Below are 62,951 nucleotides of genomic sequence, written 5' to 3' on the forward strand. Positions count from 1 at the left end.
TACAGGTTATTTGCAACTAATGTTTTACTTATAATTAAATTAAATTATAATATTTAATTTGAATTAAATTGATAAATAAATTAAATTCACATATTTGAATGAGATAAAATTTAATTTAATTTAATTTTTTATATTACTCTTATTACCTTCATTTTATTTTTTTAAAGGTTTTTTTAAAAATAAGTATTTAAGAGAAATTAATTTTAACATTAAATTTTTTCTATTTAGAATTGTAAATAATAGGTGTTGACTTCTGATTTATTTTTATAATATTTTTAAAGATTAAATTTCATTTGAAATTCAATTCTTCACACTCAAAAAAAATAATTAAACATGAGATTTTATTAAAATATCTAAATTAAATTCAATTAAAGGTTACAAATATACTATAATATCACAAAACGTGAACCAAGTAATTTAACTTCAATGAACCAAAGCATATATATAATATATAATATATAATATATAATGTTAATGTCAAGAAAATTGATGGCTAGCTAACTACATATATTGTTTTTTTCCTCGGATCGAAAAGCTAGATATATTGTCAATGTTTTTTTTTCTTCAAGTTAATCTTGTCCTCCTCTACTTAATCATATGACGTCATATTGTCATACGCTACACGTTAACTAGATTTTTTTTAAGATATAACTAATTTACAGGGCACGCTTCATTGAATCAAATTTTTTTAAAAATATATTCAGGTTATATAAAATTATTTGATATTATTATTAAATTTGATTTAACGAGTCAATTTTAAAACCTCTCAAAACGATTCATTAACTAGTCAGAGCTTAAAATTCATTAACTAACCAGAGCTTAAAACTAAACTAAATGAGAGTTGTTTTGACGTACCCATTCAACTTAACGGATTCAAAAGTAACTTTAACGACCAGTAAAAAATATGGTTTGACTTAAAAAAATAAAATGATTTTTTTTAATATTGAGACGGTGATATATTGTATTAACTCTGGCTTTGCTGTTTAACCTGTTAAATTTACGATCCGAGTGATGGCTCCACAGAGTTTAAGAACTTTATTTTTTAAGAAAAAATTACTTACTTATATAATAACAAAAATAGAAATTTGTAAAATCTAGAACGAACCAAGTACAAATAAAATATTATGATATTTGTTTGATATTACGATAACCTCGTAAAAAAACCGAAATAATTTATGAAAATAAATTCAAAATTAAGTAAATATTAAATGATAAAATAAAAAAATAAGAAAAAAACAAAAAAGGAAGAGGGAAATGGAAAAACAAAATACCTTTTTTTACTGTTCACATTAAGAATTAAAAAGATGGTTGCACTCCAGTATTTCAGAGTGGTACTTAGTTTATTTCACAGGCTATGGCACCAGATTGGACCAAAAAGTTTTGGAACATGAAAAATAATATATAGACCGTTATGAAATTCTATACTTGATGACTGTCTATCCAACTTTTTATTTAAATTAAATTTTAAATTAAATCACATAGAAAATTTTTAATGTAACTTTACTAGTCAAGCTTGACTGAAAAAAATAATTAAACAAATAAAAAAAAAAAGTCACATTAACCGTACTCTACATCAAGTTATGGACTTTATCGAATTGAATTAATTTTTTTATTTTATTATATGATAAAAAAATATAAAAACTAATTTATTATCAATATAATATTAAATGATAAAATTAAATAAAAATTTTATATTAAATTAAATGACAGAATTGGAAAAAACTATATAAAAAATATAAAGGTTTTTGTTTTTTTTCTAAACTAGCTAGAAAAGTTTTTTCTAAGCTATCACAGCTAAATTGGTTGTGCAAATCTATCTTACGCAGCTTGAGACACACAAATATCACAATCAATTATTTTGTGTCAGCCCATCAAGTTAAAATAGAGTACCAGACATTAGTTACACGTGGTATTTTTTAGATGGTGCATGTGACTTACCTCCACCTTTAAAGTTGGCTTTTCTTGATTTACTATAAATTCATCTCATATTTTCTTTTCTTTTTTGTATTTTCTCTGCTCAAACTCTTATTTGGTCCTTCAATTTTGATTTAATATTAATTTTAGGTCTATTATTATGATCATTTCATTAATTAAACTTGTTTTTATTTAAATGGATAGAAAATAACAATTTTTATTTCTAGCAATCACATTGGAAAATAAATATTAACTTTAGTTAAAAAATTGCTAAAAAATAACAGATGAAACACCCGCACACTGATTAAAATATACTAGTTCATGAAATATATTTTTTTAAGTTATAGTAGCTTGAGAAATATTTATTTTTACTGGGTTGGTTAGAAAAAGAATCTGAAAAATATTAACAAAGAAATTTAATGATTTCCATTCTACAAATCATAGTCACGAATCATACCATGACCAAAGTTAAATACACAAAATTAATAATGAAAATATCTGATAAGAAAAGGAGGTTGTGTTCTATTTGCTAGTGTTCAAAGATTCTAACAAATTTGGTGCTTGGCATAGGTGTTTTGTTTTTTTGTTCAACTTTAGGTGGACCAAACCTCAACGTTAGAACAGGTCGAAAAGACATCAAATCAAACAGAGTACTCATACAAGAAAACAAACGAATTAGCTATAGGTTCCTCTCTCAGAAACAGAACTTGCGATATGACACCGTTTGTTTTTTAATTTTTAATTTTTTTTTTGAAATTTTTTTTTTAAAAAATATTTATTTTAATGCATTAATATAACAAATAACTTTTAAAAATAATTTTGCTATAAATAACGGTTAGAGAATAATATAAATCATATCTTAAGACCTTACCTAACAGTTTAAATTATTAAATTGAGATAATTATTTGACATGGTATCAGATCCTTGATGACCAAGCAGATATCCCTATTTATTTGATAAAAATTAAGCACAAGGTAATATGGATATGTGCAGATTTCAAGCTCAAAAAGTTATTGAGTTGAGATGATTCTTTAACCGTAATAAAACAATCTATAATTCTTTTCTTTAAAAATAATAGGTTTCAAATCTCTTCTCTGTAAATTATTTCGGCATCCGTTAATAATATACTAGATAAAAAATTTGTTTTATTTTTTTCTCTATGAATTTTTTTAATCATTTCTCTATGAGATAAACATCAACCCAAATCTCATCTCAACCTTTCCTGAACAAAATTGTTTCCTCTACTAGATAAAAGATTTTGTGTACGTAGCTGTACGTGCACGGTATTTTTTGAATAGTTTTCACATAATAAGATTAATTAATAATATTTCTAGATTAGATGTTAAACAAGCCATCCATGTCTAGACGATGGGAAGCATATATCTATTTGTATCAAGGCCTAGGATACCCTAAAACAATATGAAGTAGTTATCCCTAATTTAGATTATAGAATGCGAGGGAATTTGTGAGAAAACATTCTTTTGTACGAACAATTGGAAGAACCTCTCTCCTTGCTGATAAGAAATTAACTGTTCTTAGTATTTTTCATTTTAACTGTTGTTTGATTTGGTAACCAGTACGAGAGCCCACTTATCTTAAAGTCAATTTATTAATGGAATGACGACTTTATCGTGAAGAGATAAGAAAATGAAAGGTGTACCACATGCAGTGCGGATTTTGAAATAATGCCTAGCCCAAATGATAGCAGAGTCGAGGTAAAAAACAAAGGCTCAAAAATTGTCAGGTCTTGTCTTTGAAATTGATCACCAATTACTACAAGATAATTTTGAGACAGCTCATTGAATAAGCACGCTTTTGTTGACGAAAGAACACAGTTTCTCTCAAGTCACTTGGTGACCCAGTCACCTGATCTCAACCCCCTCTCCTCATTCCTCATATAAGGTAACAGCTTATGAAACCCTGTGTTTTTTTTTTTTTTTTTGTTAGTTGTGCAGGTGTTCGGGCCGGCTAGCTTACGGTATCTTCATCAATCCTCCAATGCCTTAAAAATAACAATTATTTAAATCTTTAATAGTTCTAAAATTTATGATACTCGCTTATAGAAACAAATCCAGATTGAATAATTGAAGATATCTCATTATATATACTGACTGATACAGATTATTTACTTGTGGCCCAAGTTCTGTAATGTCCAAGCAGGAGCTCAATTATTTAGGAGTGGAGGTTTCATCTCCGAAATCCAAAAATAGCGAAGCCTTTTGTTTTCTCTTGTATGTTCTCTTGTATGTTTCGCTTTCAATCCTAGACTTTCTAGACATAGCGTCATACATAAGCTAATACTAGTAAGGTCTTCATCTCTTGAGACCTTAGCTCATAACCGGGCCCTCCTACTTCTGCAGAATCCAATCGCGTCTTAATTTGGAGCATTATAATTTTCATTTTGCAATATCTTTTCTATTCAAAACATGACAATTTCATTTCAAGCATGAAAATATAGACTGCCATGAATAGCAAGCTGGCACTGACAACGAAACGAAACCAAATAATCAAACAAGTTGAAAAGGAAGTTCGAATCTAAGCAACATGTTATAAAATATTGGATATAATGAGCAGATCTTTTCATCTTTTCTTATGTAAGAGGAGATTGTTCTGTATAAAATATTTTACATCTGAAAAAAGTTTTACATGTAAGATATTCTTTTTAAATATATATATTAGTCACACAAAAAGAGGAATGTTACAAGTTCGCAGGGCACCCTCTAAATTGGAAGCCATGATAGGAGACAGAGTAACTTAGGTGCATTAAGTCTTCATTCGGCTAGAACCACTTAGCACATGTAGCCACATCTAGCATATAGTTAATTCGTCATCAATATCAGGGCTCACCATGGTTCAATACTACCATCTAATGTAACTCATAAATGGTAACTCTTTGAATTAAGCTAATTTTCCAAGTTATAGAGATTAATTATTTAATATATGTATTATATGTAGTGGTGCATCCAACTACTAGGTTGTGATATGAATGCATAGTTTTGAAACCCGACTCGATGGTCGACCCGGTCTAATGATCGGGTCACAGGTCAGATGGGTTGACCCGGGTCAACAAAAAAAAAACTTACTACAGTAAATTTGTTACCCATCTTCTTCACTCTACCAATAATATTACCCATCTTCTTCACTCTACCAGGTAAGTTATTTTGTTATGAAATGTCTCTTCATTTCCTTCGCTCTATTTATCTTCTTCTTTTTACTTCTTTTTTAATAGATCTACTAAAATCCTTCCTCTATTTATCCTTTTTTTGCCTGCATTTCCTCCTCTTCTTCTTAGGGTTGCTTTTAAACCCTAATTTTTCTTGGTTTTGTCGTGTATTCTTCTCCTAATAGATTATTAGGTTAACGGGTCTCCCTCATTGATTACTCTTTGGCTCTTCTATCTATCAGTTCGAAGGAGAAGATAACTTTAATTGAAATGGTAATTTAATCTCTACTACTAATTTTGATATATCGTATTGTTTATCATTAGGGTGTTTGGAATAGCTCGATATTTCAGAAGTAATTGTTGGAAATTCTTAATGGAATGGTAAGTTTGTGTTTGCGGTTGTTGAATATTGTTATTTATAGTAATTGTTAATGGAATGGAATGGTAAGCTTCTTCTCTTTTTTTTAATTAGGTTTTCTCTATGTCTATAATTCTGGATCGTTAGTTGTTTCACGTCTATGTATATATATATATATATATATAAAGAGGTCGGGTCTCAGCCAGGTTTACCCGGGTTGCCCGGGTTCCGGGTCGACCGGGTTTAGCCGGGCCAACTCCTCGGCGGGTTTTTACTTAGACCCGGGTCGCCCGGGTCTTGGGTCGACCCGCCGGGCTGGTCCGGGTTTCAAAACTATGTATGAATGGACACAAATTAGGTTCAATATCATCTCTAAATCAAGCTGGATAGAAATGGATTATTTTCAGGAATGAGATTGGATGGTTTTCAGGGAAGAGATTTTTGGATTTTACCAAATTAAAGGGAAAGAATCATGATGTTTGCTCCCTTTTTTCACCTGTAAATAGAGGGGTTTGTAGGGAGATGAAAGTTACAAATGGTTTTGTAGGTTGAGTTGAGAGAGTCTCCTCTTCCATTAAGAAGTATAGACCAAGTCATGTCAAAAATGATAACTGAGAGAAGTTTCAAGAGTTTGTGGCATCGAAAGAATTTAGAAGGCAATCATGATTTGGGTCGCAAAACCAAACAAAGAAACACATCAGCTAGAGAAATAAGGTTAGGTCATACTGCTTCAACTCTAGAAACACAACAGTTCGGCTCAAGCCATTCGATGCCAAAATTTGAGTCGAGGGTCTTAGAACACGTCAAGAAACGAGTAGCCAATTAGAAGAAGAAATAATAGCTAGATTAAAAGAAGAAGAAGAAGAAGAAGGTAGGTAAAATTGGGTGAAAATGATGGAATATATGTCTCCATAGTATCCTCCTCATTCTGGTCCTTTTTTGCTCAGGATTCCCCCCTCCACCTCCACCTCCACCTCCACCTCCATCTGTATAGCAATGTATTTATTGTTGTAAAATTAATATTGTAATCAATATTGAATTAATAAAATCTTGATGTTCAATAATTTGATAGTGTTTGGTTTTATTGTGATTTTTGGGGAAGAAATGATGGAATATATTTCTTCACATTATCCTCCTCATTCTGGTCTTTTTGCCTCAGGATTTCCCCCTCCTCCACCTCTATCTTCATCTATGTAGTAATGTATTTATTGTTATAAAATTAATATTATAATGAATATTGAATTAATGAAATTTTGATGTTCAATAAATTGATAGTGTTTGGTTTTATTATGATTTTTTTATTGTCATTTGAATGAACAACTACATAACTAAAAAAAGATTAAAAAAAAAAACAAATAGCACTATTTTTCTGATTGAATCATCGACAGATAAAAATATTCGTTAGTGATTTCATCAGCAAAAGAGGCACTGTCTCATTAAAAGTTACAGAATGCTTAAAAAGTTTTAGACTCTCTGATGGATTTAGCAATGACAAGTCGGTCACCAATTTTTTCGTCTAATCCATCGGCAATGTATGAACAATATAGCAACGAAATATTTGAATGGTTGACAAAATCTTGTCGGTGCATTTTATTTATTTGATGCCAATATTTCTCCGGCCTTTCCATTGATAATTTGAAATACCGACAGAATTGCCGACAGATAGTAAATTCTTAACAAAACTTTGACGGGAAACGTGTGTTTGTCGATAACTATCAACCATTTACATTGCGGATGAAATTGTGTTTACTTGCACGGAATATTTTGTTGGTGTTTTCTAATTTTCTAGTGATAATTTTTCTTCTACTTTTTAAAATACGATGACAACTGCATCTAAGCATATATTTTATGAAAAAAATAAAAATAAAAATTTAGCCACGCGATGCAGCGCCACCAGTCCACAATTAGTCCTGATTAAAGCTATTGATCAAGATCAGTTTCATTCGCAACAAAGTAATTTGACATTGCAAACCTCCAGGCTTCAATTTTGAGAGGAAATATTAAAAGGCCGGATAGCTAAAAGCTACGGAAAGGAAAAGGGAAAGGAAAACGAACAAAATGCCAAATTATATCGAAGCCTGCATGAATTAGCATAACCCCAAAACCAGTATTTACCATATTTTTCAATAGAGTTTGACCGCAATGAGAATACGGTGATCAACAGAAATGGATTCACAGCAATATTCCAGACATTATGTCCTGGAGGTGGATTCTTTTAACAAATAAGAGGCATTAAATTTCAAGGCGTGAGAATAACAATTTCAAGTTTTCAATGGTTTTGTTGCAATACCATGGATTACTGCAAGAAATAAAGAAATCGTCCATGATCTCTGTCTCAAACAATCTCAGCATTCATTTTGTGGTGGGTTGCCATTATGCATCTCGTGAAATTAATGAGAGCCATGCATAGATAACAAGCTATATATATATAGGAAATTAAATATCTTTTCTATATCTCTAGTAATAATAAAAAAAAAACTCATGTCTAACTAATTGCTATTCCATGAAAAATCAATTGCGCTAATTTATTAATTTTTTCCACCAAACATCCGCACCTAGCTAGCTAGATATCAAAATATCCTATCGCTACATATAAAAATAAAACATTTCACGAAGAACTAGCCATCAGTTTTCTTCCTAGAGTACAAAGGCATTTCATTCACAGGGACCATGATATTAGAATATCCTTGCGTCGATAAGCCGTCGTGGGGACTGATAATTGACTGTGCATGGTTAGGTTATTAAATGGAAGTTTCGAACATTTACACGTATATGTTGCACCCCACGTGGATGATGCCAACATAAATATGAATGGAAGTTTCCCCAGCGCATCAAATGAATATGATTCCACAAAGGACTTGATGAGATTTGTGGAATATATATATATATAGCATGTGATGGTAAGATGATCATTGACGAGAGAAAGAGAAAGGATGCCATTCTTTTGTTGGGTCACCTTGTATGGGAGGTGCCATATCTCTTTAATATCGGTACCACTTAACCAAGTTTTAGTCGACATATATAAAAAAGTCTTTTTTTTTTTTTCAGTTTAACGTGGGTGTCTGGGCCAGCTTGCGCGCACCTCGACTAATCCCACAGGCCCTGAAGTTAACGACCATGTAAGTCTTCAATGGTCATCATATGAGCAACCACATGGCTCGAACCTGAGACCACAGAGGGAGCAAATCTCTTGATCCCAAGCTCTTACCACTGGGTTACAATCTAGTTATAAAAAAGTCTTTTTTCATTTGATTGGAGAGAGAGAGAGAGAGAGAGAGAGAGGGGAGGGGGAGTGGGAGCATATGTAGCCCTCGTGCCTTGTATGTCCATGTCCATGTCCGATCTTCTATAATGAAACCCTAAGATTGTGATCTATCACTGTCAACTTCTTGTCTGTCGCATAGCAAATTGGTCCATGGATCATACAAGCCGCACAGCTAGGCATTGAAAGCCATGCTCTGAAGGGATTGGAGAATGGTGTGATTCTTACAAGATCATAAATATGCTACGCTTCTTTTTATAATTAAAGTAACGGTGCTCAGCCTTTGGGGGTTCACCTTGTACCATCAAATCATATCCCAACCACCACCCTAGTATCCTGTGACCAAATTTGAAGAGGTTATGCTTTTTTATAGTGTGGGTGCTTATTTTTCTCCGCAAGTTATGTTTATATTTAGGCGCAAATATAATTTTTTAATCGATTGATAGCTAAAAATAGGTGAGTAGATTTGATCAAAATAGTGATAATATTCATGTTAATTGAGAAAAAAAAATCATTTATTTTTGGCTGTTTTAACTTTGAGTGCTGAAACATGATCATGTAGCTGCTTAACCTCCACGTTTGTTTTTGTTAATTTTGTCTTGTTTGACCCTGGTTGTAAATTTGCTGGTAATTTTTTTTATTTGTTTTATCTTATGTTTAATAAAACATCAATCTCATTCATAAAAAATAAAAAGAAGAAAAAAAATCCTTGAGCATATCTTTTTTACTGTATATATTGCAGCTTAATCCAACAATTAATCATTTAAGTCAACCTACTTGTCTAAAAATATCAATTTTATTGTAGTTTGTGCTTATAGTCGAATGCCAATACTATTTATTCATGTGAACTACGCTAAATATTGTATTGTTTCTTGTTTTCTTTTGTTTGTAATATTCATCATGCAGGTTTCACAATAAATTGGTACGAGAGTCTTCCAGTGTAGATAAGAAGTTCCAATAACATAAATTTTAATCCTAATAAAGGGAAAGTAAGTGTGAATTTATATGCACTTAAGATTTAATATTAGTATTTACACGTTGTTGTTGTTTTAACTTTTCAACAGGTACATACTTGTTTTTTTTTTATGAATTTAATCTGTCTGTTAATTACCATATTATATATTGGGAGGGATATATTAAAATCATGTTGTAAATATAAACAAAACCCGCAAGGTGATACTTTATAGTGGGCATTCTTTATTTGATATGATATGAAAGAAAATTATCAAGTTGGTGAGCAAGACATGCTAGCATGGCCCCATTAGACGCATATGGAAAACAATGTGACATAAAGATTGAAATAGAATTACTAACCTTCTTAAAATTCATAATTACTTACTTTATTAAAGATTAATTATCTCCTTTAACATTCTCCAAAAAAAAAATATTATTGATCTCTTTCAAAAGCTTCTTTATCCAACTTGTATAATGATAAGATTATATAGTAGAATCATATGCTCGGCAGCTAGAATCTTGCTAGCTCCCACACCGATAAAATTATGGATTGAGGCTCGAGATTAAAAGAAATAAAAAAATTGGAGTGCTTACTTGTTTAATTAATGGTTTAGTCTTGGTGGGCCAAAATTATGGGTCACTAATTATATGATTGCGATTGCTGATAAAATAGAAGATATTTCTCATAGAGAAGAATGATTAGGTGATTGATTTGACACATATAATAAAGTTAATGACAATTACAAGTTTAGCTTGATACGTATTCCGTACGTGGCTCGTGAAGAATTACTGAAACAAACTAACCTTGTTGTCTGCATTGTGGAAACCTGTTCAAAATTCTCACAACATGTTCGGGGTTGATCATTGCTATAAATTGCAGTTTTATTTTTATTTTTTAGCTTTTCTTATTATGATTTTGAGTAAGAAACATATTTTTGTTTGACTTTACAAAGTTTTTGACAATCATTTGCCCTGTTAGAATATTGCATCACATCGAAGGAATATCTTATTAGTATTAAAACACTAATTTAATAAAAAATAAAATTATTGATGAAATCACGGATAACATTGTTGTCGAAAAACATATTATCTATGATTTATATATTGTTAATTATTCTATCGGTAATATAATCATGATGGAATTTAAAAAAAAACTTCGGCATCCATTCCATTAGTAAACTCATCAGTGATTATGTCATATTACATACAGAATAAGTTGTTGGTAATTTTATCGGTGCTCATATGCATCTTACTAACTAAATTAAACCATAGAAGAATTACTTCTAACAGTGGTAAGTCATGTAGTTTTTTCTTACTCTTTAAAACTTTTCGATGAACATAGTTAGTCGGTAATTCAATATATAATCCTTAAAACCAAAAAGGCAACAAGGTTGATTACATGTACCAATTAGTGTTGCCAACAGCTTCTTAAGGACATTCACTTTATTTTTCAGGTCGACCGTCTCAAACCTATGTTAGGCCGTCGCAGCACCAACTTGGGTTGTCTGAGTTTAAACATGTTCTCGTAACATCGCCTAGACAGCTGGAGATTGATGGCTCGATCTTGTTTGTGAGGAACCAATGGTCAATACACTATGTCTCATCCGCTTATCCTTAGGTGTGCCATTAGAGATATCATAAACCCAATTTTTATTGGGTCCTTGGATTATTTAGCCTGCAACCAAAAATCCATATCGAGTTCTGGACGAGTCGAAGGATCATTCATGTATATCTCCTGCAATCGAGTGTTATATGTATCATGAAAAAAAAGTCATAAATTAAAAAAAAAACAATAACTTGAGAAAAACAATTGTTAAAATTCAACTTATCACAAACTTTTGAGCTCAGCTATTCACGAATTGTTACACCCTTTTTCTGATGGTTCGCATTTCGTATGTGGGTTTCAACTGGTTTAAACAAAAAGCTCCATCAATCTTGGATCACTTCCGAGCACCATAGCCTGCAAAAGAAAGCTATTGTTAATCAAACATTTTCATATAAAACAACAATTAAAAAAATTATCTAATAAACTTATCTAATAATAACAGCTCAGTTTGGTTTTTATTATAGATAACCAATCAATCCTAAAACTATCATTTCTAAAGGAAGAAGTGTATGTGTAATAAACTTATTGGCAATTATTGGAAAAAACAAAGATATCTTCAACATTGTGAAGTCTAGCCTTTGTATTAATTATAATCAAACCATGGTGGAGATCTACTCTGATTTCTCTATTGGTGATATCATACTATTAGAATTTGAATAAAAAAACTCTATTATGCTTGTTATGATATTGAAATTCAATCACCTCTTCTAACTTCACATAATAATCAACTACAAACTCATTAAAAATTGATCCCTTAATACAAACTTCATTATTATAGGTCTTTATATCCTAACCATACTCTTCAGTACGAAAGATATGTTCATTGAAAAAATATGTCTGGAAAATTGAGAGTCGTCACCTAGTGATTAAAGAAAAATAGAGTTCCTAAAAGTTCATTGGTTTTAGAGATTAATTATGCGTAAAGAAGAACGACGTCACCTCTAAAATAAAAGACTCAACGGTTTGGTTATTCGTAAAAGTCAAATCTTGACATCGATTTCTTTTAGAAAGAGACTTATTGTTTTGAAGAAAATTTGTCATTGGTCCTAATAAACAAAACTTGTCCCTTTTTATATTTTAAAATTGATATTTTATAAAGAGGAGATGTGTTAATTTAATCATTTCTAAAATTAGCATCAACCCATAAGAATGGTATAGATTTACAGTAGGTCTTAATCCACTTATTTTGATTGGTTTTGAAAAACAATCTTGAAGATTACTCCTATTATTGAATGGACTTTGAGGGAATCATGCTCGTCAAATTAAATATTAAGTGAAAAAACTTTACATCAATAAATTAAATAATTTTTATATATTCAGTTTTTATTATTATTATTATTTTATAAAGATACAATTATTACTAACACCACAAATATAAGTCAACAAAGATTATTGACATATACATCATTAAACACATAAATAACAAAAATATTCATCATTCTTTTTTGTGTTTGAAATTGACTTGGGGTAAAAATTAGAAAAAGTGGCTGGAAAGTTGACTGAACCACGTGTCGAGAATGTGTATCACGCGCGGGATAATTGGGTTGTTGGATTGTGGAGCGCGTGTTTCTCATGCGACAATATTAACACCTGCAAAACAATAGAAACCGTGATTGAAGAAAAAAAAAACTGATCTAACCCTATACTCCTCCTTCGCTAAGACTTTCCAGCCAATGATTTGGGTATGAGCGGGGGCTTGTCCAGAAACGAAACCCACGACGGTTGAGGGATGTTGTGTTGGGTCTGTTTTTTGGGTTTTGTTGATGTTGAATCTGGAGGATAGATCGGGGAAGATGTGAGGGCTGCTGGTTCGGCTCACTGTATAAGACTACTGGGTCATCGGTTGGAGGAGATGAGTGATGGTTGATTTTTTTTACAGTGTCTCACTACTTTGGGTTGTTGGAGGAGGCAATAAGGGTGGTTGTTGAAGATGGTGGCTCAAAGCTGCTGTGAGAGGCGGAGACACTGTAATTGGGAGATGGTGGCAGATTCGGGCTAAAAAGGAGACTGGATTAGGTTATTGGTGGGGGGGTTGAAGGATGGTTGGTTTACTGGAAGTGGCTATAAAGATGGTCGGGGAACTGGATTTTTCCATTGTTCTTTCTCTGGTTCTGTATGCCCTGTGCTAGTCTCCTTTTTCTTTTTAATCGCCCCTTTGGAATCAGAGGCAGCGGAAGTTTTGGAATTTGGATGCTGGAAATTTGGGATTTTGATTTCGATTGCTGGAATTTGGGAGCTAAAAATATGGGATTGAGGAGCTGAAAACATGCTTTGGTTTTATTGTTGAGACTGCTTGATTGAAAGATCTGAAATTAATTGCTGGATTGCTTGATTTGAATGGATTCTAGACTAAATTGAATTAATTTGGATAAAATCAATGTACTGGATTGGGCTGAATTGAGTTAATTGAAAACAATTGGACTGGAATGGAATTAATTGGACTGGTTGATTGGAAGAAAAACAACTAGGACTAAAATGAAGTTATATAAATAGTCAATTGGTCATTGGAATATTTCTCCCTTCCTTGGCTTTTGATTTTTTCCAATTTAATTCAATTAGGACTTTAAATTTTGAATTATTTTTCAATTTAATGCCTTAAATTATTCTTTCCAATTTAGCTTCTTTTCATTTTAGTCCTTATTTTCCAAATTCTTACAATTTCATCTGTATTTGTCCTAAATCCCATTTTCCTTTTCAATTGCATCAATTTAGACCTCTATATTTAACCACTTGTTGTTTGTTAATTCATTCTTAGTTTATAAAATTATTCAATTTTAACTAATCTAACTCTACAATTTTAACTAGGGGTGATCATTTTTGGTTTGATTCGGTTTGTATCAAAAAAAAGTAACCAAACCGAAAATTTTTTTAAAGAAAAAAACCGAAACCGGGTCAAATCGACCGGTTTCGGTTTGGTTCGGTTCGGTTTTTTAGGGAAAAAACCGGTTCAAACCAGGTTGGCTCAGTTTTTCCAGTTTGGCTCGGTTTTTCCGTTTTGGCTCGGTTTTTTTTCTGGTTTTTTTTGTTTCGGTTCGGTTTGGTTTTTTTGGTTTTTTGCTTATAAAACTAAAACCGAACCGGCCGGTTTTTTTTAAATTTTAATTGGTTTAATCGGTTTTTTTTTTCGGTTCGGTTTTTTCGGTTATTTTTTTTTCTGTTTTCTCGGTTTTCTCGGTTTTTTGGTTTTTTTGCTCACCCCTAATTTTAACTAATCTAACTATGCTAAATTATTGGCATGATTTCAACCCCAACTATATTTGTTGTATTTTTTTTATTTTAAATGATTTTTATGATTTATTTTTTTTGACACATAAAATTTAAATAAAAATAAAAAAATGAAAAAAATATTAAAATTAACTAAATTTATTAAATTGACATATTTTTTAGATTTTTTTCTAATTTTTAAAACATGTACAAAAATAAGGGTGAAAATTGGACTACAACATTTGTATGGTGTGTGTGTGTGTGGATGTTGTTGGCATGTGTGCTCAGTTTGAGTAGCCTAATTCAAAAAATAAATATAAATTTAATAGGTTTCTATGGTTCGTAAATTATGAATCAAAACATGACAAAAAAAAAAATGCGAAAGGAGAGTTTAGATGGGGCCTTCAATTGCTTTAGAAAGAGCCCTCAAGTTTAAGGCTCCCCATCTATGATGGGGTCATGCAGATTTGATTTCTCGTACAAATAGATCTCTTCTGTGGGCATAGAGAAAACGCGTTTCAATAAAGAGGTGGGAAGTGGGCATGGAGATCTTGGTGTCTGATACGGTGTGGGATCACTGAGAGTGCTAGGAGCCAGCCATATCTGGGATGCCGGGAAAGACTCGTCACCTGAGAAAGACTCGTCACCTGAGAGAGTCTATCTTTCTGATCAATTACTTGGAGAGCAGAAAGTGAAGGCATTAGATGAACAGGACCCCAATAGGCAATGGTGGGCTTTCTCAAGTTGCCATGATGAGATACGAACAAAAAACAAAAAAATAGTTTGCACATCCGAGGAAATTGTTAGGATTGAAAATATTTGTAGATCCTCCCTCGTTTGGGGCATTGCTAAGTTGATAAAAGTGCTTTTTGTTCGTAAAGTTTAAGCATATCTTTTGACGAGTAAATTACTTGCAATATTCAGGGGTAAATACTTTTCAACCACGTTGGTCATCCTTTTATATTTTATTATATTTGTTTTTAGAAAAATATGTGAGGAAGATGACATGGTATTCTCTTGTATTTTACTGTGAACGACACTGGTTATTGTTTTTTTTTATCATTTATTAACAGACATAATTCTTGATTTATTTAATTATATATATGTATAAATATTTTAATTTTTTTAAAATACATAAACATGTTTAAAAAATTAATATATAAATTTTTTTATTGAAAAAAAAATCCAATCCACAGTACAGCGCAGAAAAATATATAGCTTAATACATACTTCATGTAAAGGGGAAAAAAAGGTGCTTGATGTAGCTTTGGTAGACTTTAGGTGTCCTGAAACAGGAACAATTAATCTATGTGCTGGTCTAACTATGTGGGGGCAGTGATGAACAAAAGGTAAAATTCTACTCCTTGCGAGTTCTTTTTACATATGATCGATCATGTGCTTGTGTCCCAAGACAACGTAGCGTGATAGTAAAGTAAATAACTCAGATCTGCATAGTAAGTCTCAAGTTCGAGTCAGAACGTGTATTTTTTGTAAAAATTTGAGATAACTAGGATTTTTCTCGCTCACCTAGACTCACAAAATACGCTTTCTAAGAATGGAGTTTTCTCGAATAATAATAATAATAATAATAATAATAAATCATGTGATTGTGTTCCATGAGAATGAAATGGTTCTGCATAAGAGAAACAACATGCACTTTCAAATTATTTGAAATATTTTTTTACATATGGTCATATAATTATGATAGTCATTACAGTCTTGAAAATATATCAAAATAATATTATTTTTTAATAAAATTTTATTTTTAATACCGACATGCTAAAATTATCTAAAAACACTTAAAAACAATAATTTTTTAAGAAATAGTTTAAAAAATAACACTTTTGCACCACAAAAATAAAAGGAGAATTAGTGTTTGAATTAATCTCTTTCTTATATTATAAATATATATATATATATAAAAAATGATGAATTATTTAACCATGTGCATTGATAGCACAAACACACATGCATTCTCTTTGGTCATAAAGAGAACTAGAGAAGGCCTTTTTTTATTTATTTTTAAAGAAAAAGAGAAGGATATAAAAATCAGAATTTCTACACATATATACATTATAATAAATAGAAATTGAAAATGATTTCAGTCACGATCGGAGAATCTTTATCTCCCGAAGAATGTCATGCGCAAGAAAGGGCAGCAATCATCAACTGCTATATGTGTGGACCGTTATAACATCCTTATAATTATAATGCTCCTTAGGTATATATTTTATTATCTATACTCTTTCAGAATTTAAAAATTCAATATTTATTTTTTTGTCTTTCACTCAATTTGGTTAGTTCTTTTCAATTATTATCTTGGTGTAGTGGATTAGGAATATTCTAAGGGTTGAGCTAAACTTATTATTCAAAGGAAAAATCATTTATTAGGAAAAATTAATCATTGTTAATTATTTTACTCAATTTTGTCACTTCTTTTTTAATTATATCTTGCTTGTAGTGGATCAGGAATGTTCTAGCAACTGTTCTGGCTATACTTAAAAATTAATATTATTGTCAAGTATTCCACTATATATATATATTATATTACTACTGTTATTGTCAAAGAACCAATTCAATCCAAAAACTTAAGTTATTTTTATCAAATAAATAAGAAATGTGAGATTCGAACTCATAACCGCTTAATCATTAAAACTCCGATACCATATTAAAAAATTAATTCAATTCAAAAACTTAAATTGTTATATAATATTTTAAAATATAATTTATATTATTTTCTATCAACTATTACATATCTTACTGTTTCTACTAGAGTGCATTTTCTGACCTCTGTGATATATATTTTCTGCCCTACCAAACAAATCCACGTAAAAGCTGGCGAAGCATGAAATGCTTATAATGATGAATATTTAATTTCATAAATTCTTCTCCATCATTTGTCTCTCTCAACACCTATAAACGACAAAATATAGACTTCTAGATACTCGTATGGGTGTATTCGGACAAAAAGAAATCGTATATACATGCACTCACTTGTCTAAATAAACAACATATATGCGGTATATTTTTGTGTTTAAAAAATATTTTTAATTTTTTATTAAAAATATTTTAAATTGTTTTGATATATATATATTAAAAACAAATATTATTTTTTATACATTCTCCAACAAAAAATACTTTAAAAAATATTGTAGGATAAAAGTAATGTTTCGTTAACTAATTACTATGTAAATATTTAAGATATTTTATAAATGTTTGGTTAAATTCTATTATTATTATGTTTTTGAAATAAAAATATCAATAAACACTGTACTAAAATATCTAAGCAGATATATTTTATTTATGTTAAATAACTTATGGCTTCTTAAACTCACATAACATGTGAACACTTTTTGTGTGAAATTAATTCCTAGTTCAAAAAAATTGAATGGCATGATATTATATATATACAGATCATTTTTAATTAAGAAAAATAATAATATAAAAAATAATTTTGAAATGAAATTATAAAACACTAGAATATTTAATATATAATAAATTAGAAAAAAATAATATAAATTTTTTTTAATTTTTTTTTAAATCACAATAGACAACTTCGTTTTTTTTTTTTGTTGAGAGCATAGGTATCTTTTCAAAAGCAAAATGATATAAAAAAAAATCGCATATTAATTCGAAGAGATAATTGTAATGGAGAGAGAGAAGAAAATGCTTTATTTTCTTCACTTAATTCGTTTATTTTCTTATTGGTCCCACCCTATTAGTTTTCTTTTTTTTTTTTCTTTGGCTCTGCTTTTACCTTATCAAGTAATATTTTTTTTCACTCAAATAGGGTCAACTTTTTATATTCATAGGTTTCTTGTAAAAATTGTTGTATATTTATGCTCTTTTAGATATTATAATAGAATTATATTTTCCAATAAAAAAAATAAATCATCAATCAAATAATAGTATTTTTAAAACACAAAAATAAATAGGTTTTTAGTATTGTTTGTAAGTGCAATTATACCATATTTAAAAAAAAATGAATTTTTTTTATAAAAATGAAATTAACATTTTAAAATTAATTTACTGTGCTGATATTAAAAATATTAATTTAAAATATTTTTAATTTAAAAAACACTAAATTAAATAATCAGGTTAGTGGGAATTCAATTTTTTCCCCTAGATGGGCCTTAATTTGTTAGGTCGAATTAACGTGTCATCTTTAAATCACACATCTCAATCAGACCATTAAGTCAATGCAACAAAAATCAATGCGGCTTCTGAGTTCCCTTGCTTGGAACTCAAAACGATTTTTTTGAGTAAACAATATTATTTTTGATAATATATAAATATTATTTATATATTAAAATATTATTTTTTTAAATATATAAATATATTTTTAAAAAAATGGCTTCTGATTTTTTAAAATATTATTTTTTAAAATATATAAATGATATTTTTTTATTTTTTAATATTTATTTTTTACATCATCATATTAAAACGATTTAAAAATAAAAAATTAATTTTTTTAAAATACAAAAACAGTCCGGTGCTATTAGTGCTAGATAGTCATCAAACATTTTCTTTATTCATCACACCTGATCATCGGATGTGATTCTCATATCCCCCATCATTCTGTAGCAAAGTCACCAGGTATGCCCTTGTTGGGTCATGTTTATTAAAATTATCAGAAAATTTGCATAATGGACCTAAAACTTGTCACAACAAAGAAAAAAAAGTTCGAAATTTGCATTGAAAGATACCAGGTTTTGCAGCTAGGCGAAGACAGTACTGTAAAATCATACAAGGCTTAAAATGATGGAATTCAAGGGTGTTCAAGATTGTGTTTAATCGTGCCAAACACCTCCACTCTACACTACTTTGATCTCCCTGGCATGCTTCGTTGCGTTATGCTTCAATTCATAAAACATGCATGATTCTGCTAGGTGTTTCATTAATTTTAGCAAAATCAGACAAGGTGAAGAGAGCTGCTGCACCTTTGTGACACAAGCGAGAAAAGGAATAATACAATGCATGAGAATGTGCTTCAAACAAGTCTGGCTTCCATTACCATCAAAACTCAAAAGTTTCTTGGCATCTATCTCAATAAACCATGCAAAGTGATGGCCTCTTATGGTAATGGGAGTGGGACTGAACTGGCCAAGTGCCCTGTGTGGGGGTCATGATCATGCCATCCAACCATAAGATATTAAGCACGTTTGCGGGAGGTCAACCATGAAATCGAGACACGGACCCCGCAGGGATATTATCTTTCTTAGGCTCGGAGCCTCGGGGGTTTTGTTTGACATGCCTATGAACTCCTCCTCCTGTGTTCTTTTAGGCCACAAGGGACTTTAATAAGCTTCTGCATGCTTTCCATTTATGCAATAACAACACAAGAGAACAGCTCAAGGAAAGGAACGTTTTCGGCCTCGACACATTCAGCCTGCAGGCAGTGCCGTACACAGGAAAATTAAGAATCCCTGATGCCGTCTTGCATTAACTCTTCAGTAATTTAAACATCTTCAATCCTGAGTTTTCAAGTATTGAATGTTTTCTTGATGGGTCTCTTGCTTTCACAATTAAAGGTGCCTTTCTTGACCGGGAGAAGTTTCAGAGTAGATTAATTTGTCTCATGCCCACCAAAAGATAAGGAAGATAAATATCAAGCACTATAGAAGCCACAGAATTGATAGCCACCATTCTAAATTCTCGCTTGCTAAAAGAGAGCGTAAATACAGACAGAATTTGGCAACAGTTCTTCTACGAGGATATAACTGGGAAATTATATAAATATGAATAGGGTGGAAGCTGTGTGTGTGGGGGCTAGATACCAGATAGATACTGTTTACCCTAATTGGCAAATTGCCACTCTCTATTTTCTTGCCATATTTTCACCATTTAGCATCTGCCAAAAACCAATCTCCTAGCATTCAAAACAAGAAGAATTAGAGAAAATATCCTCCGGAGTGGGAGGGCCCACCCTTTTTGAAATATTTGTTGTTGACACTCTTGGCACCATTTTTTTTTACCATATTTTAATGCCAACAAAGTCAAATCACAGGTTCAACTTTTATCAGAATTTCCATGGATTTATCATCCGAGGGACAGCATAAAGGACAAGGTTTTTCATTTACCAATTCTTGAAAGCTTCTGCTTGCTTGAGAATTGAGATTAAACCAGCAGTCGTCGTTGTATTTTCACCAACTAAAAGCAAAGGATATTTATGCACACATTTTCCCTCTTTCCAAAAACTGTACAGTTAGATTCAAAGTCATATATACATACCCACAAGAAGAGGAACAAAAAGAAGAGAAAACACAAAAGAAGAGAGATTCCAACCCTCAAAGAAAAACAAGGGCCAAAAAATCTTGATCGGATAAAAAAACAAGAATATAATAAAACAAAGAGAAAGGAAGGGAGGGAGGAAGGGCGGACTCGCGCACACAGATACATACACAGACATTCATATGGAAGAAAGAAAGAAAGGAAAAAAAAAAAAACACTAATAATTCCATAAAACAGTACTCTCATTGGGCAGTGTAAAATCATCACAAGCATACCCACCACCACCACCGCTGAGACAGATATTCTCCACGCTTTGCATCCATGGTGGAGGATACATCCACCCATAAACAGAGTCAGAGTAAACAAAATCATTGTTCAACTCATCATAACTCGTCTCAAGACTTGGCAACTCAACAATCTCGCTCAACTCTTCATCTTGAGACGACAAGTCCATCAAAGAGACAAGAGATGTCAAAGAAGATGTACAAGAAGACGACGAGGACGCTGTTGTGGTGGTGGTTGTTTCAGATTTTTGGTCAAAGTTGTCCATTTGGGCAGCTTTAGCAGCGGCTGCTTGAACGTCACGAGGAGCAAGTGAAGCTGGACGAGGTAAAGAGTTAGCGAGTTCAGGGAAATTAAGAATAGCCGAGTTTCCTTTTATGCTTAAAGCAGCGGCATCGTGCGCACGCGCCGCCTTTTCTGGGGTGGGAAAAGTACCTAACCAAATGCGAGATTTTTTCCGAGGCTCTCGGATTTCAGACACCCATTTGCCCCAGTTTCTCATCCGAACTCCACGATAGACTGGATGCTTGCTAGAGTCTCTTATTCTCGTTATTTTCTTACAAGGAGAGAAATCTTGGTCTTGTTGGTGTTTCTTTGATGGGTTAGAGTTAGAGGATGGTGAAGATGGAGAGGGTGGTGAGAATGCTTTTGTTGAGCTGCTTTCTGTCTCCAGATTTTGTTGCTGATGATCACTCATTTTTTTTAAAAAAAAAAAACAGTGGGGTGATTGGTCCTTCTTCGAGGGTAATTGCGTGCCAAGATGAGTGAATGATGGATGTACTTAAGCTTTAAGTGTTAATTGAGCAAAACAGAGAGGTGAGTGGAGGAGAAACGAACGAGGGTTGGTGTTTTGAGACAAAACAGAGCACAACAGAGGTAGTGTTGCTGCTATAGGCAGAGTGGGATAATGGAAGGATGGGGCAATACGGGGGTGGAGTTAGAGACGAGAGCTGGTGCCTGGCTGTTTCAGTGAACAAAAAGAGATTGAAAATTGGGCTTTAAACGAGAGGAGAAAGGGGAAGAGAGAGGAGTGAGTTATGGGGGTGTTGGACATTAAACCAGGGGAAGCTGGCTATGTATACACTTGATCAAGGGCATTGCCTTTTATCACATCATTTCCCAATGACTCATACTAACACTTATAAGCATTGAAAGAGGGAGGGGGCGAGGTGAAGGGGTGGACCAATAAGAGAAAAGGGACACCCTACGGTACAATGGGGTCCCTCTCTACAGTACCACGCCACCCATCTGATCAATTTTCCATCCTTTTTTTTAACCAGTTTCCCCTATTCATTTGTCCCTTATCTTCTCGCTACCTCCCATTACCGAACCCCATGAGAATATGCGTCACCGTTTTGCCCTTTTCTGTGGGATTAGAGGTTTCCCTCTCGATTGGTTGGTAGGGATATAATAATCTTAGATTACGAGGCAGCTATCTGGGGTTATACAGTCCTACTTTGTGTCTTAATCCATTGCATAATAAATTATATAATATTATGGAGATCTTTTGTAGTCGACGTGGTTTTGTTTGATATTTTGAGGCACCAAACGAAGGGGTTTCACTGTCCACCCGGCTTAAATCTTAAGGCCCATATTTACCCGGTCCCAACATGATCTCATCTCGTCTCACCTCTTTGTACCCAAATAAGCTAAGGCCTAAGCCTAGCTACCATCTAGCACCAGCTCTCTTCTTCTTCTTCTTCTTCTTATCGAAGAGTAATTTGGTTTCACTTAAAAAAAAAAAAAAAAAAATCAAGCCCGAGCATTGAATCGTTACTTCTTCTCTCTACTAAATAAAGCATTTGATAACTGATATGGATGAACAGTGAAGCTTTCTGTAGCTTTTTTTTTTTTTTTACAATTTCCCTTCCTCGTTTTTTTCCATTCCCCATTTTCTTTATTTTTATTTTATCCTTTTTTTTCTCCATTAATTCTTAAAAGATTTTAGCAATCTTAAAGGTTGCATTCAAATCGGTCAAGTTAATTAAATCATGTCGAGATAATTTTTATACGGTTTAATTTTAAACTTGAGCTAAGTGAAGAATCGATTCAAGATGGTTTTTTTATTAATTTTATTTTTATTTTAATTTTATTCTTCAATAATCAAATCATGTCAAGGTTTAATTAGAGTAACGTTCCCTAATAATAAATAAAGTTATAAAAACTTCAAAAATCCCCCGTCCCAAAAAAAAATTTAATAATAAAAAAGAAAGAAAAAAAGGAGGAGAGCTTCCTTGAATTGCCGGGGTCCAGTGTGAGTGATTTTGGATAGGAGTTGCATTGATCTCCAACACTCAAGCCACCAAACAAGATACGAGTCCCCAACTCACCTGGGTCCCAGCTCTATTACCATTTTGGTGTGTCCATGGGCACACAATGGCAACTCGCCACGTGGTGTGTTTATGTTGAGAAGGCAGCTTAATATTAATAAATGAACTTTACCCCGCATGTTAAAAAATGACTCCTCCTTGCCCAAAATCTAATTAAGGGCCATTCCCTCGATATGGCTATATGTTCAAGTCTCAAATTTGTGTGATCAGCATGATACTTCATGGTCGCTTCATCATGATAGCGCCTTGTCTTGATTGTAAATTACCGCATGGAAATTTTAGGAAAAAATAGCTTAATTTTTGTCTTTTTATTTTGGGAATTGTTTTTAATATCTTCTTCCTACACCCATCAATAAATCATTTTATTATCATGTGCCGGTTACATAAATAAATTGCACATGATGACTCTTTAACTTTAAATCTTTAGCCAATTACCTTTCTCCATTAAATAAATCACATACACTATATATCATGTATCTTTTAGGTATTAATCATGAGAAGGGTTGTATATATAGTTTCAAAAATCAAAAAATTAAATTGATTATATTTCTCTTTAAGACCCGCGCTATATTGTGGATTGGATAAAAGATGTTTTTGAACTTAACAAAAAAAATATCAAAGTTATTTAAATTCTCGATTCATATTTTTTATTAATCTAAATTTAAAATTAAATAATATAAAAGTTATTGTGATATGATTTTTATATATACAACCAACCTGATTGATTGATAATAAAAGTATATGATTGAACTGATTTAAAAAAAAAATTTAACAACTTGTATTTTTTATGAAAAAAAATCATAAGTGGCCTTCGTCAAGATTTATCAAAAAAGAAAGGACAACTTAAATGGTTCATAAACGGGTTTTGAATGCTTTTTAATATAAAAAAAAGCCTGTCTTAATCTTATTAAATAACAGGTTAGAACAACGAAAGTTTTACAGTTTATAATAAATTAAATCTCATCTAGTTTTACTTGACTTTTTTCTTTTTCCCTCCGTAAATTGATCCTAATTTCGTTGATTTTATCCTAAAAAGGCCAAGATGTTCACATGCATCACGAAAGAGGGTGAGAGGGATAAGATTTCATAGGATACGTTAGATGCATAGAAAAAAACGATTAGTCAACTAAAAGAGAATACCCTAATAAAATATTAGCCCTTCGTTCAACATAAACGACCACGATTAAACTGACGAGAAGACTGCACCATGGAGCCCTAACTCGAGGGAAGCCCAATCTGCGAAACGAAACCCTAGTAGCTCTATTCGCAAGGCAATCAATGCACACATCATTCTCATCGACGCTACATTGCTGTGCCCCCAGATAGCAGCACGCACAAGAAAAAAGAAAAAAGAAAACCTAGGCTCAGCTATCAACAGGGAATTAGACATCATGCTCCTCCTTTAAAAAAAAAAAAAAAGAATTAATAATACCTTTTTATTTCCCCTCATCTGTTTGCAAACAACGTTTGCTATATTTTCTATAAATGAACAAATTGTCACTTCTGATGTCTCCACCGCACTGGCAGAAGAGGCTAAAAAGCAGTACACTCTCGAAGCTGTTGATATTTTCAGTGAACAGTGACTGATTTGGAACTTTAAGTCCACAGCCACACAATTTTACTTGGCCAATATCTTTTTGCCCTTATTCTTAAGACATTATTTGTCTCAAGTCTTGAAAAGTCTAACACGAAAGCCCGACAACATTGTTTTGACCTCATCATATTATCGTGCTGGCATCCTTCTTCTTGACATATATATACTTGGGAATTACACGCCCCAGAAACAAATGCAATTGGTGCTCACAAGGTTTAAAGTTCATCACTTGGCTACAATGAAACAAGGAGATTCTACTTTCTAGTGTTCTATAAAGAACAAGATTGGGTGGATCAAAACGTATTTAATTATAAATACAAGTACAGTATAGTAGCAGCAGCTTCATGTGCTTGTAATATTTCTTATTACAAGATTTATCTGAGACTTTAAAAAATGAATAAAAACTTGTCATGTGGTTGTTCGTGAAATAGTAATCTTTATTTGCACTCAAGATAGTTCTTCTTTTTAGAAAAAATTAAAGGGTATCAATGCCTTACTACTCACGTCTGATTTTATACAATAAAATTTTATTTTATTGATTTATAAATGTTAGAGCATTGAAAACCCGATTTGAAGCTTGAAAATATATTGAGTCCCTTTTGTTTTTTGCTAGCATTAAGGGTTGATTTGAACGGTTAAGAGAGTTTTTTTTTTTTTTAATTTGATTATTTCCCATTTACTTTATTTGAGGTTTAATTTTGTAGTTTATTTTGGATGCGTAGATATAAGCTTCTCTTAATAGTAAAGAAAAATTTCGATGCCCGATTTAGTAAAATAAAATAAGATTATGTTAAACAATTAAGAGTTAAGAGAACGAACTTGAAACTGAAACAAATATGGTGAATCAGGATAAACATGCATGGTAACTTGGTTGGCGCATGTTGGGGCCATATGCCACGAACAAGCAACGCATGAGCAGGGGTGGAGCAAGAAAAAAAAATTAGGGGGGGCCAAGGGAGGGGCATTTCCTTGCAGGGGCCGGGACCCCTGCCAACCCCCCCTCCCTCTGCCACTGCGCATGAGGTTGATTTATGTGGGTGAACACGGCTGTTGAGTTGGATTTGTAGCGGTGTGAGCTTCCCAATGAGATGGTGGATGTAGCGTATTAATGCCATGTTTGTTTTTGAGTTTCAAAAACGTATTTGAAAAAATTTAATTTTTTTTTCAAATTAATATTTTTTTGGTATTTTTAGATCATTTTGATGCATGTTGATATTAAGAATAATTTTTTAAAAATAAAAAAAATATTATTTTAATATATTTTCAAGTGAAAAATACTTTAAAAAGTAACTACAGCCGTACTCTTAAACACGCGCCGAAGCACTTAACAATCCATTTTTCTTTATTTTGTCTTTCTCAGATCTCCTCGTATCCATGTTGTTGTGCAAATAATAAAAGGAATCCTAATATTTTTTTTATATTTAGTTTTTATTATTTTGATTAATATTTTTTTTCTTTTGAATTCTTTTTTGAGTGGTTTTTTTTTTAAAAAAAACCTCACCCCTCAATATTTTATTTAGTTTAGTTTCTATATTAAATTACATTTTTATTCTCTCCATTACCTTTTTGTTTTGTTTTAATTTAACAGCTCGAAATTAAATATTTAAGTTGGCGATTGATGTTTATCTTCTAAAAAATAATAATCATTATCTCGAGACACAAGTAATGTATACGAAAGATGAGTACAGGTTGACTGAGAACAGACAGCAGCATCTCATTCTTAATGAATTAATATTGTTTTTTTGCCTGATCTGTTACCAAAACAACTTTTGCTAAGTTTTCTATAAATGAACAAACAGTCACTTCTGATGGCTACCGCAGGCTAACCAATAGGCTCCCGAAGCTGTTGATATTTTAAGTGCATGATGACTGAATTTGGAACTTTAAGTCCACAGCCACACATTTTTACTTGGCCAGTATCCCTTTGCCCTTATTCTTAAGACATTATTTGTCTCAAATCTTGAAAAATCTTAGATTAAAGCCCGACAACATCGTTTTGACCCCATCATATTATCGCCCTCGCTGGCATCCTTAACATGCCTCTAATTACACCCTCCCTCGACCAACTGCTGCACTTGGCCTCGATGCCTAGTCATCCCGCTTCAGCTTCTTCGACCCTTTGATATATTTTATGGGTCGTTGGTTTTTCATTGGACATTTAATTGACCATACCAAATTGATATTTCTCACGTATAGAGACATATTCTTTGGACCGTCATGTTAGTATTCTACCCGCCGTTAAATAAATATTCGTGTGGATTTATGGTTTGAAATACATATTTATATTAGCAGAATTTATACATTTTTTAATATATATATATATATATATATATATATATATATATATATATATATATATATATAGGGCTGTAAAGCAGGGATAGTTGCAAGGGTGCGTCATCTATGGATAAGATAAATAAGTTTGTTCGAGAGTTTATTTGGGTTGTCTTTTAAATTGTTTTTTTATTTATAAATGTATTAAAATAATTTTTGATATCAGTAAATTAAAATAATTAAAAAATATTAATTTGAAGTAAAAAAAAAATTCAATTTTTTTTTAAAATAAAGGCATGAATCATCCGTACTATTTTGTTTTTTCTTACCATGTATTGCACAGTAGAATAGGAATGCCCAGTGGGGTAATTTTTAAAATTTATTTTTCTTTAGTTTTTTATAATAAAAATAAATCTTTATACAGAAGCTTGCGATTTAAATAGTTAAGAAAAAAAATATTTTATTACAGAAATTATTCTTTTCTTATACATGTATTTTTTTATTGATAACTTGGTTTTTGAATTAAAAGTAAAGACAATTAAAATAATTTTTTTGTGAAAATTTTAATAATTTAAAATAATTAGAAAAATAAACAACTCTTTGATCTAGACTATATTTTCTTATTCTAACAAAAACTTTTTTTTATTTATTATAAGCATCATTTTATAAATAAAAAAAATTATCATGATACAAAAGACAAGTTTTAATAAAAAAATAAAAATTGTGTTAATATTTCGTATGCAATTGAAAAAAATAGAATAATTATTATGAGAAAACTATGCAAAAATCTTATAATAAAAAATAACAAAATATAAATTTTATTTTCATTGAATACTCATTATCACAATTGTTTTTTTAAAAAACTTAGACTTATATATAATAATTAAAAAATGATTAATAATATTACTAAAAATAATAATAATTATTCCGAGAAAACTATGAAGATCTTTTATTATTATTATTATTATTGATAATTGTATTTTCGAGCAACTTTCATACGTACTCATTTATCAACAAGTGTAGTTTAGTCAAACTTTCACACGTGTGACTAAAATTTATAGAGCCTTATGAACTATTGCCATTTTGATCATGCCTAACTAATCATGTTTGAGCCGTGCAAAAAGTAAATAGATACACAAGATTTAGGAACGTTATCCAAACACTGTTTCATAAAAAATTAAATTTTTTTTGTTTAATTTTTTTTATTTTTTTATTATTATAATGTGCTAATATAAAAAATAAAATTTAATAAATAATAATAAAATATTATTTTAATATATTTTTAAATAAAAAACACAAAAATTACCTTAGCCTTGCCTCTTCTAGTAACCAAAGGGGAAGCATATCTCTTAGCTATTAAATCAACTCTAAAAAAACTAATTACATTCTATTTTACTTCATACGTGACCTGTTCCTTAAAATTAGTTTCTCAAGTTTTTTAACCGAAAGAGATTGGAAGAGAAAACACATTTTCTTTGCCTGAAGTGTCATTCTTGTATTTTTTTTTAATTAATATAAATATTCGGGTCAATTTATATATAACTCGATTAATCTCACGAATCTTAAAATTAATAATCATATAAATTTTTAATAATTTTAAAATTTATAAAATTTAAATTAATAATATTTATCAAATAAATTTAAAATCGCCTAGTTGAGTTATGTCTATCCCTACTGTTATTCTTGTAATTTTTTTTTATTTTTCTAGTTTAATGTGGGTGTCCGAGCCAGCTTGCGTGAACCTCGACTAATCCCACGGGCCCTGAAGTTAACGACCATGTAAGCCTCCAGTAGCTATTATATAAGCAACCACAGGGCTCGAACCTAAAACTATAAAAAAAATAAACCTCTTGATCTCATGTTCTTATCACTGTAACAACATGTAAATGGTTATTATTCAACTAGTGGCGCCTATTTTTCAATTTGTTTTTTGTTTGTTTTATCGAGCACAAGTTACAAAGACTTCCTGTTAAATTAATTGATAGGAAGAGACACTGGTCCACAGGAGAGAAACTGTGGTGAGCCATTTGGACCACCCCATTTCATGGCACGTGGAGGCTGGTGCTCCAAGGTGAAAAAAAACCTGGCAAAATATGACAGAAAGGCCACCGGGGTTTATCCACAACCCTGAAAAGATGCATGGGGTCATAAGTTTTACTTTTTCCTTGTCAATTGTCGTGCTAGCTAGCTATGACAATTTTTTTTTTGATTCTTCTTAAAAAGACTTTAAATTATTATTATTTTTAATATTATTTTTATTATTCTAATTTATTAATATTAAAAACATAAAAAATATTATTTTAATATATTTTAAGATGAAATGTTGTATGCATCACAATCTTAAACATGATCATACACTAGATAATATTAAGATCTTGTTTAAGATTGCGGCGTAAAAAGTAAATTTATAATTATTTTAATGTGTGGATATTAATAATTTTTTTTAAAAAAATATTATTTTAATAACACCCTAACTCACAGGCATTTACTGTACTGCGAATGACATTGATGAGTACTACAAGCACTGTTTAAGCACTCACTCACTCAGAAAAGCGTGTTATGGAACTATTAACAAACTTGGCTGGTACCTCCAAGAAGATAACAGATCGATAGCTTGACAAAATTACCAGAGGGTTTAACGAGTGATGTTTTTTTAATGAAAAACATCAAGGTCTTCTAAGTACCTTACCTCTTCTTTCATGCAAGAGGGTTTAACGAGTGATGTTATTTAAAAAATATTAAAACCATAAAACAATGACAGCTGAACAGCATTGATTTAATGTTTTTTTAATGAGAAACAGTTTAAACCACTTAAACAAACACGCGATGGATTATATAAGAGGTCATTGATCGTGGGAATCTATGTTCATTGGAAATATCAAGTGGAAGGTGCTGGCTGATGAGGCAGGTGGAGCACATACAGAAAGTTTGCCAAGAATAGCGAAGCCCGTTTGTCTGTTTGTTCGTTCGCTGGGCCAAGGGTAAGTACTGATGTTTCTGAACAAGTTAAGAAGGAGACTGCAAAAAGACTTTTATCAAGGCATTAGTACTGGTGTATCAGGAAATTAAGTAGTTAGCAATGAAAGAAGAAAAGGAAAGAGAAATTCTCTTCTGGTTTGTATTTTGAAGTTTTCTCCTACCCCTCTTCCCAATTTTGGAAGACCTCATGAAGGTATGTAACTTTGCTTTTCAACTTGAATGCTGCTAATGAGTTGACATGAAATTCTCATCTTGTGAAAGTAAGGATACAGTCAGGTATGATTGGTTACTGCAATCAGAAACTTACGCCTGCACATCAATGACAAATCAACATGGCTCACACTCTCTCATGCACTTAAAACCTTCTTTTTACCCGAAGCAATGCAGTGGAAAATTTGAGCACAGTGCGGAAAACGGACCCTTCTTTCACCGAAGCCCCACAAGATATTTCCATAGCAGGTATCAGATGATCAAACAGTCAAACCCGCCTGTTTTCACTGTCTTAATTGACCGGTGACACAATGCATTAATTTGATCCAAAATTTATTGTGGCCTCGTATGGCTGGACAGTCTGAATCATGCGGATTCACCGCTTGTTTGTCACACGTATTGCCCATACATGGACATTACAACTTAGTTCAACACATTAAATTTCATGCAGAGTGGGACCTAATAAGTTCAAAATCATATATTTCTACTCGATCAATGATCTTCATACATCATACAGCTGGTAGTTATCTTGTGTTTCATGCACATGCAACTGATTATGTGCAAACAATACTCCTGTAGGTATTGAAGTTTCAATATTTATACACAAATACCAGAGAGTGGACACTACTGTGCCAATAGACATTAATATGTTCATGCATGTCCCTATACAATTACGTGCTTGTAAGCCTTGTATGCAGACAAATCTCACTGTAAAAGTTCTGATATGAAGCATATGACTGCTCTGCTACGCGTGACAGTATTGCATTCATAAATTCATGGTTTCTAGCTTCTAGTCTTTCTATCAACTTGCCATTAATGTCCGTGTAAGCTAAAGGCATGTAATCAATCACTCATTGTCAGATGCATTCAGGAGGGAACTTTCACCATCTCATCACAGCGTATCCTTAATCAGGAGGAATTGATCTTAAGATACACATATATTTAGTAGGAAAAAAAAAATCATCCGGCTTTAATGCGTACTTAACAAGAAAAGAAAAGTGTCTGAATGCTTTCATTTAAGCCTAAATTTATTAGCAAAAATATGGGCAGCGATAAGATAAGTTGAAGAAACATGAAGAGATTTATTCTTTCTTAATCTTGAGCAATTCCATGAGAAGTTCATGATTTATTTTTTGTCTTTCGTTTCCTTTTTAGAATGTCGGTAAAGCATACAGGTATCTTAGAAATAATTATGATGTGTGTGGGTTATACATGTATATGTTTGTCAGAAAGTAGAGGTTACATGGTTGAGGAAAAGGTGAGGGTAGGCCATTAAAAAATCTTAGCCATATACTAAACTGTCAATAAAGATGATATAGATTGAATAAGTAGTAAAGAAAGATTTGGTTTTTTGTCATAGTCCCATGGAGAACATATACAGTTTTAAGCAAAGTGGAATGGATGGAGATTAATCATTTAACCTAGCCTCTAAATATTTTAGATTCCAGTTTAAAGGAGTTCTGTTGGTAGAAACCATGTTAATTTTCAAGCACTGAATTGGATTTGCATCTGTCATGACTACCACACTGTTATAAAAAGAGAGAGTTCTGTACCGTGAATACTGAGGAAAAAATATTCATGCTCTACCATTAGTTTCCAACTTTCCATGCATGGCGTGTGGACGTATATTTAGCAGCTCAATCCGAAAGGAAAGAGTAGTGATGTAGAACTCTATGTCTACATATTACTCCCTCAATGTTAGATCAAGACAAACTTCAAAGGACAAGCAAAGTCAGGTTATCAGCTATGACTAGGGAAAGCTCCGTAGGGTTTGACTAGTAATCTATCTTCTGAAGCGATCGATATTTCCTTCCTAGAAAATAACAGATTGCGTACAATTAAATGGAAGTCACGCCAAATTTTAAGCATGATTAGATCTTCCCTCTTCCAAATTCCTGAACGCGTATTGTCAAAGGAAGTTATTAGCATCGCCATGTTAAAGTGGAGAGATGAGGGAAATTTATCTACATTTATTGTTTCCATAAGTTAGAAAATACAAGAATGTCTCAATTTATCGGTTGTCAAGTTGTCTAGAACACTTGCCGCTATGCAGTTCAAAGAAAACAGATTTAAATGAAATGTTTCTAGAAACATGTTACACATACCAATGGAACATTTATTTCTTACCCTTTACTTCTTTTGTGACTTAAAATGAAGTCGTCATCGTCACTGTCAATGCTGATTTTCCTCTTGGCTTTAAGGTCACCATTCTTTGATATCTGTTGCTGCATTTGAGAACTCTTAGGTCTACTAGTGGATGGATTGGTAGATTTAATGGGAGTTCCCAAACGTTGCATTTTTTGCTTTCTTTGTTTCCTCTCATGTGCCTTTTTGGCCCTCTCTGGGGATAGTAAGCCATGTTCCATCATCCTGCAAATTGAATTGTCATGCCTCTCAAATAAATTGCTGCTGAATTTACTAATTGTTAGTGAAAACGGAAATGAATTTCACACGGTCGACATGAGATATCTAACACAAGATATCCAGCCAAGGTGGAAAGGAAGATCTTTTTAGCACAACTGTATTCTGTGCATGTATGTGTAAGATGCTTTGTTACCATGTAACATGTCCAAAACGTCTTTAAAAGGCATTAACATCTTTTCTTGATCATATTTTTCCTCGAATGAATGAAGCCCAAGAAACCATCAAAAAGGAAAGTAAAAATACCCGTGGAAGTAAGACAGGTCAAGGTCTATATGAGATAGGTTAACATTCAGTCCTTCATCACAGTTTGAGAAACAAGTTATCCCTTTTATAGTAATTGAACAGTATCCTCGGTGAAAAAAGGCGAAGGAAGTTTAGTTACTAAGCTACTTAATAAATGAAGGAAAGAAAATTCAAATGTTTTACAGACCATGCACAGTAGTTCAAGTAATAAAAGAAGCAGACATAGATGAGTCACCTTTTACCATTCAGGTCATTAATTTTTTCCTACACTTCGCTGTTTATTTTTCACCTGAAGTTGAGACTAACAAGCTGATGGGTGCAAAACTTACACCAAGGTATTGCAATTCAGTATAGCAATGGAGGTATATAAGGTATCTAAAAACTCAATTGTACATGCTCAAGATCACTGGTCTATATAGTAGGATGCTAAGTTTATTAACTGTTGACATAGAGATGCTTAGTTTGAAAAGCATCACTAGGCTCTAATTTGCTGGATTCAGGTTGGGGATACAAAGAACATGCATTATTGCACAAGCGTGCACTCGATCAGGCTCCATTGCAATCAGGTTTGCTATAGGATTCAAAGTCTGCTGAGAAAATGAGTCAGATATGGATATGATATCTAGCTCAACTCTAAGTTTAACATGTTCTGAGTCTTCTGACGCGTATGGCTATGGATAGCAAGGAGTTCAGAGCATCTAAAGTGCACAATGGTAACAGAAATTGAACACAGAGCCACGCTTAATCCCTAGAACCGAGCATGGAAATCCCAATGAAACAGAGTAAGCAATGCAACAATAAACCACAATGAGCACGAGGACCAACCCCAGGTCTCACTCCCATTCAGGAAATCACAAGGGTAGGGGCTGCAACATCTTTTTCAGAAAATCATTTATGATCAAGTAATTGATGAGGGAAAGCTCACCAAAATTCTGCCATTTCACTGGTTGGAATCTGTTTAGACAACGATTCGTAGAATATCCTAAGTGGTTCTCTCTGTCAAAAGAATAGGGAAGTAAACATAAGAATGAATGATGCTTTCAACACAAAACTCATTATCCAAAACAACAGCAGAAAATGAAGACTTCAAAGCTAGACCTCTTCAGGAGGATCACATCTCTGACCAGGCAAGGAGAATACTTTCTTCTGCCTCACTCTAGTAGTTTTGGTTGTCGTTGTGGTTCTTGACGAACTCGATGGTGATTTTGATTTTACCTTCAGATGGAAAACAAAACATACATTAAACCTCATGAAACCCCAATATAAAATACCAAAACCAAACCCATCAAGAACCCAGAAAAAGTACTACCCCAAAAACTAATCAGTTCCCTGCAGATTATCAAAATTAATACAGAAAACACCACATCCACATAAACCAATTCATTTCAAACTATACACAATCAACTAACCAAATCAAGCATTAAATCCATATAATTGAATTGACTGAAAACAGTCCTAAGAACCTCAAAACAACCAAATCACCTATTCCACTAAATAAACCAATCAAAACCAAGATGCAAAAGATCACCTCAATAACAAAAATAGCCACTTCAGGATCAAAACATTGGGAAAAAATGAAAAAAGTCATGCATAATTTGAGAGATGGAGTACCTTACCTCAGTTTTAATAGTTACAGCTGAGACAGATTTGTTCTTTGAATCAACAACAGGTTGTTTCTGTTTGCTTGAGATCTCAATTCTCTTAACTTTCATTGAAGATTCAATCTTTCCCTTGGAACCATCAAAAATACTACTTCTTGGCTTCATTTTCACCGCACTTTGCTTGCTTTCAGTTGCCATATCTATCTATCTATCAATCACCACTACTTCTTCTTCTTTATCCCTTCTTTATCTTTGATTTTGATCTTATCAATCAAGAAACCTTGAAACTAAGAATTATATAAAATCAAAGGCGAAATTAGGCAGATAAAGGAGAAAGTGTCGAAGTTTGCCGTCTATTGCCGTTTCATGAAACTGTTCGTTGTTTTTCCTGAGGTTGTTCTGTAAGATAAAGTACGTTACGACGAATTTATGCATTTATCCCTATTGATTATGACGTGGATAAGATTAAGTGATAGTTATGAAGGCTAAAATGGTCGTTCAAAAAAGTTACCGTTTATCAGTAAAGTTAAGGTACGGGTGGTGTCACTGTAAAAGTGAACGATTGCTGGAGGATTTTATCAAAATGGTGTTAAAGTATCAAGGAAGATGTGATCTACGGTTATTAGATGGAGAGCTCACGGATTTATTGTGTAAGTGCTTACCTTACATTTCTGTTGAATTTTTGGTAAGAATCTAGTTATACTAATTTTCACGTCATTTCAGTTAAAACCACTTGCCTTACTTTTAACCGTTGATTCTCTTGTGAAAAAACGGAATTACAAATTCTAGCTTTTATATATATATATATATATATAAAAGTGTTATTAAACCCGGTTCACGTGAGGTTTAAAAAAATAGATGAGATTTAATTTTTTTTTAGATTTAATCGATCTGACAAGTTAATTTTTAACCGTTCTAAACTTCATTTGATATATTTTTTTTAAAATGATGTTTTAATTTAAAAAACTTTAAATATTTTAAATTAATTTAAATTGACTTAATTTATTTATTATGTAATCTTAGACGAGGTTATTAAACTGTTTGAGTTTAATAACCATGTTATTAAGAATTTTCAATCACTTTCAAATTCAAATTCCTTATAATAACATATGAAAAAAAAGTTAATTAATAATAAAGTATTTAAATATATTACTTACAGTTTGTTTTCATTGTTTGAGAGTTAATAATCACTTTTTTAGAATGTTAAATTAATTAGATGATTTATCTAAAATAAGATGGAGAAAACATTTAGTTTTGTGAAATTTGAGAATATTGTCGACGTTAAAAAAAATAAACCTTTTGGATGTGTAGCACCAGCTTGAAATAAATAATTAGTTGTGTAATAAAATTGAAAAAAGAAGAGAAGAAAAGAACACGTTCGGCTCACAACCAGGAAGTTTCGAAGAAGTGACAATGGTAAGGGCGCGGCGTGCAGCAGTCCAGGTCCATCTTGGTTCGCTGATGATATTTTAGGGTTGCTTTTAAACAACTGAGATTTCCATCATATCTTGAATTAATAAAAGAGGGGTTTTGAAGCTTATATTTCAATACATAGACTAGGCTCTGAGTCGGTTCACCGAGTCGAATAACTATGCATTTAGGTTAGGTTAGCGTGATATCACAGAGCTTTTTAGTTCTCGAAGCTTAAATTCTAATACTGAGTGAAAACTGGCTGTAACTGTACGAGCTGATGCTGAGAAAAGTGCAGTTTTGTGTATGTGGAAAGAGATGACAACACTTGTATAATCAGAGGAGGTATAAAGCACAGAAGCAGCGGGGTATGGCTGCATAAGGCGATAGATTTTAGGCTCCGACAACCAGATGCTTGAATCACCTCAAGCTAGACTAAATAGAGAAACCATTCCAGGTTATTTAATTACCATGCAAGACTTAAGCAGGTCTTATTCGAAAAATTCTATTGTACCAAACTGAGTGGAGAGTCATATGAAATAAATCATACTTCTCAGGCTTAGAATGCCAAAGAAAATGCTGCTGTACCTTCTTCACTCTCTTGTGCATCTCTATATACTTCTCTTCTGATATTGAAACGAGTATATTCTTCAAATTTGGGATATCTTTCTCCAAGACTATCACAGCAAAGGATTCCCAATCTAAAACCTCGAAAAATGGAGGCACGAAGTTGTCAGATATTATTACTGGAACACACTCGAGGAATATAGCCTCCACGATTCGTGGGCTGTTCACTTCGTGACCTCTCGGACAAATGCAGAACTTGCTGCTCTTCATGTGTTGAATGTAGTTTGTATTACCCTTGACATGAGGCATAGGACCAAATATTTTCATATCAGGATCTTTGTTGCCCCAGTAATCCAAAAGAACTGGCCTCACATAGCCATGCATGTTACCTGCAAAGAAAGCAAGGATAGGTCTTTGGGAGGGGGGGTTGCCTTCCAAATTTTTGAGAGGATTCTGAGCTGAGCGTACATATGTTTCTGGAAGGGACACATCTTTCCCAATGCTGAAGCCTACTTCAATATCAGCATTACAGAGGGCTCTGATGCAATTGAGCAAAGGCCCCCTAGTTTCAGCAGGTGCCTGAAAAAATGGCATTTTATTACACTTCACGCTTTCAAGAACACAGGCAGAGCGCTAAAAAAAAGATTTAATTGGGTGTTTCATGCACCACTTATCATGGGAAGAAACCATTTCATTTCATTCTTGGTATCATCACTTTAGGTTATTGTTAATGTTTCTCGATAGAAGAGAGCTGGTTTGCCAAAATAAACCATAAAATCAAGAATTCAGACAATTCTCTTTGGAGCAAGGAAAAATTGCCAAGAAATTTAATGAACTCTGCATTACATATGTAACATAAAAAACTTAGGGAGAACCCAAAAAGAAGATGACATAAAATTAGGCAGAGAAGTATACCCAATCATGGCACGCGGCAACAAAATGATCTGCTCCACCAGTTCTGTTCCAGAAATGATATTTTGCTGCTATCATACCTGCATAATTTCTCATGTATTCGATAAGGTTTGTACGACTGTGTGAGTGTCGTACGTAAAGTGTTAACTCAAGAAGTCGTGAGCTGAAAGGAAGGTAAAATAAATGAGCTTTTCCAGGGTCTTTAGTAACAAAATTTTCATTAGCTTCCATATGCTTCATAAACCATCCTTCTGACGCATATATTCCATCAAGTATTGGCTGATGGAAGATGGGTTTTTCACCATCCTGGTAGACATAAACTCTGAGCATCTTCTCCATTAGTTCATAACTCCTGCCAGTGAAAACTGACATCATAATTCCTCAAATACTATGAGAAACACTAACTAATGTGATTTGAACATAAAAACGCCACTGCAAAAATGTAGTCCCAGAAAGTAGTTGAAATAGTTTCTTCATATAAGCAAACTTCTAATAAAGAAACACATTTCTAGACAATGCTGAATGATTTCCATGGGATTACAAGGACACAACAGCTTTTCTACCATCTATTGGTAAAGATGCCACCATAGCTCTCAAGTCATAAAACTGCCACTACCTTGAGAGGATCTCCAAATCATTATATACTATGTTCATGATTATCCATCTCCCCCAGTGCCCCAGTTTATGCTTTTCTACACTAGCATGGCATGGAATTCAAAATGTATGATGTTCATTTCTGGTAAAAACAATCACAGAAATGGAGGGATGAAAATTCTGTCAACATATAATATATCTACGAAAAGTATACCTCCTAAACATGGAAACATTGCGATATATAGGTGCATAAAGTCTAGTTTCATTCTTTATTAAGGGTGCATTCTCAATCTGTGATTTTGCAAATAGCATTTCCTGGTCAACTCCTGAAGGCCACAGTGGTCTCTGAAAACAAAATGGTGAAGGAGTATTAATAAAAAATCTGGTATAAAGCTTAGTCTCTTGATCAAAATTTGGATTGGACATTATTACATACCACTGAAGAGGATGAAGCATGACTCTGTCGAAGCAATTCATTCATCTGATGTATTGAGATTACTCTGGATGGTGGTTTCTTGGATGTTTTCCTCTTCGCTGCTGTAACTTTGGATGATAAAGAACCACTTGTAGACATGGAATAATTATTTGGCAATAATCCAGAATTCTCATCTCTTTTAAGTGCTCCTGCTGTATCTTTTCTCATTGAAGAGGTGTTTGAACTCTCAAAAATCATGGGACTCGAATTTTTATCAGTTGAAAATGTTTTATTAGAGAATGTATTCATCATTGGTGGTGCAGATGAAGGGTATCCAGGGTCAGCATCCGAGCTTCTGTTTCTTCCTGATATTGGAGCAATGTCTTTATCAACATTTATATAGGAAGCATCAGGTGCCATAGCCTTCTCTTCTTCTGAGCCATTAATTGTATTTAATGTGGAATTTTTGTCTTGGTTTGCCAGATCATCTGATGTAGTTTCATTTGAAACTAACCCAAAACTCTCACTTGAGCCTCTTTTCCTTTCCGATCCATTACTATTGTTTGGACTTCCTTCCTTTTCTTCTGATTTGCTAACTTCGGCTGTTTCTTTCTTGTCATCTGAGGCTTCATCACTATCTGTTGTCTCATGAAGTATACCTGTGTTAGTTGTGTTTAAACCATTTGAAAGTGTCATGTTACCTAGCGCTTCCGAACCTGTCGATGAATTTCTGGACATGAAGCTTCTAGTGTTGACGGCAGAGAAAAGAGAGACTAAAACTCTACTAGATGGAAATTCAAGATATTGAACCACTATAACTATAGCAACTGTTGCTCCCACTAGAAAAAGCAATCTCCTTGCTTTCGCAAGGCACAAAAGCTGATATCCTTGATCCATGAACCTTAAAGGACTTCTGATCCAAACAAAAGGGTCACCAAAATAAGTTCTGTCAGCACCGCAGAAGCTCCAAAAATTTAGCAGTAGTACGAAAATTGTAAACACTATACCAAATGCCAACTCTGTCAGAAAATAAATGCCAATCTTAGAGCCAAAGCAAAAACGTCTTGGCATTGATATTGAAAAATATGATATGATGAGCTAGAACCTAAATTTATAATTTGAAATTAAGCTAAAAGATTTTCCACAGATAAGACTCCAAGTCCTCTTATATGCATAACACCACATAATCGCCATTTATCCTAAGCACTACTTCGTCTTTTTTTTTTTTTTAGTTTTTCTTTCTACTACATTTATTTGAATTCAATATTCAAATAAATCGCCATAGCCTCCCAGAAAACCTAGCACGCCAAAGTTTGAATACATTATTCTAATAAGATGCAAATTACTGATCCCTAGATAATTTTTCCCTTTCAAAAGCTCAAAATGAAATAATTCCAAAAAAAAAGACAGAACACTATAACTAGATCTTCAGAAATATATGCAATATTCCCAGAACTTTATTAATTATATCTGGTGGAATCACGCCATCAGTCATCACCAAGACATGGCAAGCAAACTGAATCTAGCATTGCACTTGAGATAAAACTACTTGCATATCTTCCATCAATACTGTCAACTTCATGAAGTTTACAGCAGTGAAACAAACTGAAGTAAATGAGAAACACAAATCTAAATCATGTAACTAGCAACCAAACCAACACAGGACATCATCAGCAGAGGAAAAGTAATAGAAAATAAATACATCAGAAGAAGAAGAATTCCAACAAAGAAAGAAGAAAAAAAAAATGAGGTGCCACCGACAACATCCAAAAGGTGAAATGAAAAGGCATTGTCTAATTCCAACAGATCATGTTAAAGAAATTAGCCGACATATTAAATCCATACACAAAAGGGAATATGCAGATTTGAAGATATCAGACGTACATGAACAAGAAGAAGGACGAGATCACCGGAAGCTGACTCGGTCAGTCAATGGTGATGGTGATTTTGAGTCTTTTAAGGCACAAGTTGTGGCTTTTGAGTTAGTGGGAAAGAATGACATAGGCATTTGCTGTTATGCCATGCTATACTTTGCTAGGTGGGGCCATCAGCGTTTTCGCTTAGATTCTGTTTCTCAAGAAACGCATAGAAAATCAAGAAATACATCTTGACAGAAGAGGAACGAGGTTATTGGAATACCAAGACCAAAGTTTTAAGGATGGAGATGATCTTTTATTTTTTATTTTTTAATATTTATGAGCTAAGAATAAAAGAATAATACTTGAGAAGGTTAAAGGAAAGGCTTTTGGAGTTTTGTTAGAATTCTGGTATGGATTAATCATATATTAATCAACCTTGGATTTAATAAACTAACTATATAGAACATGCATATAACATTTTATATTGATTAATTCAATATTTAACATTTTAAATTCCAAATTTACTCATGGAAGATAATATAAACAAGCTATTTTTTAGAACGAATTTGCTTGAAAGTTATCAAAGATGACTGGTGTCATCAAGATATTAAATCCAACAATTGGTTTGATCAAATCCAAAACATAATAAAAAATTATGGAGATAGGTAGAAGTTATCATTGACGTGTGATCCCACATGTTGATAACTAATTTTTGATTTATGTTTTGATAAATTTTTAGAAAAATTCAAAAATAGTGAAAAACAATGAAAATCTAAAAAATATATTTTTTAATACATTTGCATCGTTTTTAGCATTTTTCAGCATCGTCTCAAAAAAATTTAAATTTTTAAAGATCTTTGGAACGCGTTCGACTTTTAACACGTTATTTTTAAAAATCACCGATTTTCCTCATTCGAGTCGATGTTGATAAGAAAAATCCAAAAAATAAGAAAAATCAAATTTACAAAAACAGAAAGAAGTTGAGGGACCAAGTTCGGAAACCTAGCAATATTTTTACCTATAAATACTGGTCTCCACAACACACATAAAGGAGAGGGGGCAATTTTGCACATTTGAAGACAACACAAAAAACCCTAACCCTAAAAACCCATCTCTTTCAAGCCAGCCGGCCTCTCCTCTCATAGCCGAACACAGCAACAACCCTTCTCCAACAGCACACGCACAGCAGTCGCCGCTCACCCTTCAATCAGACGATATTCCACCTCGCTCTCCTTCACCCGACAGAACCGAGCCCGTCCCCATCTATCTGCACCGACGCGACAGAAACCCAGTCGCCAGGAACCCTTTGGTCATACCACCGGCCACCTGAAGCGAAGGAGAAGAAGACGTAAACCAAAGAAAGATATGCGGTGAAACAGATCTGAAAAAAGGAGAAGACTGAAGCAGATCTGAAAAAGAAAGAAAAATTAAAATCAACTTGCGCATGTGTTTTGATCCTTTTGCAGGTGACGAGGATCCTCACCGCCGGCAGGAAAGTGAAGAGGGGAGGAAGTCGTTCCAGATCCCCCTAGTTTCTTGGATTCTCTTGCGGCAGTGCGTGAGCCCACGTGCTGCTAGTGGCGGTGGCGCATGGAGCAACGCGCTGCTACTATTTCTGCAGTTTCAGAGGGCTTCCCGACACTGTTCCTGATTTTTTAGGGTTCATTTTGTAAATTTAAAATTGTTTAATGTGTTGTTTGGTTTATTTTGAATTTTGATTGATTTGTAAACATGTAATAGGTGTGTGTTTAAACATAGTAAAAGGAAAGTGTTTGAGTGCGTGTTTTGTTATTATTTTTTTATGTATGTGTTGTTTATGATAAAACTAAAAAGAAAAAAAAGAAATTAAAAAAAAAAGAAAAAAAATTAAATGTTTTAATTTGCATTGAATTTGGTTCATATTTCAAAAAAATATCAAAAATATTTTTCTTTTGGTATCGGGAATTATAATCTTATACGTAAGATGCATTCTTGATATTAAATAGAAAAGTTTATTTTGTTTTTATTGATGCTAGAGCAATTAAGTTTTCTTTACCCGGTAAGATAAGGATCTCCTTACCGAGAAAAACTTTTTTTTTTCTTACGAAATCATTGGCAGGACAACTTTCAAAACCTTTTAAATTACATCAAATCACGAAGCAGCTTACCTTAGGTAGGGTGCGCTAGGGGTGCTAATACCTTCCCTAACCACAATCAGTCCCTTATCCGTGAATCTCTGACAAAGACCAGTACATCAGGGTTTCCTAGTAACCCTGAATCAAATACTAGGTGGCAATTCCTAGAACAAGCAAACGAACGAAAATCATCTAGAGACGCCGCGCAGGGATGTGCGACACCACCCATTACTATTTGACGAAATAATTTTACGATCTTTGCATTGCATAACACTAACACATATTTATCACCATCTACCCACTCTCTTCTCACCATCATTTGCTTGTTTTATTTCAAAAGTAGAAAGCACATTGAGCAAAAGGAATTCGGACTGTGGAATTATCAGATGTCAATGGAAGATCAGATACATATTCAAGTGAGTGAATTTGAAGAACCCTTTACAACAAAGGAAAGGTGAGGTAAATACAGCAAACCAACTTTATTTTGCCAAAGTATATCTATAGAAAAAAACAAATTTAATAACAATGAAAGATCAAAATGCATCTATTTCCACCTGTCCAGGCAAACCAGTTTTCACTTTCTCCACAAGGGTTTTTTTTTCAGACTACTTCCAATGAGAAGAACATCTATATCTGCCTTCTTTTTTTATGTGTTATCTTGGCTGCATCTGGAAAACTCTGTTGTACCAGATTGAGTGGAGTATCATATGAAACACATCATACTTCACAGGTCTAGCATGCCAAAGAAAATGCTGTTGTACCCTTTTGACCCTCATCTGCATTCTTCGATACTTCTTCGCCGGGATTGAAAGGAGTATTTTCTTCAAGTTCGGAATGTCCTTCTCCAAGACAAAAACAGCAAAGGATTCCCAGTTCAAAACCTCCAAAAATGGAGGCACAAAATTGTCAGATATAATCACTGGAACACACTCATAGAAAATAGCCTCTACAACTCGCGGACTATTGACTTCGTAACCTTTTGCACAGATACAGTACTTGCTGCTCTTCATGTACCGAGCGTAGTTCATTTTGCCTCTGCCCTTTACCTTAGGCAATCTACCAAATATTTTCATGTCAGGATCTTTATTTTCCCAGTGCTGTAACAGAATTGGCCGTAGATAGCCATGCATGCTACCTGCAAAGAAAGCCAAGATTGATCTCTTGGAAGCACGGTTGCCTCCAAGATCTCTTAGAGGATTCTCTTGGGTGAGCACGTATGTCTCAGGAAGAGAAGCATCTTTTCCATAAACGAAATCTTCTTTAGCATCAGAATTGCAAAGGGCCCTGATGCAATTGGCCATATGTTGTCTTGTTTCAGACGGTGCCTGAGAAAAAAGACAACAATGTTGATGTAATTAGGATTTGCTAAAAACTGAAAATCATTTCAGTTTTCTACACAGAGATTTTCAACTAGCATATCCAGTATTTAAGATATAAATACACTATAACATCACAAACACCAGAAATAATGAGAAAAAAAAATCCAAGTAAGAAAATATAATAAACAAAACAAATTACCAGACATAACACAGAAGGAGATGAATTGCTCCAAATGTTGGAAGACTCAAAAAGTCCCAAAATTCATTCAAATGTAAAATTGTAAATCTAAAGGAATCAAGAAGAGCATACCCAGTCATGGCAAGCAGCAAGAAAATGATCTGCACCTTGAGTTCTGTTCCAAAAAGGATATTTTTCCGAGATCATATCCAAGTATTTCTTCAGATATTCTATGAGGTTCTTATGACTGTGTGAATTAGGAACGTACAATCTTATCTCCAAGTATCGAGAACTGAAAGGTAAGTAAAACAGGTGGGCTTTTTTGGAGTCTTTTGTAACAAATTTTTTGTTACCCTCTAGCAATTTCATGAACCATCCCTCAGAAGCATATATCCCATTGAGCAGGGGCTGATGGAATATAGGCATTTCTCCTTCCTTGTAAATATACACTTTCAGGATGTCCTCCATTAATTCATAGCTCCTGCAGTCAGATATTGCAAACTTTTACTATATAATTCTCTTCTCTTGAATGCTTTTGCTTCAGCTACACTTAATTCTATTATCATGCATAAGCAGCTAGCCTACTCTTGCATGTATCTTTAAGCAATTGAACAAATTGCATGTGAACGTGTGTTTAAAGCAGAAGGGAAAGTTTCAAATTTTAATAAGCTTACTTTTTGAACATGGAGATATTCCAATATAGAGGAGCATAGAGCACCGGATCATTCTCTACAATAGGTGCATTCTGAATCTGTGATTTTGCATTTAGCAGTTCTTGGTCAACTACTGAAGGCCATCGTGGTCTCTACAAACAAATTGGTACAAAGAACAGAAAAGTTTATGCAACTGCCTCATAAAAGTTAATCCGTGACACAATTCAGAGTAGCAGAAGTTTATACATACTCTTGAATTGGGAGAAGACCATCTTTGAAGCTGCAAATTTTTCATCTCAGAAATTGAAACCACTTCCAGGGATGGTGTCTGAGGTTCTTTCTTCACCTCTGGAAAAGAAGTCACAGAAGGGTTATTGTGCAATAGAGTAAGATCTTTCTTCTGGTCCCCTGTTTTCCCATCATTCTCTAAACTGGGTGCTGCATCTTTATCCACCTTAGATGTATTAGACTCAATAGGAACAATATGAGCTATAGTGCTAGGCTCTGCATTCATTTGGAGTGTTATATTAGGTGGCGAATCCACTGGCAGCAATTCTGGCGCAATGGGTGCAATTCTAGCATCCGAGGCTCCTATATTTTCTGATATGGAGGTGACGTCTTCTCGAGAAAGGCTTCTTTCAGTCTCTTGTGGAGCAGATCCATTACCCAAACTGTTGACAGGTTCCATTACCAACTGTTCAGGTTTAGACTCCTTTCCATGGTTGTCTATTCCAGAGGACTTGTTCAAGCCACTGATTCCTTCTGATACAACACCATTATGTACATATGAGGTGGAGTTCGTATTGGTATCTACCAACTGCTCTGGTGAAGACTCCTTTCCACGGCTATCTATTAGAGAAGACTCATTCAAGCCTCTGCTTCTTTCTGGTACAACGTCATTATTTACATTTGCAGGGGTTTCTGTTCCATGACTATTGTCAGTCTCTTGAGCTCTGTCAGGGGAGATAGCAGTGGTATTCAAACCATTTGATTGAGTTGTGTTACTAACCATCTCTGGTGTTGATGAGGCAGCATGAGTTAACAAGTTACTATTTCCTGCTCCTAGATCTTTCCGAGCAGAAGACAAAGATGATATAATATTGCCGTAAGGCAATTCAAAATGTTGGAATGTTAAAACCACAGCTACTGCCAGTCCTATAAACCATAGCAATTTCCAGATTTCGATTGTAAAGGGATATCGAAATTCATTGCCCATTGGAAAACTACTCTATTGAAATTCAGCTGCCTTTCAATACAAATATTATCCCTGCGCCCTGCATATCATTTCCAATCCTTCACTTCAATAAAGATGAAGTACATTTTACAAACATAGATGAACTTAAATCCTAAACACTAACTCCTCAAATACAGCTAGTACTCAAATCTATTGTGATAAATGTGATTGAAAGGCAGCTGGATTGTTAGCATAAATTGAAGATAGTTCAACTACGATAATGCACAAAGAAATAAGCTGAAGCAACAAGCAAATCACACAGGTTTATCAACAATGAGCACAGACTCAAAAATTAAATTAAAACATTAACTAAAAGTTAATAAGCTGGACAATCTATATTTAATGTAACCAATTTCCACAAGAAAAAACAGAATTAAAAAGGCTAAACGCATTTTACAAAAGACAAAGCCTGTAGAGACAAGAACAAAATACCAAGTGATAAAATACTAAAAAAGAAGTAAATCCCAATTCCTGGAAAAAAGAGAAAGAAAAAACAAAATCCCCCAATAAAGCACACACTAATGATTAATACTTCTCTTCCCTTCCAAACAAGCATGATCCAACACTCTTTGACTTCACACAAATCCCAGAAAGAAAGAAAATTTCCCTAGGAAACATCATAATCGCCAAAGCAAAACAAAACCAACATGCAATATATACACTAAAAAGGAAAATCAATTTAATCACCAATGGCTACACGTATCTCTTTCTTTCTTTCCTAACAAGAAGAAGTCAAAACCAGCATTCAAAATCACTATAACTCCTAAAATTTACCAGAAACATTGGCAGAGACTTGGTTGCTTCTTCAGCAATACATGCTAGCTCTCTGCTTACAAAGGGAAAAGAAAGTAGCGGAAGAAAGGAGAAGTCTTTTCTTTGTTTTCTGTCCCAATCAGTCTAACAAGTTATTTTTGTTGGAGGGTAAATAAAGCCAGTTGTTAAAACAATAATTCAGATTCCAAGTTTCTTTCTTGTCCTTTCTTATATTCCTTGCTTAAGTATTATTTTGTTTTCCCAGCTAACAACCAGTACAGTTTCTTACTATTATTTAAACAATAATTATGGTTTGATGATTGGAACTGGATAAGTAATAAAATAAGATTGGTGTGGCGATGAATAGCAGAGTGAAAGTATTTTTACCTGGTTTTTCTTCTGTTGTTTTCCTTCTCTTTCTCTGGGCTGCTACCACAGGGCTGACTTTGTTTGTTCTTGCAGGTTTTTGCATGAGTCCACGCGCGTTTCAGCGGACAGGATTTCGAGCGAGGCTAACTGAGAATTAGTGGTCACATGTTAGAATTTTAGTTTGTCGATGATGATTGATGACTTTGTTTCGTATCATGTTCATTTTCCTTTTTGTCTGTTTGTTTATGTTTTTTATTATAAAAAAGACGAAACCCTTTATAGTTTTTTTTTTAAACCGAATAAAATTACTTTAAAGAATTTGGATGGGCTACTAAAAGTTTTGTCTATAGAATTAAAAAGGTTTGTCTATAGAATTTTAAAACCGAGTAATAACATTCATCTTTAACGCAAGGTTAAACTTCGAGTCTCTTGTTTTTGTTGAGAGGGTGAGACTTTTAAATCTGAGTTATATAAGTTATTTTATAAACATTTTTTATAATATTTTTCCAATTAATATTTTATTTTTTATATAATTTTAGCATTTAGATATAATAAAACAAACATGGGTTAATAAATCTTCTAGTTTTGATTAAATTGATGTATTGTTAATAGACTAATCATGAGGTAGGTCAAGTATTTTTATATATAAAATAAGATACACCAATGGTAAATAAAAACAGAAACAAAATATATTAATCTTAAATGGTTGGTTTGATTTTAGAATATATGTGATTATTCATGAATGAAACATGTCATTTAAAAGAAAATTGACAACGAATTGTTGGGCTTTACTTAAAGAAAATTGTTATCGAACAAAAATGTTTTTTTGAAAGAAAATTGTCTGATTAATTTGAAATAAAAATAATATTCAAAAAAAAATTATCATCGAATCGATAAACCTAACTTGAAATAAAAATGCTTTCGGAAGAAAATATTGTCATCGGGTTGATGAGCTTTGCTTTGAAATGTTTTTTTAAAAGAAAATTTGCTACTGAATTGATGAGCTTATTGAAAGAAAATTGTTAATTATTTTAAAGAAAATTTATCATCACATTGATGGGCTTCGCTTGAAAATGTTTTCTTGAAAGAAAATCTACCATTGGATTGATGTTCTTCTTTAAAGAAAATTAGCCCCGTTTATTTATTGGAAAGTAGTTTCTTTTTAAAAAATGAATTCTAGGAAAGTGAATTACTTTCTGATGTTTGGTAGTGTAATGAAAAATAAGTTGGAAAACAGTTTCCAGTGTTTGGTTATGTCATGGAAAATGAGCTGGAAAATAACTTATTAATATTTTATTTTTCTCAAGTTTATTAAAATAATAAGGAACAAATCTTACAAATTAAATAGTTGAATGAGAACGAAATTGAAAAAAAATATAATTTCATAAATTATTTCAAATAAAATAAATAATAATCAAAATAATAGAGATCAAATCTAAAAAATTTTAAAAAAATAAAAGATGAAGAAATTAAAATAATAATAATCAACATTTCATAAATTATTTCAAATAAAATAAGTAACAATCAAAAGAATGAGGACCAAATTTGATAGATAAAAAATTTCAATAAAAAAATAATAAGGAAAAAGCAAATAGCAATTATAAAAATAAGGACCAAAGTTAATATAAAAATTAAATTTTAAGAGATGAAATTAAAAAATAAATATTCAAAACAAAATATATATAGCAATCAAAAGTTTAAGGATCAAATTTGATATAATCAGCAAATAATGACATTTCTAAATTTTTCACAACTTCCGGAAAGTGTTTTCTGCCCAAATTTTCCAGAAAAACACTTTTCTGAAAACCAAGCCAAATTTTCCTTTGACTGGAAAGTGTTTTCCGTTGACCAATTTTCCTAACGACAAACAAACACAGAAAAGTTTAGAAAGTGATTTTCCGGAAACCACTTTCCGGAAAACAAACACAGCAAAAAAGAAAACCACTTTCCTGAAAACCAAGCCAAATTTTTCTTTGACTGAAAAGTGTTTTCCGTTGACCAGAAAGTGTTTCTCGTTGACCGGAAAGTGTTTTTCATTGATTAACTTTTCTAATGGCAAACAAACATGGAAAAATTTGGAAAGTGGTTTTTTAAAAACAACTTTTCAGGAAACAAACATGACCTAAACTAGTGAGATTTACCGAAATGTTATTTTAAAAAAAATAACATCATCTGATTGATAGGTTTCCTTGAAAATACTTTTTTGAAAGGAAATATGTCACTGGGATGTTGATTTTCTTGCAAGAAAATTGCTATGAGACTAATGAGTTTTACTAAAATATTATTTTAAAGAAAATATCATCGAACTGATGATTTTTATTTTGAAATAAAAATATTATCTAGAAGAAAAATGTTGGTGGACTGACGAAGTTAACTTGTTGGTCGAAAGAAATTTGGCATAAGATTGATGCTGAGCTGGCTTGCCTGAGCCCTAATGAGAAAGTAGCTCCCACGTCTCTTTCCAGAGAGTGAATCCAAAGACACATACAGTGTTTTCCATAACCAGCAGAAGCAGTGTTTTTTTGGCCAGCCATGCTAAACACGTGCCAGACGTGCCTCCTAATTTGGCGTCAAGCGATGGCCTTTAGCGGCAGGAGCCTCACCTAATAATTCAGTAATGCTTCTCTTTTTTCTGGGACTTAGGGAGCATGGGGACCGGTTTCTAATCATGCCCTTTTACTCTTTTATATATATATATATATATATATATATATATATATATATATATATATATATAAATGGTTCGTGATGTAAGTTTGGACCTTGAGTTTTAAAATATTTTTAAAAAGGTTATTTAATTTTTATATTTTTCTTACTAAACTATAAAACTTCGCAAGGTCAGCCCTTTTCGGATAGAACAACAAGGGAAGTTGCTCATTCATGCACTCGTTGTTTATTTGGCAGGTTCGTTTATCTCCATTATCGCCTTGAAAAGAAAAGAAAATGATTGAATGGGCTGTAGAATTTTGATTCAGTACTTTTGGTCGATTGTGCTTGTAAATTTAAAACCATTGTTAATTCTTTTTATTTCTTAAAATTTTTTATTCCAAAAACTTTTATTTATGAAGGGTTTTAAAAATTTTAATTGGTAGCCATCCAACAATTTAATCTTGCAAACAAAGTGAAAGACCAAACTCTGAGTTGATCGGTAATCAAATTAATTTATTATTTTTTATAATAATTAAGATATTTTCGAATTAAGTTTACTCAAAATCTTTTCTATATATATATCATTTATAATTAAAAAAAATATTTTGTATTTGTTTTTATTAACATGGATATCCGTATCAACTTACATGTATTTTGACTAAATTCTATAAATTATAAAATTAATAATTATATAAACCTTCACTAAATCTAAAATTTATAGAAATAGTACAACTCTCCGGTAACAGTTTTCTCTGAAAAATAACCCATTCCTCTCTGTATCAGTCAATAACGTGGGTGTCTCCGTACACAACTCAAAGTTGTGTGAACGGTCACTGTTTACCATTCAATATCAAATCTTTAACACAGAAAAAAAAATCTTGTTTCTTAAAAAGAAAAGGAAAAAAAATCAAAATCTTCAAAAAGAAACTCGGGCCGTCTACCTGTCCAGTGGACCTCTCTTCAAACCCCAATTAAGATCCACCATCATACCAATCTAGCCGAAAACTTCCAAAACCCAAATTGTTAAACCCTAATTCCCCAATTCTGCATCATTGTTTGCAATCTTCAAATTAAAATCCTGTTTTCTCATTTATACACTCGCTTACTGTTAAAAAGTTTCAATCCTTTTATTTTATTTTTTCAATATTCTGTAATAAAAAAAAGGGAACTTTGTGATTGGTTTTTTTGTGAGAGACTGAGAGTGAATTAAATTATGGAGATTGACAGAGATGATGGTCGTTCACCAAGCCAGTTAAGACCTCTCTCTTGCTCTCACAATGTACTTCACCGTGCCCATGGCTCTGCTAGTTGGTCTCAAGGTACCTCCTTTCTTTAAATATTTTTTGCTTTTGGAGTGGAGAATTGTGAAGTGGGTATCGAATATATTTACTGTTTTTTTTTGGGTTGATTTTATTTAGGAGATACAAAGGTTTTAGCTGCTGTTATGGACCTAAAGCTGGAAAAAGAAGAATGAGAACCCTGAGAAGGCTTGTGTTGAAGTTATTTGGAAGCCTAAAACAGGACAAATTGGCTAGTTTTTTGGCCTCTTTTTTTTTCTCCCGGGGGAGGGGGGGGGGGGGGGGGGGTTAAAATTTGTCATGGGATATTGAATGTTGTGTGCTGACATGTACATGGGATTTATTCTTGAATAGAGTAAAATAGGAAGAATTTTGGATGGAAATTTTGATATTAGTATCTTATACCTTATGAAACAGAGTGAATTCAATTGAATTCTGAAACATCGTTGCTTTATTTTTTGTATTGGCAAAGCATTTCAATTGCGGCTTGCTTTGCTATGTCGTTTGGATTTAATCATTTTTGTTTCAATTGTATTTTTTGGGCTAAACTGTGGCTCATTTGATTTTTTTTTTTTTTTTACTACTGCTGCCTAAAATTACCAATTATATAGGAAAACTGGAAAGGGAATATGAGATGATATTGAAGAGGACTTTGCAAAGTATCTGCATTTTGACTCTCAACCCAAACACCACAACATCAATTATAGTTCAGGTCGGTGGGTTGGTGCATGGGTTAAACATTTTATATATGGCAGGAGCTTAGTGATTATGTTTTAGTTATTTTTATGTTGTTAATGCTGCATAGTTATGTGATCTTAGCACCGAAAACGTTTAATAAATGAAGATTATATGCAAATATATTTCATCTGGAATTTATCTAGATTTTATGCCTAGATAATAATTTTGAGTGAATGTGTGCGTGCCTGCATGTGTACGTGTCTTCTATGTTATACAAATCAGTTTCATACATCACAATAATGGAGTACTTATCTTTCTTGTGCAGTTTGTGAATGATGATGGCGCTGTATCCTATTTACTTGTGCTTTCTATACGATGTAGGTCTAGAACAGGGATCATGGTCTCACTCAAATAAAGGGGGAGATTGCTCATCCCATATAGAAAATTTCAATAAGATAAAACGAGGTTGATTGTGTTTCTTTCATTAAATGATCATATGAAAAGAAAAAGGTTCTTCATTGGCTAGAATCCTTGTACTATTACATCTTGTCCTTTGCATGTGAAGTGAGTTTATTTTACAATGTGCATTCTGTTGATCAGTTCTCATGGCTCATAAATCCAATATATTTGCAACTAGGGTATTTTTTTCTCCATGAAGACACTTTCAGATGATGAAATCATTCCTTTTTGGGATATAGGAAAACAATTTGTAGACTCTTTTAACAACTATGCAATATGCATTTGTTGGATCTAAGCAGGCGCTCTCCCTATCCTTGGTTTGAACAATTTGATATGATTGCTATTTTCTTGACTGAAATCCGTGTAGCTTCTAGTCTGTGCCATAAATGCAGCATGTGCTGCCCTTGTAGATGCTAGAATTCCTATGAAGCATCTTGCGGGTAATTAAAACTTGATTGATAATCATCTTTTTTTAGTGTATACTAATTTAACATTTGGGTGACTGATGCCATAGTGCCTTCTGCAGTTGCAATATGTTGTTGTTTGGCTGATGTTGGATATGTTATATTGGATCCTACCAAGTTGGAAGAGCAGGTTAGTATAATAAATTCATTCATGATCTTAATTTTCCATAGTAAATGTAGTTATCCTGATATGTTTTAATACTAAGTTGTGTTATTTGAAGTTCATCCATCTAGGATGGAAATGTTTTGGAATAAAGGGGAAAAGCAAAGAAAAAACTGTAGTTCTGCATTAGTTTCTGTACAAGCATTTAATTTGTATTTCAGTTTAGGTTTCAAACTTATAAGCAACAGACTTAGCGCGGACTGCCTATTTGGAGTGAAAGCTTTGCACATGATGGAGATACAATTATTCTGCGCATGGTTTTTATTCCCAAACTCCTCTTGCTTACACTTATTTTATATATATATATATATATATATATATATATATATATATATATTATGCAGAAAATGAAGGGATTTGCATATTTAGTCTTCCCAAACTCTGTTCTCTCAGTTATACTAGAAGGATCATCACTTGTGGAAGGTGAATCCACGGAACATGGAATCATCACCTCTGTCACCCATGGTGTAATGCCAGGTACACTAACTTAATCATGTGATACTAGCATATATAATATTGTTGAATATGTTTTACCTGGGGGAGTTAGCCAGCTGAAGATCACCTTGTTATCACTACCCTCACATCCTGCTTTTACCTCATCTAAGAGATGTCAAATCCTTGTGATATGGAAAGCCCATGTGGTTGGTAGCTAGTAGGAGGTGGTGCTTGGTAAGCCAAGATAGCTGGTAGCTGATACATGAATAAGGTTCTTTTTTATGGATGTAGAGACTCTCTTATGCTTAATTCAGTAATTTTGTAAAGAGAAAAAGTGCAATGATATTTTAAAGAGATAGACTATGAAAATATGTATGCTGAAAGTGTTGAGAATTAAGAGATTGTGAACCTTCAGTTTGAAGAATTCATGGTGTATTTATAGCTCATGAGTCTTGTTCTTTTGTGGAGAGGAGGGGCCGAAAAGTAATTTCACCATTTGTGATATTTTAAGTTGTATTTTATTCAAAATAATATATATTGGATCAATATAAAATACTGAGGTACCCACGTAAGGTATTAGAAAAATTTCCAAGAGTTGGGCTCGGACAAGTTGCATGAGCCTATTAGAGGTAAACAAAATAGGCCCAAACACGCTTCCTAGGGCAAGCCAATGGAATTAGGCTTCTCCCCTAGGGCAAGTCCATTGAGTCAGGTTCCTCCTTTAGAGAGAGACCATGGAGTCGGGATTGCATTAGAGGTTGGAGATCCAAGATCAATCCGTGATGAATTAGTGAGAGGTCTTTAGGCATCACCTAGAGAATGTGTCAGTTCGATATTATACTAGAGAATGGAGGATCCAAGATCAATTCCTGACGAGTTGGTGAGAGGTCTTTAGGCATCAATTAGAGAATGTGTCAGTTCGAGACTGCACTGGAGAATACGAGATTCGAGATCAACCCTTAGTGTATTGGTGAGAGACCCTTAGGCATCACCTGGAGAATATATCAATCCGAGATTGCACTTGAGAATCGAGGATCCGAGATCAATCCATAATGAGTTGGTGAGAGACCCTTAAACATCATACCCATACCCATCTCTTAAAGATTGTAAGGCTTTTGCCCTAGAGAGACTAAGTCAATTCCCTTCAAAGAGAGTGGCTGAAAGCCCCCACCAGAGATCTGTAATTAGAAAATGTATGTTAGAGATACATTATTTTTATTTCAAAAATAAACTTACATTTCTATTAAGGATTATGCATCCTAAGGTAATTTGAGTGATAAATATAGGGGATGTTATTGGGAGAGACATGTTTTGGAGGTGGAGCCAAGATGTTTGCTTTGACTGCCCAAGTAACTTTGAATGAGTGATCATATTTTGATTCAAAGGGGTTATAAATCCTTGGGATACATCAAATGACCGTGAGTTGATCTCTCGTGGTTCTTCCTCGAGCTTTCATTTCTAATAGTAGAATTATTTCACTTGGAAGGTCCTTCATGTTGGTTGGTCTTGTAAAAACAAGAAGGCCCATGTTGTAGCAAACTAGTCTTTTCCACCCGTATATGATTTTTCATGGTCTGTTTCATCTTGAGTAAGTTTTTGTCTGGTAAGACATAAAGTTTTCTCCAGAGAGCATGTTCATTTACCTCTCTTACCAAGGTCTCTAAGGCTACTAGCTTAAGCAATTCTTTCATATTAAGCATCTTCTCATTGAACCTCTTTAAATATGCCTATGTAGACTTGTCCTTTTGCTGTGTGACACCAAATAGCTCTGTGGAGCTTTTCTTGGGGGATGTGCTTATGTTGGAGCGTGCCACTAGCTTAACGCAAATATCACTAAACCTTTCAATGGATCTTGACTACAAATTATTGTACCATGCAGACGCAGACCTCTAAAAAGTTGTGGGAATGATTTTGCACGTTGAGTCACTATCTTGAATGACCAACTCTTAACTACTGTGAATATTTTGTACATGCTTTCTCGGGTTGGGCAGGCCATAGGCCATCATAGTTGTCTAGACTCATTTTTTTGGAAATGTACTCCTTAGAGAGCCAAGTGTTCAATGCTTGTTTGGATAAAGGAGAACCCCTCCACTGATGGGGGATGTAGTCATTCTCTTAGGTATACTCATGTACAAAGCGTCTCTTAGTCCTTTATTTGTTAGGATCTTGGGAGTTCAAGGAGTTTGGTATGGAATGACGGTTACGGTAATTGATGTCCATCTCACAGTAGTTAAGGGGAGGACGTTTAGAGTACCAGCTCTGTACATGAATATTGTAATGGTGTGAGTGATCCCTTGAGGAACTCTCAGGATTGTCATTTTGTTTAGTCTTTTCTAGGTTATGTAATCATCTACAGGTGCCTAGTACGGCCAATGGCCGTAGCATCAGGGTGTTGTGTTGCTAAGGGTATCAAGACTTGTTAGAGTGACAAGATCTGATTTTTCTCGTGGGTTGCCAATGCGGTCTAAATGAGGAGGTACACTTAATTTGTGAGTTGTTGAGGGTCCAGTTAGGTAGAAGTATTTGTGGTAACGAGTAGATTTGTCTTGCATCTTGACCCAGATATGTCTTGGTTGTGTGCTAAGGAATGGTATAGAAGTGTTAAAAACAAGTTTTAAAAACTGATGGTTTTTTTATCAATTTTCCAAAAACAACGTCAATTGATGAGTCCTAAAATCCAAGATGCTTAGCGATAAAGTTGATATATTGGATAATCTGTTAATCTCTTAGTTCAAGCAATCTGATCCATTTCCCATAACCAAGGTGTTTGGTGGTTTGATATGGAAAGCCTAGGTGGTTGGTAGCTGGTAGCAGGTAGTGTTTGGTAAGCTAAGGTGATTGAGAGCTGGTATATGCAAAAGTCCTCTTTAATGGATGTGGGGTCTCTCCGATCCTTAAATCAGTAATTTTGTAAAGAGAGAAAGTGCAATGATATTTTAGAAATATAGACTCTGAAAATATATATGCTGAAAGTGTTAAGAATAAAGAAATTGTGAACTTTGAATTTGAAGGATTTATGATTTATTTATGGCCCATGAGTCTGTCTTTTTATGAACAGGAGGGGTTGAAGAGTAATTTTATTCTTGTGATATTTTAAGTTGTATTGTATTTAAAATGATATGTTTTGGGTTAGTATAAAATACTGAAATACCCGTGTAGGGTTTTGGAAAAATTTTCAAGTGAGAGTTGGGCTTAAAAAGATTGTTGAAACAAATTAAAGGTAAAAAAAAATAGGCTCAAACGAGCTTCATAAAACGAGCCATGGAGTCGGGTTCATCCTAGGAAGGAAGCCCATTGAGTCGGTGAATCCAGGTACATTGAATGCAGTCTTTTGAGGGTTTTTTATATCCCATTAAATTTACGTTTATCAGCTTTTAAAATTTTCAAGGAGATATCAAATAGTTTGGAGGTTGTTATTGTAATTCAGATGATTATGACCTGCGGTCCTGCTTAAGGAAGATATGCATACTCTTTCTTCAGAAACATTTTTGTTTTTTTCTTCTCCTAAATGAAAATAGGTCGAAGCTTGCATTGTGCATTTTCTCGTAAAGTTTCGACGCGCTTATTCCTCCCCTTATATTGGCCTAGGATCGGAGCTCACTTAGGACTTCATAAACCTAATCACTTGGCGAAAAATTGAATAACGATTGCTGATTGTTATCTCCCAAACATATTAGTAATTAAGACCGTCCTGCTCCATTTTCTGCTTATGTTATAATTTTCAAAGTCACAAGGATGATTATTATTGGCTTCTAAATTAATATATTCGCACGTAATTCCTGTAGTGTCTTTATTACACTTTGGTCCTTGACTTGTCAAACTACAATTTTTTCCCTGTGAATCTTATGCTTTTGACATCTGATCTGTTCTAATGCTATTCCATTTGAATGTGTACCGTAGTGGAAGAATATCTCAAATATGTAGAACGAGGGCGTGCAGCCAGTGCAAAATTGTCTGATTTTCTTAGAAAGAGCTTGCAATCACAACTCTCAAGCGACTCATCTAAAGCTGCATGATTTCAAATATGCTGGAAATACTCCATACTGTCCCCAGTTCGTTCAAAGATTAGCTATCCTTGTTTCAACTCCATGCGAGGAATACTGGCAGCTGAACTCAACAAGTATACACCTGACACGAAATACACTGTAATGTTTGTGTTGTGCGTTTTTCAGTCTTCTTGAATTCTAACCTAGTTTTTTAGGAATACTTGCTTCTATCAAAACAAAAGGTTCAGTGTCTTTTGTTTATAGGCAACTTGTTTTCCCTTATAATTTAACTTGTTTATTCGTGGGATTTATACATTAAAGATACTGAGCTTTTTTTTTTCCCCTGGGAAAGCATATATTTATTCCTCGGAGATTTCGATTTTTTCACTTTTTAGTATAATGATGTTAAGTTAGTTATTTGTAGTCTTGGCATTTATCTTATAACAATCCTAATACAACCATATTATTATTAATAAAATACAATATGTTTTAATACTATACAAAAGGTATAATATTCGTAGATTATGTGTCTTCTTAAGGATGAAAAATAAATAAGTTTTGTTTAAAAGGATCAAACAATAAACTGTAGATAGAACGGTACAAAAAATTGTAGTTTTTAACTTTTTACGTGACTGATCCCGATGAAAAAACAAATTCAATGGAATTAGAGAGTCATATTTATTTTTTCATTAGAAAAGTTACTACTATTATTTCATATTTCATTTATTCTCTTGAATGATTTTATAATTTAAAAAAATAAATCTTTTGCTACCACATTTAATTTTTCTTATATTTTATTTAACTTATTTCTAAAATCCTTCCTTCATTTTATTTAACTCTTATTTAATCCTCTCTTAATAATGTTTGTACTTATATTTTTCAACTTTGACAAATATTACTTGGATTAAAACTATCAATTAACCATGAAATAAAAATAGATCAAGATTCTTTTTCTTATTTTTTCAATTTGATTAACTTTTTTTACTATTTTTAAAATACACTAAATTATATTAGATAATTGATAAGCATAAAATAAATATATTTTTATTCCTCTTATGATATGTTTTTTCTACTATGTTTTAAGCATAAATAAGCATATTAGAGATTATTGTAGAAGAATCGACAAAGTTTAAGGACTTTGTAAAATATTTGTTATTGACGCGAATATTTTTTGTTTTAGGTATCGAGCATCCCACTAAAGACTGAGAGTCTGATATAGAAATGATGAGTTTTAGGATCCAAAAAAGATGCAAATCAAGCCTCTAACATGCCATGAATGCAATGATAAAGTTGAGATGGTCAGGCAGTGTAGGAAACCAAGTTAGAAAAAAAGTCTAAATTGCAGTAAAGTTGGAATTACAACAGAGTCTGATATAGAAATGATGAGTTTTAGGATCCAAAAAAGATACAAATCAAGCCTCTAACATGCCATAAATGAAATGATAAAGTTGAGATGGTCAGGCAGTGTAGGAAATCAAGTTAGAAAAAAAAGTCTAAATTGCAGCAAAGTTGGAATTACAACAGAGTTGTGACTGTAGCAGAGTTCATTTTCAACACAAATTCTGATGGATTTAACCAACTTTAAAAACCAGATAAACAAGGAAGGAATTAAGTAGTATAAGGACTCCTAATTAGTCTAAGAATCTTAAAGAAACTCGACAACTAAGAGAGAGAATAAATAGAGCAAAACACGAATGAAACGAGAGAGAGGCAACATTCATTTCTTCTTTGTTTTTCAATTTTCCAACAGCTATGAACTAAACTTTGACTTTTGGTTTAGAGAAGTTTTGTTCCATTATTGTTTTAGATTGTGAGAAGAGATATTTCTAAATTTATTTATGGACATTCAAGTACTTGTTTTGCTTGAATTTGGTATGTAAACTACCGTTTTGCATTCAAGCTTTTTGAATGGTTTTTGTGGTAGACATGCTTTTTTTTTTGTGAATTTTCAATCGTAATTGTTGACTTAAATCAAGAAGGAAGAAAAATAAATGAATTTGGTTAATTTAACTTTTAGCTTAAAAGAATAAGACAAGAAAAAATCGTTAAGCTTTTTAATAATAGCTTGGAATACTTGATCGTTTTTTCGTTCTTAAAGCTTTCGTCATCAAATATAAAAATTGTTTTTCAATCTTTAATTTGATTGATGTTAAGGAATTAATTAGGGATTTTTTTTAATTAATTTAATATTTTTCAATCTTCCTTGCTTAATTAAATGAATTTTAGTATTTTCTTGAATTAAATTTTTTTTAATTTACTTCAATGGTCAATCTAATTCGTTGAATGTACATTCTCTTTGAACCGAGCATCTAAACATTGAATTATCTTTTACATTATCTTTTTAGAATTTTAATTTTCTTTAAGTTTTCTTATTAATCTCAGTCTTTATTTTAGTTTTTTGTAATAAGAATTAGAATAATTTTCATTGGGTTCTACATGAGTTTCTCTACTGTGCTACAAAAAATCAAGTCTTTAAAAAGAGAGAAAAGTCAAAATTAATTTTGGTAGTTTCGACAACGACCAATAATTTTAAAAATACTTAATATAGTGCTTAATATGAAGTACAAGGGGGTGTTTGATATTGAGTTTCAACCTGTTTTTTTATTAAAATTTGATTTTTTTTCTTCAAATTTTTTTTTGTGTGTTTTTGAATCGTTTTGATGTGTTAATGCCAAAATTGAATTTTAAAAAATAAAAAAAATATTATTTTGATGTTTTTTCAAACGAAAAACACTTTGAAAAACAATCGTTACTACACTAATAAACACTCTCTAAGTCTAAGTTTTCAAAGTAACCTCACTGAAATTAATTCTTATTTAACAACTGATAATAACTATCAAACTAGGAGTTATTCTCTCGAAAATTATTAAGTGAGTGTTTGAGAATGTGATAGCTTTTAATTTTAGATACATTTTATAAGTGCATTTGACATTAAAAATATTAAATTAATATTTTTTTTAGAATTTTTTGATGATTTAATTTATTGTATTGATGTTAGGAATAAATAAATAAAATCTGAAAGGTTTTTTTTAATAAAAAAAATCTTACACTAAGATACCAGTCAAACTGCTAATTTCGTGCTGTCCGCCCATAATTCTGTGATTAGGATTGGTGTTGCTATCAAAAAGAAAAGAAAAAATAATCCAAAATAGAGGTCTGCTGCTTTAGAGTGGAAAACTGATAATTCGTTGTCGCTTTGGAGGAGTGAGGGCTAGAGAGAGTTAGACAAGAAGTGCAAGCAAAGCATGGCCATTTTGTTCTCGGGATTTGAAAAGAATTATACATAGAAAGATCTTTTTGTTCAGCATTAATAGAGAGTTAGTCAGCACCCACCTTAAGAAAGGTGATAATTTTCCAAAAGGAGAACAGCGTGAGTTTGCTGTGCAGTGGTATTTTTTTTTAATTAATTTTTATTTAAAAATATATCAAAATAATATTTTTATTTTTTTAAAATTGTTTTTGATATTAATATATTAAAACGATATGAAAAAAATATAAATCTAAAAACAGAGAAAAAAATTTTAAATTTTTTTTAAAATATTTTTAAAACACAAAAATAAAAATAAAATCTAAAAATTAGTCGTTTCCCTGTTCCCATGTCCCATCCTAAAGTGATGTTGTGGAATTGGAGTCACCTTTGCAAAAGAATTAACATCCTACGAAGACTTTTGTTCTAAAAAAACAAATAAATCTTCCCACGAAGAGTACTTCTGATTTCCGAAACCCTATCGTGCCAGCCAACGCAAGGCAACACTTGTTCATTTGATTGTGTATTGGATTATGTTTTTGAGTTTCTTCCTGGATTCAATTTTTTTCTTCATGAAATAAACAATCAATTTGATTATATCATTAATTACAATATATATTTATATATAAAACTGATGCGCCCAAATCGAATGAAAAATATGTTTTCCATAGCTTAAGATACTTTTTTTTTCGTTTTTTTTTCCTGCTTCACCATGATTGCTTGGAGTTGAATTTAGGACCTCAGATACGTATGAGAAATTTGAATCCTTGATACCATGCAACCAAGAAAGTGAATTGAACGACTTGTTAGGTGTTAAATATTCTAGGCAGTAGGGGTGTTCATTCTCCAGTTCCGTTCAGTGTGGCAAAAAATCTATCCGAAACCAGAATTTTAAATTTTTTAGAAGTTTAACTCGAATCAAACTAAAAACTAATTCAAACTAAACTGGTTCGGGTGTTTTTTGAAAACCAGGGAACCCATTGTCTGCACAATTAATGTTCAATTTCATTATATCATGAGTTGCATTCCCAATTGGATTTGCAATGTCGACATTGCCAATAGGAAGGCTTGGGGGAGTTGGTGGCAGTCGTGGCATAAAATTTGCATCCATGCTTGTCATGTTTATCCCTTAGTCCATCTTTTGCTTTGAATATGAGGCCATTCGCTTCAAATCAATATCCTGTTCACCTTATGCCTTTGCAAATGAAGGGAAAAATGATTTAGTGTTCACATAAGTTTGTATTTATACTTTTCTTTTCTCTATTGAATAAGGTTCAATTGTTTCGTCCTATTAAATTAGTTTTAACTTTTTAAAATCAAAACCAAACCGGACCAGTTAATTTTTCTAGTTTTTAAATTAGTTTTTTTGTTTTTTTTTTCTTTTGGTTCAGTTTTTTCAATTATTTTTTAATTTTTTTATTTAATTGGCTGGTCGGATTTTTTAAACACCCCCACTACTTGATCAATGTTTCCTCTAATCTTAATACTCAAATTATGCTTGAGGATTTTATTGATTAAATTAGAGTTATCAAAAAATAGTTTTATTTATTTAATTCATTTTTTGATATAAATAGAAATTTCAATAAAATTCTATTTATAAGAAAGATGTTTAATTAACAATCAACTTTAGGATTTTGAAGGGCTCTTGGGAAGTACGTTTCAACTTTATTTTTTATTAAAATTTGATTTTTTTTTGTTTTAAATTAAATATTTTAGTATTTTGGATTGTTTTGAAATGCTATATAAAAAGTTAATTTTTTAAAATTAAAAAAATATTATTAATTTGTTATTAAATCTAATGAATGGATCGCTGTTGTTATTCCCAATATAAGAGGCACTGTAAATTCCTATTATCAATAAAACAAGAGAAAATATGCACTATAAATTCCGGTCCTACTCATGCATTGATTGTTTGTTGCGGCCATCTGGACTTCTATTTTTTCGTCCACATCAAGAATTCCTAACTTGTGAATTTCTTGGCAATAATGTCTTTGATTGGCCAACTTTTGGTCCAATTATAATACTCAAAATAATTGATTTGGTCAATTAAGAGGAACATTTTACAACTCCAATTGACTAAACCCACTTACTTGGTAATGGACATTGAAAATCGTCGTTTATGGGCAAATTAAGGTCCCTTCGGAAAATCAACCATGGCATGAGAAACGTACGTTTTGAGAAAAATTAAAACGTTTTGAGGAACATATTTATTTTTTATTTTGAATTTTCAACTATGATCGGTAATAATTTATCTTTAAATATTTATACACACACAATATAACTACAGTATAATTGAGAACCTTCCTTGGCACTCCATCTCCCTCTTAATATTTTTGACACGTTGAATACAAAAATACACATGGTAGTGACAGCACCAGGGCTCCAGATAAACATTGATGTGCACAAGTTGCTGTTAGTAATATCTACAATTAAGACTCTGAACGCTTATAAAACCTTATATAGGTACAAGATCAGCTGTGCATATGTAGCTAAGCTATCATTGAGGGAAGACTAATTAAGGATGACGAATACATCAACAATGGCTTTTCATGTGAATTGCTCTGTA

General features: G+C 32.6%; 6 protein-coding genes across 11 annotated transcripts in view; 2 read left to right on the forward strand and 4 right to left on the reverse strand.

The window, feature by feature from the left end:
* Positions 1–20,639: 20,639 nt before the first annotated feature.
* LOC7462301 (dehydration-responsive element-binding protein 3) lies at positions 20,640–22,113 on the reverse strand. Its single transcript, XM_006381986.3, has one exon. The coding sequence runs from the start codon at positions 21,669–21,671 to the stop codon at positions 20,910–20,912; it is 762 nt and encodes a 253-aa protein (XP_006382048.2). The 5' UTR covers positions 21,672–22,113; the 3' UTR covers positions 20,640–20,909.
* Positions 22,114–32,311: 10,198 nt separating this feature from the next.
* On the reverse strand, positions 32,312–35,029 carry LOC7462302 (uncharacterized). Its single transcript, XM_024603053.2, has 4 exons — positions 34,645–35,029; positions 34,127–34,243; positions 33,954–34,024; positions 32,312–32,731 (listed from the first exon to the last, which is right to left on the reverse strand). Exons 1-4 carry the CDS (start codon positions 34,825–34,827, stop codon positions 32,485–32,487), a joined length of 618 nt encoding a protein of 205 aa, XP_024458821.1. The 5' UTR covers positions 34,828–35,029; the 3' UTR covers positions 32,312–32,484.
* A 1,450-nt stretch (positions 35,030–36,479) lies between these two features.
* LOC7462303 (probable glycosyltransferase At5g03795) lies at positions 36,480–40,716 on the reverse strand. Of its 4 annotated transcripts, none has more exons than XM_024604622.2 (5): positions 40,412–40,716; positions 38,549–39,437; positions 38,327–38,457; positions 37,522–37,870; positions 36,480–37,185 (listed from the first exon to the last, which is right to left on the reverse strand). In XM_024604622.2, the coding sequence occupies exons 2-5, from the start codon at positions 39,422–39,424 to the stop codon at positions 36,520–36,522; spliced, it is 2,022 nt and encodes a 673-aa protein (XP_024460390.2). In that variant the 5' UTR covers positions 39,425–39,437; positions 40,412–40,716; the 3' UTR covers positions 36,480–36,519. The 4 variants fall into 4 exon arrangements, with proteins under 4 accessions (XP_024460390.2, XP_024460388.2, XP_024460387.2 ...); XM_024604620.2 differs by having other exon boundaries at positions 38,549–39,440; XM_024604619.2 differs by having other exon boundaries at positions 38,549–39,546.
* Positions 40,717–42,851: 2,135 nt separating this feature from the next.
* LOC7462304 (probable glycosyltransferase At5g03795) lies at positions 42,852–47,184 on the reverse strand. 3 transcript variants are annotated; one of them, XM_024602720.2, is made up of 5 exons: positions 47,025–47,184; positions 44,901–45,924; positions 44,672–44,802; positions 44,130–44,478; positions 42,852–43,825 (listed from the first exon to the last, which is right to left on the reverse strand). In XM_024602720.2, the coding sequence occupies exons 2-5, from the start codon at positions 45,864–45,866 to the stop codon at positions 43,154–43,156; spliced, it is 2,118 nt and encodes a 705-aa protein (XP_024458488.1). In that variant the 5' UTR covers positions 45,867–45,924; positions 47,025–47,184; the 3' UTR covers positions 42,852–43,153. The 3 variants fall into 3 exon arrangements, with proteins under 3 accessions (XP_024458488.1, XP_024458489.1, XP_002309547.2); XM_024602721.2 differs by lacking the exon at positions 47,025–47,184 and adding an exon at positions 46,659–46,850 and having other exon boundaries at positions 44,901–45,943; XM_002309511.4 differs by lacking the exon at positions 47,025–47,184 and adding an exon at positions 46,659–46,849.
* A 3,223-nt stretch (positions 47,185–50,407) lies between these two features.
* On the forward strand, positions 50,408–57,525 carry LOC7496231 (exosome complex exonuclease RRP46 homolog). Its single transcript, XM_024603100.2, is given in 10 exon segments — positions 50,408–50,974; positions 51,074–51,094; positions 51,097–51,114; positions 51,117–51,185; positions 51,565–51,665; positions 51,957–51,977; positions 52,458–52,530; positions 52,617–52,684; positions 53,062–53,194; positions 57,053–57,525. Coding segments are annotated over 10 exon segments (726 nt in total). The 5' UTR covers positions 50,408–50,868; the 3' UTR covers positions 57,169–57,525.
* Positions 57,526–62,852: 5,327 nt separating this feature from the next.
* The window catches only part of LOC7470745 (carotenoid 9,10(9',10')-cleavage dioxygenase 1), a 7,996-nt gene continuing 7,897 nt past the window's right edge, over positions 62,853–62,951 (forward strand). The window contains 1 exon segment of the mRNA XM_052454095.1: positions 62,853–62,951. This exon segment is cut by the window's right edge and continues 69 nt beyond it. Within this exon segment, the coding sequence (XP_052310055.1) occupies positions 62,907–62,951 (45 nt within the window). The 5' untranslated portion in view covers positions 62,853–62,906.

The sequence above is a fragment of the Populus trichocarpa genome, chromosome 6 (genome assembly GCF_000002775.5).
Source record: "Populus trichocarpa isolate Nisqually-1 chromosome 6, P.trichocarpa_v4.1, whole genome shotgun sequence".
NCBI classification, from domain to species: domain Eukaryota; kingdom Viridiplantae; phylum Streptophyta; class Magnoliopsida; order Malpighiales; family Salicaceae; genus Populus; species Populus trichocarpa.

What these genes read in the sequence shown, in the direction of transcription:
- LOC7462301 (XM_006381986.3), bottom strand. Translation starts at nt 21,671, where the DNA reads ATGAGTGATCATCAGCAACAAAATCTGGAGACAGAAAGCAGCTCAACA.
- LOC7462302 (XM_024603053.2), bottom strand. Translation starts at nt 34,827, where the DNA reads ATGGCAACTGAAAGCAAGCAAAGTGCGGTGAAAATGAAGCCAAGAAGT. An exon ending in CTGTAACTATTAAAACTGAG is followed by an intron (nt 34,244 to 34,644) that starts GTAAGGTACTCC and finishes TTCCATCTGAAG; the next exon opens with GTAAAATCAAAATCACCATC. An exon ending in GATGTGATCCTCCTGAAGAG is followed by an intron (nt 34,025 to 34,126) that starts GTCTAGCTTTGA and finishes TTCTTTTGACAG; the next exon opens with AGAGAACCACTTAGGATATT.
- LOC7462303 (XM_024604618.2), bottom strand. Translation starts at nt 39,598, where the DNA reads ATGCCAAGACGTTTTTGCTTTGGCTCTAAGATTGGCATTTATTTTCTG. An exon ending in AATGTTTCCATGTTTAGGAG is followed by an intron (nt 37,871 to 38,326) that starts GTATACTTTTCG and finishes TTTCACTGGCAG; the next exon opens with GAGTTATGAACTAATGGAGA. An exon ending in TTGCCGCGTGCCATGATTGG is followed by an intron (nt 37,186 to 37,521) that starts GTATACTTCTCT and finishes CCATTTTTTCAG; the next exon opens with GCACCTGCTGAAACTAGGGG.
- LOC7462304 (XM_024602720.2), bottom strand. Translation starts at nt 45,866, where the DNA reads ATGGGCAATGAATTTCGATATCCCTTTACAATCGAAATCTGGAAATTG. An exon ending in GGTCTTCTCCCAATTCAAGA is followed by an intron (nt 44,803 to 44,900) that starts GTATGTATAAAC and finishes ATTTGTTTGTAG; the next exon opens with AGACCACGATGGCCTTCAGT. An exon ending in AATATCTCCATGTTCAAAAA is followed by an intron (nt 44,479 to 44,671) that starts GTAAGCTTATTA and finishes ATCTGACTGCAG; the next exon opens with GAGCTATGAATTAATGGAGG.